Source organism: Drosophila elegans, unplaced genomic scaffold, assembly GCF_018152505.1.
Source record: "Drosophila elegans isolate 14027-0461.03 unplaced genomic scaffold, ASM1815250v1 contig_349, whole genome shotgun sequence".
Taxonomy (NCBI): domain Eukaryota; kingdom Metazoa; phylum Arthropoda; class Insecta; order Diptera; family Drosophilidae; genus Drosophila; species Drosophila elegans.
This window is the reverse complement of record NW_024545729.1, coordinates 10,676-82,764: the sequence shown is the minus strand read 5'-3', so window position 1 is coordinate 82,764 and position 72,089 is coordinate 10,676. Positions and strand designations below refer to the sequence as shown.

At 37.3% G+C, this 72,089-nt stretch overlaps 2 protein-coding genes across 5 annotated transcripts in view; both read left to right on the top strand.

Moving 5' to 3' along the window:
• Positions 1 to 10,784, top strand: part of LOC108135331 (transcriptional activator cubitus interruptus) — an 11,455-nt gene extending 671 nt beyond the window's left edge. Inside the window, exons 2-6 of one of the 2 annotated variants that reach the window (XM_017256022.2) lie at positions 6,112 to 6,494; positions 6,562 to 7,214; positions 7,272 to 7,778; positions 7,847 to 8,011; positions 8,068 to 10,784. In XM_017256022.2, the coding sequence (XP_017111511.1) occupies positions 6,112 to 6,494; positions 6,562 to 7,214; positions 7,272 to 7,778; positions 7,847 to 8,011; positions 8,068 to 10,509 (4,150 nt within the window). In that variant the 3' untranslated portion in view covers positions 10,510 to 10,784. Of the gene's footprint in view, positions 1 to 6,111; positions 6,495 to 6,561; positions 7,215 to 7,265; positions 7,779 to 7,846; positions 8,012 to 8,067 lie in introns of both variants that reach the window. The other variant, XM_017256020.2, reaches the window with a different exon arrangement.
• Positions 10,785 to 24,062: 13,278 nt separating this feature from the next.
• LOC108135328 (plexin-B) lies at positions 24,063 to 63,756 on the top strand. 3 transcript variants are annotated; one of them, XM_017256016.2, is made up of 5 exons: positions 24,065 to 24,926; positions 48,706 to 53,475; positions 53,535 to 54,121; positions 61,388 to 61,570; positions 61,640 to 63,756. In XM_017256016.2, exons 1-5 carry the CDS (start codon positions 24,416 to 24,418, stop codon positions 61,745 to 61,747), a joined length of 6,159 nt encoding a protein of 2,052 aa, XP_017111505.1. In that variant the 5' UTR covers positions 24,065 to 24,415; the 3' UTR covers positions 61,748 to 63,756. The 3 variants fall into 3 exon arrangements, with proteins under 3 accessions (XP_041564611.1, XP_017111505.1, XP_041564612.1); XM_041708678.1 differs by lacking the exons at positions 48,706 to 53,475; positions 53,535 to 54,121 and having other exon boundaries at positions 24,846 to 24,926; XM_041708677.1 differs by lacking the exons at positions 48,706 to 53,475; positions 53,535 to 54,121; positions 61,640 to 63,756 and having other exon boundaries at positions 24,063 to 24,926; positions 61,388 to 61,447.
• The last annotated feature ends 8,333 nt before the right edge of the window (positions 63,757 to 72,089 follow it).

Sequence of the window (72,089 nt, the reverse complement as noted above, 5' to 3'; positions counted from 1 at the left end):
TTCTTGATCAGCAGTAGTAGTAGTAGAAGATCAGTAGTATATAAGTAGGAACGAGCAGGATCGGACGACTTTTGCATTTAGCTCCCATAGGAAAATTCGGAAAAAATTTATAGCTTTGCTGAGTTTTAAATTAGTTTTTTAGTTATTATAGATATATCAATGATTAAATATATCAGAGCTACGGTTTTAATTTCATCGTACGACTATTAATTAAATTAAATTCTCAATTTTTGACTTTTTTTTTTAAAAGATCGTTTGGACATATTTATAATTTTAGTTTAGATTTACGCTTTTAATTTGGTTCAAATCGACTTACCAAAGTTTGCTTCCTTTCTTGTTTTTTTTTATTTTTCTCAGAAAGTATTGTATCAAAACAATAAAAAATGTGTTACAAAGTAAATGTATTTTCTTATCATTTTTATTTACATATATTAGTTTTTTTTATTAGGGCCTTGCTAATTTTCTTTTGTGCCGATATCGGACTATGTTTACTATGTTGAGTTTAAAAAGTTTTTCTTTTTAATAAGATTTTATATATTTCATGGGCCGATTCTTCATTTATATCGTTGCACAGCGTCAATTAAGAAAAAAGAAGGAAGCAAACTTCAACAAGTTTAATATTATATATCCTTGCAGGTATTGCAAACAGTAAATATTCTTTAAAACATTAAAATTTTTTAAATGCTTAAAAACATTGTAGCTGTAATGATTTTTAGCTCAATTACTCGGTCCTTCATATTGCAGTTACCCACTGAGCCAAAAAAGTGAAATAATCGTAATTCGATTTTGAAAGTTTTATGTGAATAGTTCCTACTCTACGCGAATTAACTGCTGTTTATTTAGTTAAAGTATTCGCAAAAAAATGGAACAAAAAACATATATATGACAAAACGTGATCTGATCACAAAAAACTGGCCGATCGGACGGTTATGGCTTATAGTTGGTGTAAGATAGATCAGCGAAAATTTCGCAAGCTTAGTGGTTTTTGAAGAATTATGCGAATCGATTTTTTTTTTCCTTTTCAAACTAAGTCTAATATTAAAAATTTATTCGTTATGAATTAATTTAAAATATTTTACTATTGTCTTCGATTAGTAACTTAATAATACTTTACCAATATCTATTATTTCGATTTAAAAAATTCGTATTAAAGTTTTTTTGGTAGACACAAAAATTCTAGATCGAGCTACTTTAGAAGTTTTTGGCAATTATGTTTTGACGTCGCTTTGTATTTTGGAAAATCGGAGAGCGGCGGATAGCACAAATACCATGAAATGCTTACACTTTATTTTTGTGAGTGATTTGCACGGGGAAACTTGTCAATTTGTGTGTGCCGACAGCGGTTTTATACTGTTCGTGTAGCGCTTATCAATGCGAACTGGCACCATCTGTCGAAATGCATAGCCAACACTAAAAGCTAAGTGCGTGCGGCACCCCCACCTCTCGGAAATCCTAGAATATATGCTCGTTTTTGAAAAAAAAAAATTGTGTTTACCAATAGATATAACCGAAACAACACCTACGGTCTAAAATGTCTCAGAGTGACAGTACATACTTGCACGATTTGTCGGCGTTAGAGTGGGCGTGGCCCCGTTTTGAAATAAACTCTTAAAACTGTAGCTTTTATAGTATCCGAGATCTCGACGTTCATACAGACGGACATACAGACGGAGTTGCCGAAATTTAATTCCTTTCTTGTTTTTTTGTTATTATGATTGTTCCATAAGAAGCTAAACATGAAGTCGTCTGATTTTAATATAAATAAAAACCGTAATTTCCAAATATCAATCCATTACTATGTATATCTTGAAGAATTGTTATTCTATAGAATTGGTCGGCAAAGCCTATCTCCGAACAGTGTAAAAAGTGCCGAACACTGCTCTTTGAAATAGAATTGTGATCCGGCTCCATGCGACTTATATAACGGGTAAGCCATCTCGAGCTTCGGCATTAAAATATTAAATGACTTTGGAAATAAACGAAAATTCATAAATAATGTTTTTTGTTAATTTAGATTGATCCTTTACAATTTATTTGTGTTTGTTTTTGAATACAATATCGACCAAATGGTCACGTATGTTCTTGATGGCAAAAAGTGCCCTCTTTCATACATTTTTCATGACTTTCTCGAGCTCATCGGCCGATATATTGGCCATTTCGGATCGAATACACTTCTTGCGCTCTGTGATGTTCTTGTGCTTGCTCATGTAAACTTTGCTCTTCAGATAACCCCACAAAACAAGTCCGGCGGGGCAAAATCCGGCGAACAGTCGATATCGCCTCTTTTTGACACAACGTGTAACTTAGGACTGGGGCCCAGGATGGATTCTGTACAAGCCAGAAATTTTTTAGACCCTTTCAACGCGTCTCCGGGCACACAATGATACGCACGCTACGTTTTCACAATTGAACGCCCATTTTTGATAAACAAGGTCATCACTTTGACACATTCTTTTGGAGTTAAGTGGTTCATGGCTCAAATTTTACGGATTGACGTTTCCAAAACGAACCAAGCCAATCACTTCACAAACGTCGAAGCTATTCAGTGTTTCTATACCGAAGTTCGAGATGACGCACCCTGTACTGCCTGCAACTGAAAAACAACTTTTGGAAAGCTCTATGCTGATTGCTTTAAAACTGAGAGACTCGTTAGAAACGGACGAATGAGCAGACGGACGGACAGATGGACGGACATACGGACATGGCTCGATCGACTCTCCTAGTGATGCTGATTAAGAATATATATACTTTATAGGGCGGCAAATGTCTCCTTCACCGCGTTGCGAACTTCCGACTGAAATTATAATACCCTCTGCAAGGTAAACACCAAAGTTATAAACAAAATGTTTTCGATTGTTCCTATTAAAGCTATTTGATATAGTCGGGTGTTATTATAAACTAAGTGGTACTGGTAATATTACAACATTTTTGATTGGAATATACGTATTGTAATTATTATAAGTATTCTGTGGGTGTTCTTTTTTTTCGACTAGAGCATTTCACCTGGAAAAATTTTCAGCCAATCTATTACCTTTAACATTTTAAATCAAATATTTGTGTGCAAAATTGAAGAAAACGCACTTACTTAAAACACATCTGATAAAACACTGGTCAAAATATTGAGAAGTCCTGGAATTGCCCATATTCTAGTGATTTTCTAGTACATTACGATTCCCTTATTCAGAAAATGACATTGGCTAAATTTTATCTTACCTTTAAAATACCTCTAAAATATTATTATTTGTTGTTGCTTGATTAAAAAGTTGCCAATATTAGAAACGGGGAAATGCCGATTATTTGCGCTGTATAAAAGAAATATTCTTAAAACTTTCCAAATCGTATTTTTAATGCCGATCCGACGACTATATCCTATATACTATCTTGCTAAATTTTTTGCATAGTATGCGGACTTTACATAATTCATATTTAATGCCCAGGCGTTATTATTTTTTTTATTTTTTAATCTTTTATATATATATATATTATGTATATATACTATAATTTTATATATACTATAATTTTTTTCAGTATAACGACTTGAGGAAGAAAACTCTCCAACCAATGTATTTGTGTTTTGTTGCATTGGTTTTGGTGTTTGCAGAAGAGTTGCCCCTGATAGGCATTAGGGCGGGCGTTAGAGTAGGCGTGGCTAGTTTTTCCAGAATTAATAGAATCTGCAAGTCAAATCGTAAAAAATAAAATATTTAAAGTTTCCGAGATCTTGACGCTCATTCGGACGGACGACAGACGGACAGACAGACGAACATAAACGACATACAAGCTTCAGAAAAATCTCCTTCACCGCTTTGCAAACGTCTGAATGAAATAATAAAGGTATACAAAATAACGAGTAAATTGTTCAATGTTTAAATCTTGCTCACTTTTTGGCATGGTAACTGGATTTATACAATTTTGCTTAAATTAATAATAATTAGTTTTTAATATCTTCGGCAAGCCAAAGTTTATATACCCTTGCAGCTATTGCAAAAATGAAACATTCTTGAAAACACTTAAATTTTAATTTATTTGCGTATAAGTTTAGAAACGTTAAAGCTATGATGATTTTCAGCTCAATTATTCGAACGTTCCTATAGGAACTATATGAAATCGTTTTCCGATTTGAATTAAATTAAAACCGTAAATCTGAACTATGAAATTATTACTATTACCAAAAGAATTAAAAAAAATCAAAAATGGAGAAGTAAACATTTAAAAATTTTTTTTTAGTATTCCGATTGTTTCAATGAGAGCTATATGATCCAATTTTATGAAATTTAAAGCGTAATTCTGAAATATTTAACCATTACCACATCTCGAAGAACTAAAAAAAATTAAACAAGGACGGAAGCTAACTTCGGCAAGCCGATGTTTTAATACCCTTACAGCCTGTACCGAAATTTCAAAAATTACAAAAGTAGGGAGAGAAAAAAAAAAACAATTAACAATTAAAACAATTAACAATTATTCCCATGGAAGTTATAAGGTATAGATTTCCGATCGGCAAGCGCTTTTACGTTGCTCAAGGTATGCGTAAATAAATAATACTTGAAAATTGAAAAATCAAAGTTGGACCGATTTCATCCTGTTATTCCTATAAGATATACCCGTCTGATAGGTACGCCCTTTTTCCCTCATCAAGGTATGCATAACAAAATAAGATTTGAAAAGATTCATGTCAATAGCTTTTACACTTCGCGAAATATCTTTAATTCGTGCAAGTTATATCCGACAGACGGACAGGCGAACTGACTATATCGATTCCCCTATTGATCCTGATCAAAAATATATATACTTTATGAGGTCGGAAACGTCTCCTTCAGTGCGTTACAAATTTCTAACCAAAATTATAAAACCCGATCCGGCTCGTTCCGACTTATGTACTACCTGCAACAGGAAGACAACTTTTGGCAATGTTTCATGAAGATAGCTTTAAATCTGAGAGACTTCTTTGCGTAGAAATGGACGGACAGACGGACGGACATATGTACTATATAAGGTCGAAAATGTCCCCTTCAATGCGTTACAAACTTCTGACTGAATTTATAGTACCCTCTGCAAGAGTATTAAAAGTAATTAATATTCAAAATATATTTAGTGAACATTTTTCTTCCTCTAACTTAAAAATATTTTTTTAAAACAATTTCCTCACCAAATGCCAACGCAGCTTTAGCTGCTCGGAACTGAGAAAAGTTTCCGCTTTAAATGATCAAAAAATTTGAAAAATTACTTTTTAGGTCCATCTGCTGTACAACAAAAACTAAGGAATCTCGAGGGCAATATATAAAAAAGAGTTTAAAAAAATTCCTTAAAAAAAGTGTAAAAAAATGTAGATCAACTTTGTTAAGGATGATTTTCCTCCAAACTAGCTAGTTTTTTTTAAAGTCGAAGAACAAATGTTTTTTCTAACGGCCGGCCCAGAACATCAACAATTATTCTAGGATCCTAAGACAGGTGCCTAAATTTTTTTTTTTGATCCGACAAACAAAGATTCAAAAAAATTTTTTTTTGGGATACAATTTGAACTTAATATTGAACATTTCAACGGAGTATCAGATGTAAACAAGTTGGGTGTTGTTCAATGCGTAATTTCAACAAAATTGAAAATATACTAAAAAAGTAGAACATTTACTTAACTGGACCCAAGAGCTTTATACCACCCTTCCTTTTGACCCAATACTATTTCGAAAAGTCTTAGAATGCACCCAATATTTTATATCCTATACACACGCTGTTGGTGCGCATTGTCACTACAAGTACTGCCTCATAGTGATATAGTAGTCTCTTTTTCCCGATACTGCATTCGTTTTTAAAAATTATTCTAAATTGGTTTCGCTCTTTATAAAAGTCGCTATGTTATAGTCCAGGACTAAACGAAATTTGGATATGCTTCTTTTACAGTATCGTGCAATTATTTACCAATCAAAAGCAGCGGTTTTATTAGTAAATCACATTGGTAGTGACAGGTAGTCAAATTTTTTGATGGACTTATCTTATTTAAAATTACACCACAAAGAAAATTCAATTCATTAGTTTTGCACAACTTAATCCTTAAATTAAAAATAACTTTGTGATATTATTAAATTGAAAAATGTTTATTTTCTTTTTCTGTAGATACTCTGAATTGCAGTTCCTAGCATCCAGACGAGCTGCTGCCGTGGCTGCCGCGGCAACAGTTTTACCAGGCTCTCCGTGCATTAACCACGTACATTCGACAGATGTTTCAAGCTCGGTATCAGCTCCCACAATGATTCCAACAATTGAAGGATCTGATTCAATTAAAACAGCAACTTCAATTCAATCACCTATTAATAATGGAAACACACTTCTATCGAATATTTCTGGCCACCATCACAATCCTCAGCATCAACATGTTCATAGTTTGAATGTTAATGGGCAGTCTCATGCCCATGAATTTCACCCAGCCTATAGAATTCCCGGATATATGGAACAGTTGTATTCGCTTCAAAGAAGTAGTTCAACTACATCGTTTCATGGTATTGTCTTTCTTTTATTATACAAAAACCTTCAGGAAAATTTTAATATGTATTTTTAATTTCTTAGATCCCTATGTGAACTGTGCGTCAGCTTTTCACCTTGCTGGTCTTGGTTTGGGGTCAGGAGATTTTTTGGGCAGTCGAGGTATGGGTTCTCTAGGGGACCTGCATCACGCGGCTGTAGCAGCAGCAGCCGCAGGGTCTCTTGCAAGTACCGATTTTCACTTTAGCATCGATGGCAACAGGCGGTTAAGTAGCCCTCGACCACAGGGAGGAAGTATTCGTGCCAGCATTAGCCGTAAACGAGCCCTTTCCTCGTCGCCTTATTCTGATTCGTTTGACATTAATTCAATGATTAGATTTTCGCCAAACTCTTTAGCGACAATTATGAACGGTTCTCGAGGAAGCAGCGTAGCTAGTGGTTCATACGGTCACATTTCAGCTAGTGCCATTAATCCCATGTCTCATGCACATTCAACATTGGCACCACGTTTACAGCAAATACAAGCTCATTTGTTACGAGCAAGTGCAGGACTTCTAAATCCCATGACTTCACAACAAGCAGCTGCCGCTGGATTTTCTGTAAACCACGGGGCTGGCGCTACTGTCTTAAGCCTGGATGATGTTCATGCTAATCTAAACGATTTATCTAGCCAAATCACAACATCTTCAACTGCAAGGTTACTTAATGATAAACATGCGCAGGTGGCAGCTCTCTCGGTAATTACAATATTTTTTAAATTAATATGATTAATACTTAAATAATTTTAGATAAAGAATTTCGACCATGGAAACTTGAAAAATCGACAACATAAAAATAATGTCACTGAGCAGCCTTCCTCAACATCTGGCAGTGTGGCTCAAGTAGAAGCGGATAGTGCCTCGTCACATTTGTCGGACCGCTGCTATAATAAAGTAGCAAATAATACCAAAAGTATTACTGATGATGTAAAAATAGGTCACCGTTGTGAGGAATTTATGAGTTGTGGATCAGCATCGACTCCATTAAATGAATATGACTGTGCCAACGCTGATACGACGGATATCAAGGACGAACCCGGGGATTTTATAGAAACCAATTGTCACTGGCGTAGCTGTTGTATTGAGTTTAATACACAAGATGAACTGGTTAAACATATAAATAATGACCACATCCAAACGAATAAAAAAGCATTTATATGTCGATGGGAAGATTGTACACGTGGCGAAAAACCATTTAAAGCGCAGTACATGCTCGTTGTGCACATGCGTCGGCATACCGGTGAAAAACCACACAAGTGCACAGTAAGATATATACTTATATAAAATAAATAAATGATTTTCATTCCTATTTTTTATATTTTTTCTTCTAGTTTGAAGGCTGCTTCAAGGCTTACTCACGCTTGGAAAACCTTAAAACTCATTTACGGTCACATACAGGCGAAAAACCATACACCTGTGAATATCCAGGATGTAGCAAAGCTTTTAGTAATGCTAGCGATCGTGCCAAGCATCAAAATCGTACTCACAGTAATGAGGTAAAAATACTTCCCCCGATTCAAAAATCCCGTTTTATCTTTAACGTTTTTTTTAGAAACCATACATTTGTAAAGCGCCTGGTTGCACAAAACGTTACACCGACCCGAGTTCTTTGCGAAAACATGTAAAAACAGTCCACGGTGCTGAGTTCTATGCAAATAAAAAACATAAAGGCTTACCTCTAAATGATGCTAACTCCCGGTTACAAAGAGACAGTGGCCAGGTTCGGAATAATCTTCAAGAGCATAATATTGACTCAAGCCCTTGCAGCGAAGACCTGCCTATAGGAAAGATTATAGGCCTGGGTAGCCCCAGCATTAAATCTGAGTCAGATGGAAACTCGCCACATCATCAGTTGATAAATGGAGTCCGACCTTCAGACTGTTTGTTAACATACTCACCAGATGACGTTGTCGAGAATTTAACATTGGATGATGGGTGGAATTGTGAGGATGACGTAGACGTGGCCGACCTACCAATTGTTTTGCGTGCTATGGTAAATATTGGCAGCGGAAATGCGTCTGCCTCGACTATTGGAAGTGGTGTTGTGGCGAGACAACGGTTTAGAAGTCGTCTGCAAACTAAAGTTATAAACTCAAGTACGGCTATGCTCTGCAACATTCCGGAAAGCAATCGGATTATTGGAATCAGCGAACTTAACCAGCGAATTACTGAACTCAAGATGGAACCAGGTACCTCTGGTGACATTAAAGTTCCAATGCCTTTGAATACGTGCCTAGAAAGGTTTCCCGAAGATTTATCACAAACCCAGAGTACAATATTAAATAAGCAAAGCCTTCCTATCGGTTCTGGCTCGGTGCAAGGACAGTTTCGTCGCGATAGTCAGAATTCTACTGCAAGCACGTATTATGGTAGTATGCAAAGTCGTCGAAGTAGTCAATCATCCCAGGTGTCTTCTATATCTACAATGCGACCAGGACCTTCGTACAACACCACAACAGCTTCCTTCTATGATCCTATTTCACCAGGATGTTCGCGGCGCTCTAGCCAAATGTCAAATGCAGCCAACTGCTACGCATTGACGTCAACATCATTATTGACTTCGACAAACAAAGAGTCGAATTCAAACCGCAGCCCAAGTACTTCTATTCATAACTCGGATTCTGGTGTTCAATGTTTTGGTTATTATAATAACAGTTTTCCTCCGCCTCCGTCATCTCATTTAATCGACACAAATTTAAAGCGCTTGCAGGGGACAGATTCTGAGAGCTGTTTTCAGAATTCAACCGGCGGTCGATTTTCAATTCCCAACTTTATGCAGTCACTACATATAAACAACAACACCCCTGCAAGAGATATCGAACTTGATGAAGCAATCCCGAATAATATATTTCGGCGGCAATCTGAGCCAGTGCCAAACATAAATTTGAATGCAGTAATAAATGTTCCTCGTCTAGATATCCCCCTGGAAAGTAATCACACTGTTGGAAAAGTTAGAAACGGTAAAACAACATCATCTTTTAATAATGACAATGATTTAAAGACGGAGAAAGGTAACGTTCAAATTAAGGCTGACCTGACTATGACTAGTGAGCAACATCCAAATGAAAAAATAAATCTGGATGAAGTTGAAGAGCTTATACTTCCCGATGAAATGCTTCAGTACCTTAATTTGGTAAAAGACGATAAAAATTACACGAAGAAAGTAGATGAAAATGGTATCAGCTCTGTTGCAACTGAAAACATTACATTACACGACCATCGAGTACATTCACAGTCAAATTTTAATCCATCAAATAAACCAATTTCACAACCGACCTCTAACTTTGATGATTTAAAAGATGTACAACCAATTACACCGAAACTGTCCGCACATGAAGATTTTACCATGACAAAAATCGGTGGAAAGTACAGTCAGAGACAATTAAATACCGTCGCTGTGCCCCATCAACAAACGAAACTACAGCCACCCCCTCCATCAGTCTATCAGCCACAAATTACAAAGCCAACTCAGAATCAAATATTTGACTCATCGATGACAAGCTTGCCAGAGCTTAATTTAGTTCCAATATTTTCTCGAATTGACCCAGAAAATGTTTCCAAATTAAATTCAGCCAATGACAATGAGATCCAATGTGGCATCATAAGCCAATCTCAAATATCTCCTTCTTTAAATATAAATAGCGATGGTCGGATTTCCACCTTTAGAACACAACCCTTAACAATTTCAAAATTTGCCTGTCAACCTAACACCCAAGTTTCTGACACACATGTGGATAATGTTAGTCCAATGCAATCTGATACATACCAGCGTACTCTACAATATGTACAAAGTTGTCAAGACTGGATGGAGACAAAAAATACTTCAGTCGATCAAATCCGCTGCATATCTACAATGCAATCAGGCAATACATTGTGGCCTGATGTCAGCAGCTCTACACACCCATATCCTGGAACAAATATGGTGATTAACGATATGACAACATCCCTGACATCCTTGTTGGAGGAAAATAGATATCTTCAGATGATGCAGTAGAAAATCCACAAGATATAAAAATTTATACAAAAATAGAAGTCAGTCCCAATAACAATATTATAAAAAGAATACAACATTGATAACAAAGTCACAATTCTATTACAAACAATAGAGACAAACGAACTCGCATTTATATGTTTTTATCTACAATTATCTATATCTAAAACCCCTATAAAAGATTAAAAAAAGGAATTTTTTAAACAAAATATATTTGAGTGAGTAAATTAGATTTGAGAAATGAGATTTTTGCAATTAAAATGTCTTCCGAACTATAATTAAATGAAAATTATATGTCTTTAAGTAATTAAAATAAATGTTTTTTTAACATTACAAAAGAATTTTACTAAATCGAGTTGGTAATTTTTGAAATATATTGGTTCGCCGCATATTTATTAGCACATTTAGCAGTCCTGGCTGGTGTTGAAAATTTTCCATCTTTATATTATACTTCATAATTGACACGCTTTATTCCTGAAATACATCCGATTGGGCTTAATACATGTTTTCAGTTAATTTGAATTCTGAGCTTATAATTCAAACAGATGTTGGCGGAAAAAACCACGAAGCCTACAAATATAATGGACACCATTTTTATTTTTATTGAATTTTCAATTATTCATAGAAATGGTTTCAATCATGCGATTTAAGTCTAATATGAACTGTTTTCTTTGATGACTAGTTGCCAAAGCGATGCAATCCTCATAATGCCCCTCTTACAGTAGCTCGCTTTCCAATTTGTGGCCAACTTTCGACTACCAAACAACAGAAACAGGTGGTAATCATTTGGTGCGAGGTCCGGGCTTTACGGTACATGCAAAATAACCTCTAATTCCAAGCTCCCGGAGCTTCTGGCGCATAACCAAAGAGTGTGTGGCCTGGTGATGTCCTGATAGAAGACAATTCGGCCTCAGTTGAAAATGGCCTCTTCTGCATGAGTGCTGTCATGAAGCGGTCCAGTTGTTGGCAGTATAGGTCCGAATTGGTTGTTTGGCCATAGAGAAGCAGCTCATACTAAATGATTCTCTGCCAGTCCCATGCTGCAACCCGAGGCGATGAATACAACAATATACAAATACAACTTTTAGCAAAAATACCGGAAGACTTTCTTGACACCTTAATATATAACATATATATGATATATATTTGTCCGTGTGACTATTTGGTTTAGTTAGATGTAGCTATATATTATTTCTTCGATTAATAATTATTTAATTCTGATCGAGTTAAACTCATTATGAGATTATTATTATTTTATCAAATATGATTTTATTTGACCTTCTTATTCTTCTAGATGTTCTTCTATTGTCATGTGATTTCTATCATTTGCTGCAGCAAACTCGGATAACATGTCTATAGCTGTTAGCTAATGTGAATTTTTTACTACGTAATATAGACATATGGACAATTTAATTCTTATCTGATGGTGTTTTATTTCTCTTACATTTGTTCTTTTTTGATTTTCTATCATAATTAATTTGTTTACACAGCTCATATTTGCACCAGTTCTAGTAATTTTGGATAGTATATTCTGTTTTTTAAATGTCCGTAAGTTTTCTGAAAACCTACACTGCCGAAGAAAGGTCAGCAATGCGGATGCACACCACACAAGTTCAGAGAGCTTCGATTAACTTTATTCTCCGATTCTCACCCTCCCACAAGGTTCTTTCAGTTACATTATAAATTATATCCATTTGGACCTCTAACGGTAATGGAATTGAGAAATACGGACCCTGCTGTCATGGTAAAGATGGAGTCCATAAATGACAAAGTACGGGTTTTGCTGGCGGTTGCCGCTTACCGATAGCAGGAAAAACAACAACTAAATCTGCAATGGCTTGGGATAAACTCAAATGCTTCAGTTTATGTAAACGAGAAAGAAGCAGTGGAGACGGTGGCGAAGTTCGCTGCGTTAAAAGCTTTGAAGATCGTTCAACTCTATTAGCACCCGCTCTCAATTCATCGACCAGAACTGGTACTCTAAATTAATCAACAACATATGATGGTGGATTGATAGGAGTGGCTAATAGCTTTCGTACTAATAAAGCAGGCAAACAGAAGTTTTTTGCAAGCCCAAGCGCATATAACTATGATATATTAGACTTTTCCATCAGCTCTGTTATTTGTTCTATTTTTAATTTAAGGACTTTATTTTTTCTATAGTTTACTAATATCTTTAAGAATGATCAACCGATTTTAGTACACTTTTTGCGAACTAAAAGTCTTATGGTTCTTTTACATGGTCATTTTCGATGGAAGTCTACAAGAAGATTTATACATGTGACAGCCGGAGATATTCGTCGAATGAAAAAGTCCGAATGGAATGTTCGCATCACAAGAGATTAGTGGCGATTATAATGAAATGGAACGAGCATATTGATGCAGTTGACCGAGGACCTGTAAAGTACTACCTTGGACTTCAAGTAGACATAGTCAGACTACAGGGAGACCTATCTATTCATCAGCATCGGTTTACCCAGAACATGTTTTCAGAAAGGGATATAGACCAGTGCAAGCCAGCACCCACACCGTTTACGATGGGAACGATTAAGGAGAAATTGCAGCTAGCAAGAAGACATTACCAAATACCAGTCGTTAATCGGAGGTCTAAACTATTTGTCGATGGTATCAAGGACAGATAACACCAACACAGTATCGAGATTGTCACAGTTTAACAATCAGTTATACTCTTGTATTTCCTATTCCAGGTAGTTTCCGGAGGACGATAGTCACATTCTCCTGACACGGTTCGGCAGCCCTTTACTTGAAGTATTGTTTCGTGACCAGTAGCCCTTGACTGAAAGATTTACAGTGCGTCTAGTCGCAACGCATTTATTGCTGCTGTTTGCTAAAGGATTGTGCTTATCGGTGTCAAATTCAGAAGGGCATTGAGCGCCGCCTGACACTGCTGTGTACAACCAGTGAATGATGTACGGTTGCAGTCGTCAGCTCCGTCCGAAAGTTCTTTTGCCGATGCAAAGGGCCCCGAGTGCCTTTTTCATCCTTTCCTCAGTGTTTCTTTTCCAGGAGAGTTTTGCGTCTAGGACGCTTCCTTCGAAAGCTTGAGCTGTATATCCCCCAAACTACCGATTCGATTCCGACATGGTTGAAGGCTCCCCCGACGTCGAGGAATGCTGCCATCGCAAGCTCTCTGGTCTCTCAAGCCTTTTCAATTGTCTCCATCATCTCGTGCAGTGCTGAGTCAACTGACCAACCCTTGAGGTAGGTGCGCTGCCAAAGTTGTGTGGGTTGATGCGGGTCCTTTGATAGAGATCCACTAGTCGTTCTAAGGTTTTCAGAGAAAACGATTATAGACTTATGGGCCTGTAGTCCTTCGGCAAGCAGTGGTTTATATTCCCAGCCTTGGGGATGAAGACCACCTCCACCTTTTTTTGGGAGTGTATCCCACTTGAAAATCATGGACAGCCAGGAATCGAGTTTTTGGTAACCGCTTGGAGCATTGCAGGAATGATGCCGTTCGGTCTCGCTGATTTGTAAAGTTTGAACGACTTTATTGCCCACACAATCTTTTCCTTTGTGGACCAGAATTTGAGCCCGAAGGCTGCCCGACCCAAGCCGCAAAGAGCATTGCTTGTTTCAAAGTTTTGCAAGGAGTCTGAACCGATGCTGATCCAGATATCCTTGCCGTTGTCTTTGTCCCCTGCAAAAGGCCCAGTCAGCTGTGCCGAGCTTCTTGTTCTGGAGTTTGATCAGGTCCAGTATTTTTACATTCTCCATTGCTGGATGATCCATACTTCAATGATCGTCCTCTCAGGAATATGGCCAGCGGTATAACTTGGATCCTCGCCCCTGCACAAAGTTCGCTCTGATGATTTGGCTCTTTTGTACCACTTTATGGCCTCGAAGATTGGGTCAAACGGGTTTTCCCAGTCAGTGATGGCAGCATGGATTGCATTCGAATGAAGGCCTCCAGAATAAGCCTGTGAGCCCACTTCAGGGTTGCTCAGGTCGACAATAGCCACCTAAAGGTCCTCATTGAGGCCCAAGCAAGCTTGAATTTCTTCAAGCCTGCTCTTTTTGGTGGACGACTTTGTGGAATCTTCCGACCTAAGCCTTTTAGCAGCTCCGGCCTTTTGTGGCTTCCAGTTCCCTATGGGTTGGAAGATATCTTCTTTTCCGTGTGTTACTTAACCAAGACCATGTTGGAGCTTTTCGGTTTTCTCGTTTGTTCTGTTACCAGATCACAGACTACGGGTCTCTGGGTCGAAGTGGGCTTCTTCTTCCCTTTAACTGTAGTTGTGTCTTTGGTCTGCCCTTGGAAGCCTGAGGCTGTGGACCTGCGAGTGTCATAGCTGACTCCCACGATGCCGTCTTTGCAGCCGTAGAGATTGAAGGGAGCGCCTTCTTCCCCTTGGAGACAGTGGGCGTTGTGTTTGCCTGCTTTTTCGTTGCAGCTGCTGGGGTTAAAGCCGCCCTTCCTCTTCCCCGAAGCCGTTTTGGCTATCGGCAGTGGTTTGACCTGCTTCGTCCTGTTCGTGTCCGTGTCCGTGCTAGAGCTTACGCCGAGAGCGATGAGAGTGCGATCCGCCTCGGATCTTCTCTCGTACTTCCTGACGTTGCACTCATGCTTCTTCATCAGCATCCGTTCCGTCTGTGTAAACAGGGTGGAGTCCGTCATGGTCAACTTCTTAAGGAACTTGACCGATGAACGGTATTTACTGCGCTGTTTAGGAGAAAGCTCCTCGACTGAAGTGTCCATGTAGTCATCATTCGGGTTCTGATGTGGGTCGTGTTCTGTCCTCCTTACCAGTGTCCCTGGACAATTCCTCGTCTGTCGTAGTGAGATCGTCGTCCGGAATAACCTATATTTGTAAGAAACTTGCGTTGTTTTGACAAATCGTTAAACGGAAACAATGAACATTTTTGAAAAATAATTGTAGCACTATTTTTTTTACCTAATGAAACAATTGAAAAAGTACCTATATTATTTGTAAAAATACCACCAAATAAATAAATATTGATAGATGAAATTAATAGTAATATAAAATGTGCAATTTTTTTACAGCTAATGATTTATACACAATATACCATATGGAAGGCAACTATTTCACAGGGAATTTCCCTCTCTATTAGAACTGCAGTCAGTTAGATCACTATGGATCCTAGGACTCCAACCTCCCCTTAAGAGGAAGCTTTTGTCAGTAAACGGTCTTGTTTTTTTGTCGTAAATAATCGGTGATACGCTCCTGCTCTTCCTGTTCTCTGTAACTATTTCGTGTCGTGGTGTATTAGGCCATGCGACAACTATACAACAACGCACGAGCTGCTCTCTTTTGAGGACGTTATTTTTGTCAGTCGGTTGTCAAACGTGCGAAAGTTAAACGATTGCTATCTCTTTCTAGCGCTTGTAGTTAACAAATTGATCGGCCTCGGAAGAGCTGATGAGACCACCTTGTAAGATTTTTGTACGCTTTATTTGCACAGTGGGTCGATTAAGCGTGAAGATGACTATCTGTATAACTGTATAACTGTATTATGCAGTTAGTCGGTGTTACGCTCCCGCTTTGACACTCTCCCCCGCTCTCTCTTAAAATTCTTGAGCTTAAGATTTTTGTACGCTTTATGTACGCTTTGTGAAAAATAGCAAGAATGTTATCTCGATCGGACTTAAAAATGCCAAGTGTCTTGGCTATTCATGGTTTCCGATGCCAACAAAAACAATGTGGTTTACGTAACTACTGTAATGAGTGCTGTGAGCAGTCTTAGAACTTCCCACAAAAAACTTTTACTTAGCAGCCTCGACTTAAAGGACGGATACTGGCAAACACCGTTGGAGGTAGCCAGCAAGCAGTACACCGCATTTACAGTGCCAGGGAAAGGCCTTTTCGAATGGAAAATTATGCGTTTTGGTTTGCACTCGGCATCAGCAACATTCCAGCGGCCGTTGGACCAGGTTATAGGACCCGAAATAATGCCTCACTCCTTCGCGTATCAGGATGATATCATAGTCATCGGGCGGACGCTAGAAGAACACATGCGGAACCTAACGGAAGTATTAAGAAGACTGAAAGTAAACGCTGATAAGTGTAAATTCTTCAGGAAGGAGCTTCAAAACTTAGGGCATCGCATTACAGACCAGGGTATCGGGGCGGATCTGGATATGGTTCGGCGATAGCGTTGCTAAAACCACCGGCAACTGTAAAGGAGCTGCGGCAGTATTTGGGAGTGGCGTCGCTAGTGCATCCGCTGAACGCCCTTCTCAGAAAGAGTGTCAAATTGGAATGGAACGACGACCACTAGCAGACCTTTGAAGCTGTCAAGGCGAGATTGGTCGCCGACCCAATTTTGGCATGCCCGGATTTCACAAAACCGTTTGTGTTGCAGACCGATGCCAGCGATTATGGGCTGGATGCCATTCTCACTCAAAAGCACCGAGAGCCCAACCGGAAAAATCGCACGATGGGCACTGGAGCTCCAACAATACGACTTCGAAATCGCGTACAGGAAAGGCCAGTTGAAAGGCCAGCCTGCCTGAAACCTGCCGAAGGATGAAGACAAAGCCACCAGGTCAACCGACGAATCAAGCCGAATGATGGGCAAGATAGCCCAGAACCACCAAAAATATCCGGACTGCTTAGTGGAGGCTTACCGGCTGTACTGGCACATTTCTCACAGAGCGGGTAACGATGATGTGAGTGCTTGGAAGCTATGTGTACCAACCGGATCAAGGCAGCGAGTCACTGCTGAGAATCACGATATGCCGACTGCCGAACACATGGGCAGCCGGAAGACAATGAAGACGGTGGTCTCGAGGTACCATTGGACGGACATGCACCGCGACATCAGGAAATATGTGCGGAACTGTGAGCGCTGCCTCAGGTACAAGCCCAGTCAGCTTAAGGTGGCCGTATAAATGCTCACCCAGTTCCCAAAAGAGCCCTGGGCCACAATATGCGCCGATTTCGTTGAGCCGCTTCCTCGGTCGAAGCACGGGAACTCGATGCTACTAGTGCTCGTAGATCGGTTCTCGAAGTAAACGGAAATAGTGCCGATGCGTCCGTTGTATCGGATGAGCCCTGTACCCTAACCAAAGAACGGGGGAGGACGATACGCGGTATCGAAAATAACAGTTGGCTCACACATTCAAACATAAACAGTCAGGAGAGCGAGAGAGGAACCGAAAACCGAGATCGACGTCGTAGACACCGTTACCGGCTATCGCACACTTGCACAGTTTGCGTAGGAGTTCGTGTACACGGAGTTGCCGTCCGAGGAGGAGGGCATAGGCCCAAACGTTGCGGACCTGTCGGTGGGCGGCAAACCCTGATCCGGAAGAGGAGTGGCCGAGGAAGTACGACGGCAGCGAGGGAGGGCCCTAAGGGACCGCTGGGCCAAGCTTTATTTAACGGGCGGGACGCGTTACCTTATCAAGGTAGCAAGGGGCACGTGAACAATGCAGTTTAGTTGACATCATGGGCATAATAATGGCCGGGCGGGAAATTCAAATTCCACACGGGGAAGGCCAGTGAGAGAATTAATGCTGGACTCACTATCGGTAAATGCGATCGGGACGTGGTCAGTAGAGTGGCCAGACGACGGGGTTCGGAAGGGTGATTTATAAAAAGGGGAACTGTCTGGGCAGGAAATTCAAATTCCACGCGGGAAAACTGTCTGGGGAACGAGATTCAGGTTTGGGAATGAACGAACATCAGGGGTGCGGAAATCACAACATTCATCACATTTCCGCAGAAAGGGAAAATTGTGAGGAGTCTTAAAACTCCCCACAAATCCTGATTCAGGAGAGCTGCATAGCAACAGCGATGGAGACGAGAATGACGAAGGAGTCAAAGGCAACAAGGTCAAACGGTGAACAACGGACCTTGAACCCGGGCAAAGCAGAGACACCGTGAACTAACGGACCCGCACTGGACATTTGACCCTCACACGGCATGGGCAACAAGGTCTAACGGTGAATGGGCGGACTTCGAACCTGCACAAAGAGGACGGTGGGGCAGTGGGTTGGGGTGGGATGAACCCGATAACCCGATAAATATAACCTGTATATTTAAAATTTTGCTTATGCCCAGCTTCATTCTATAGTAAAACTTTATCTCCTACCGACTTATCAAAATTTCTTACTATCTGGTCATATAGTTCCTTATTCCCTTTAGCTCTTTTATATGCTACTTCTAATCTGTACTTACTTTCCTTAGCGTAGTCTTACTTCTATATTATTTATGCTATTTAAATGCCTTGGTAAATTGTTAGTTTTTCTAAAGACTAATTCGTATGGGAAATAATTATGTGCCATAGTTCCGGTCGACTTTGACAACTCAAGCAAAAATTTAGCTGGACGCTTACATGGAGGAATTACAAATGAAGTCCAAAGATTCATGCAAATTGGTTTGAAACCGAAACAGTTATAGTACTTTTGAAAACCTTGACATCGGTGGCAGTCCATCATTTAGCATTCTAGCTAGAGGAACTTGATCCCGGAGAAGGCAAACTGCAAATTTAGGCATTAACATTGCACACTTGTGTGATATAGAACCATTCGATTTGCATGGAAATTTCCTCCTAATACTTGCAATTCTGGAATACTTTCAAATTTAAACTTTAATTAAGCTGGGATATAAAAAAAATAAACCAAAATTTACAGCTTGGCTGAATGAAAAAAACGTATTACATTCATAAGCAACTAAAGAAAATTAATGGATTAATCGTATGGCAGCTATACGATACATTCGTCCGATCGCAATTTTTTTATATATATGTTGCCTAACGAGGAAAAAATCATTGGTAAAGTTAATTTTGATATCTTTAAAGTTAAGCGAGTTATGAATTTTGGACAAAAATGAGGTCGTTGGCCCCATAGTGCTGTGTACGGAAGTTTTGGAGAGTTTAGATAATACAGACTTTTTCCTGTTTAATACATTTGAGTTTACTACATCGTAGTTTAAAAGTGGTTCTTATCTTAAATTTTTTATATTGACTACTTGATATATATTGGTTGTGTTAAGTAGCGTTCATAAGCGTGATTTGAGATTTTGCTATGGTATTTGTAATTTATATACCATGCTGAATTTCTTGGTTTGGAATCTTGGGATTTTGCTGGCAGAATAATTGAGGTATTGCCAGAACTGTATGTTATTGAAACATAAACTGGACAATTTAAGTTATTTAGTTTAATTATAAGCCAAGTCTTCGGATGGCTTCTAGTCTAGTTGACAGTTGTAACTTTTAATGAAGTCGATTCCTAGTATTCCATCACATGGAATTTCGAATTATAAATTTACAATATGAGAATTGTGTGGAATTAGTCTGAATTTTAATGGAAATTAGACTCTTTGATTTGGTGACTTCTACGAGAGAAAAAAACTAGGGTAAAAGACCAGTCGGGAAGGGTGTCCACGCGCAGGCCGCAAATACTACGGGAGAGTAACACTAACTAACTACACGCGTATGCCGTAGCGTAAATGATGCGCACGTGATTTGGATACCTCGAATTAACCGCCCGCCGAAAGACACGTTTGTCCCGTTTCGCGATTCAAAACCAAGACCGATTATCGGTCGGAGTACGACCGCCTTTCTCCTTCTTTCCTTTTCGCACATTCGGGATTTAGAGTATTATTCGCCCTCCTACACCAAACAAAAATTGATAAGATATGATACTTATTCTCCTGAAATTCCGTATCATTTTATGCGTGATGCATGACGTATTAGTTTGATATCATCGAAATGTAAAAAAATACATTTTGATAATATCAATTTTACACAAAAACAGTATCAATATATTTAACATTTTTTTTATATAAAATTGTTGAATCAACCATGTTGTAAATTTCATATTTTAATATCAAAACTTTATTAATGTATATTTGATATTAAAAAAAAATTATATTATTGTGTATTTAATATTATAGTTAAGAAGCAGTAGCGAGAATGTTTTTTTTTTAACAATTTTTTAGCACTTGCCAAAAGTATGTACATTTGTTTGAGAAATAACTTAAAATATATATGATGTCATATTTATTTATAAAAACAAATTTTTTTTATAAAAATTAATTTTTCAAAATGTTGTGGTTGAATCGTACATATGTATATGCGGTTTCTGTTGATACTTAAGCTTCTGGTTTAACTTCTGGAAAGAAAATATAAAGTAAAATCAAATTAGGTCCTGTTTTCTCGTGTTGATGATTAACTAAAAGTCGATTTTAAACTTAAAACTTTAACCATTTATCTTTATAAATAAGTGATAAGTGAATTATAAGTTATGATTGTAACTAAACAGTAACACAAGTTATTGTTTTAACATATAAAATTTCATAATTCTTTTGTGTTGTGTGTGTGTGAGTGTCTATGCCGACCGGCAAAAATAACGCATAAGTGGCTGTGACAAAAAGTCAAATTTTTGCCGGTCAGCATAGACACTCACACACACAACACAAAAGAATTATGAAATTTTATATGTTAAAACAATAACTTGTTTTACTAGTTAGTTACAATCATAACTTATCATCCACTTATCACTTATTTATAAAGATTAAAAATCCCTTCTCATCTTTTCTTGCGCTCCACTTGTAAAGCGCTCTACCGATGTCTTCTCACATAAAAGTGAAATCACCGAAAAACAAGCAATGCGAAAGCCATGTAACCAGGTAACTGTCCTTCTCCCTCTAACTTATTTGAAATTTTTCGCCATCTTGCAGAATTCTCTCTTTTTCGACTGGAGAGCACTTTCAAAGAGAGAGAATTTGAAAAAATACCATTTTCAACATCAAATTTACATTTTTCAATGGTTAAAATAAAAATCTCTTGTAAATATGAAGTTGAACAGTAGTTTTTTTTTCTTACTCTTATGGTAAATATCGGCTGAGGTTGCCACTTGGTTTCTGAACTTAAATTGTAACTTAATATTATATTATGTATGATCTTGGTGACTTAGTATTAACAAATTGCGGCGTACACTCCTTCTAAGCGCGTTCGTCACAAGCTTTTCAAAAACGTTATTACCCCCCACTTGCAACAGCTTTGTAGGTCGATTACTAGAGCTTGAAAACAGGTTTATTTAAAAGTTCAGCAATTTATTCATGTTTTGAGATCAGTTTTTGGTTCTTGTTAATGAATATTAATTTATCCACAATATTTGATTTAAGGCAGCTCCAGCGATCGGAAACAATTTATCCAGCTTTGCTGAGTGCACGTTCCGACATATGTACATACGCATGTACAAAAATCTTTTAATTAATATAAGAAAAAGAATATTTACTCACATGCTGTCTTCAATGCCGAAATCTAAAAACATTCGATAGTGGCCAAAAAACCATTGATGTTTAGAAAAATAAAAAAAATTTCGATGGTATCGACAGTGCCAGTATACGATTGTATCGTATCGATACAAGACGCATGTCTACGACGTCAAACCTCTTGGAACTAACGTCTTTCGTAATAAATTCAGAAACAACCGTCAGACTCACGATGTTTACAATGATTTTAGAAAAGCGTTTGATTCCATCAACCATCTTGTTGAAAGGTGGTACGTAAGGATTTGCTGTGCCAAACTTTTCCCTTTCATTCCTTGGCGGTGGACTTTACGTTCCCAACGTTTTTCGGTGCAACTCTAAAGTCTTTGCGCGAAAGAATTTAAATTGATTTAGCGGACAACTTTGTTTCTGTGAACCAGAGGCGGATGCTTGGAAGGTTAACACTTCCACAGGCAGCTATTTGAGTACAGAGTAGATACAAGCCATTAAATAAAAGTTCAGATAACCAATTAACAACTCATCCATAGCATTAAAATAAAATAAGAGCCGGAAAAAGTAAGTAAAGTAAATTATGCAAACGCCAATGATGATGATGAACGGTAAATAGTGGAAGGTTGATGGTGGCTCTGAGGGAAGATCAGTCCACCATATATGAATGGGCTCTGTGGGACTAGGCTATTATACCCTCATCCCAAACAGTCCATCCGTGTGAAAGTGCATCCACCAACCGATAACAACTGATCTGAACAGATGTGGCTAATCAAAACATAAACAAAGTTGGTTGACCTGTTAACTTTATTTATGTTTCGTAATGCCACACCTGTTCTGATCAGCTGTTATCAGATGGCAGATGGAGGATGTGCTCTGTGCCTGTTTCCCCCGGATGGACCGTGTTGTATAAGAATGTTAGGAACCATCCGGCTATTGGTTGGTGGATTGTGTTTTGTGGTAGACCCATCTGAGGCAACTTGAAATATATTTAGTAGTTGAATGGCATAGTCCCACAGAGCACCATCAGCCATATCTTTCAAAGATGGTCCGTAAGGTTTTACTTGCCTAAAATTTCCGGTTATTTCTTAATTCACATATCAGTAGTTTATTAGGGGAACGATAGCAAGACGGTGAAAACTGAAACTCCAATTCACACTGCCACCGTATATCGTTAACGTCTTCTTCTTCCGAGTGCCCGAAAAAAGGTGATATTCATTCAAAACTCAGGAAACAATATTGATAATATATTGGATGTGGCTATTATTTTGTTCTATAATAATCTAGCCAAACAATTTTATATATTTTACTAATTTTTGGTTGAATTTCACTTTGTTTTGAGCACTCGGTAGAAGAAGACGTAGACGGTAGACGGTAGCAGTGTCAAACGGAGTTTCACTTTTTCCACTGTGAATTTTGATGTGCGTGGATGATGCAACATATATGGATAGTGGCTCTGTGGGAACACTAGTCCACCATTCATCAAAATCCCTAACCGCTATATGCCCTCTTTCCACACAATCCATAAATAGCATAAATTTGTCCGTCAAAGTTTGTCAAATTTTAACGGCGGGCCAACTTGGAAGTTTTAGGAACAACAAAACCTTATGAACCATCCCTTCAACGGATGTTGAATGTGGATGGATCTTTGTGGAAATACCCTAACAAAGCCCTCTTACTTAGATCTCACGGATCACATTCCAGTGGAACGGTTGGGATTGCTGATTTCCAAAGTAGCCAACAATAGTAGCTTATAGCGTTTGCACACAGCCGCCTAAAAGAGTTGCAGCGAAAAAGTTGACACAGGCACCAGCTGATCGGCCTATAAGAAGTAAAAAATCCTAAAAAGGAGAACAGAGCACAAAACACAATTTTCCCGCCAATAAACTAAACTATTAATGATACACTAAATACAATTTTGATATTCGCAGAGAAAATCCCTCAGGCTATGATTTATCCACTGACGTTGGCTTATGATGGCCGATCCATTAATCTATGATAGCTTTTCCGCGCTAATTGTAGATCGTCCAGTTCTTTGGCCCGCAAGTCAAATGGAAGTCATTACCTTTTATATTATCTGAATGGCATTGCAGACTTGTTCATATGAGTATAACTCTTTCCTTTTTCAATTCGAGCGGCAGATAATATATTTTATTACGTTTTTCGGTTTGTCTACTTGGTCTTAAATTTTCGCAACAACTTCTGCAAATAGATGTGGAAGTTCGTATTAAGGAGGATCACGAGGGTGGCGTGATGATAGTGCTCAGTCAGTATAGGGTATTGCCGTTTTACCGATAGTGCAACCTATATCCGATTAATCGATACCACCGAAATAAGCGCTAGAGCCACTAGTAGTGTACACACAATGTTTAAGCGTTGATTCGGAAATTTTTTTATAAATACTATTTGTTTACCTTGATTAAATAGTTGTCAAAATGTGGAACAAACGGTCTCTACAAAATTGGAAGTATCACAACACCAATTTAAATATAAATTAATTACTGTATTGCAAGTTTCTGTGGGCATCGGCTTAATAAACGTTCAGTACTCCTACATATATGTTTTGTGATACTGTTGGAAAACCAAGTTTACTTACGGACTGAAAATGTAATGATGTTTAATGTTATGGAGAATTGATGCTCTAAAATCACTGAAAGTTGATCAGAAAATTAAACATATAAACTATAATAATAAATATGCTGCGAAAAGACTTCTTTTGTGCGGACTTTTCAACAATATTTTATGGGCTGTGCATTATCACCATATTTAGTTGGCGACATCAATCCGTTACCTGTGTAAAAGATTTGCCGGCACAGGTGTCGTTTACCTCAAATGACATCGTCGCCCAATTTAACTTGCCTTCAACATTGGCCCCATTAACAGCATCCAACCATGGAAATCGTTCAAAAGGAAATAACATCGAAACTGGCGGAGACTATCAATCTAAAAACTATTTCACGCATCTCAGCTTTGATTTTATGCACAATGTATTGTTTGCGGGTGCCACAAATAAAATACTTAAACTTAACGAAAACCTTCGAGTGCTGTCTGAGGCTGTTACTGGACCTGTAAATGATTCACCGCAATGCCATGCAGGAGGCTGCCCGGACGATATAGAGACATCGTTGGTCAACAATTACAACAAAATTCTAGTAGTAAGCTACGCTAACGATGGCATTCTTATATCGTGTGGTAGCATTCGACAAGGTAAAATTCTAGACACGTACATACGTAGAATATATAACATAGTATATATATATATATATATAATGTTTTGATATTTACAAAAACAAATGGTTTCAGTTGGTTATGTCTAGTCTGCTTTAAAATTAAGCGCCTGCAACGCAACTTAAATAAGACACCTCATATAAAGATGTATCACTAAAATTCAATTTTTGAAATTTCAAAGGCGTAGTCGATTGAGCCGATTATTTGTTACAACCAATTTTTTTTTTGTGCACCTCAGTTTTGAAAAATATGAAAACTTGGAAAAAAAAAAATCAAAAATTTAAGCACTAGAGATACGTTTGCCCATCTTTTAGAATTAAAAAAAATTTGAAAACTTTAAGTTTTTAAAAAAGATTTTTTGAAAAAATAAAAATGTTTGCCGACATCTTAAAAAATTAAGCAACCTAAAAATAGTTAGAACTCTTAAAAGTGCTTTAAAATATAAACGTTTTTTCATTTTAAAAATGACTTATATTGTCTAAAATCGGTTGCCAAACCCTTAAAAAAAGGTTTTTCGAAAAAATATTATAAACAAGAAAGGGAGGAAACTTCGGCAAGCCGAAGTTAATATACCCTTGCAGCTATTGCAAAAATTAAATATTCTTGAAAACATTAAAGTTATGATTTATTTGCGTATTAAAACAAACCCTGTGTACTAACAGTACTTGATATCAAGTTGGTAAGAAGTTGATATCAAGTTAGCGGAACACAGGGTTTGTTTAAAAAAAAAAAATAGTAAAATACGAGCGGCAAATTTTATTCTTTCACGAATAATTTATGGATAATTAACGGCAAATTCCTGCAAAAGAAATTTTTCGAAAAGTTAAAGTTTAATTTTGTGTACTTGATATCAAGTTAGCAGAACATTGGATAACTTTTAAAAAAGTTGAGCGGCAAATTTTTTTCTTTCACGAATAATTTACGGATAATAAACGGCAAATTATGGTAAAAAAAAAGTTTAGATTTTGAAAGTTGTACTACTAACTTTATGCAAATACAGATTAAAGAAGTCGGGTCGACAAAAATAGAATTTTTGAAATTCGAAAAGCGGAATCGTCCCATTTTTTGTCCACTTTTACCCACCAATTATTTTTTCTTTGCCCACCTCCAGTTTTAAAAATATTAAAAGTTCGAAAATTTTCGAAAACCTCGTAAGATTTAAGAATTTGAAAAAATTCGTTTGCCCACCTCTTAAAAATATGATTTTTTAACAAAAGACTTTTTTTTTGACAAGGCTGTTTAAAAGTCGTCGGCAAACGTTTTTTGTCAAAAGAATCATATTTGTAAGATGTGGGCAAACGAATTTTTTTCAAAAATTTGATTTTTTAACAAAAAACGTTTTTTTTTGACAACGCTGTTTAAAAGCCGTCGGCAAACGTTTTTTGTTAAAAGAATCATATTTTTAAAAAGTGGACAAACGATTTTTTTTAAATTCTTAAATTTTAAGAGCTGGGCAAACATGGGCATCCTTTATTTAAAAAAAAAAAAAACATTTTTAATAGGTGGACAAACGTTTTTTTTTTTAGGTTCCGAAATTTTAAGCGATGAGTAAACATTGCCATTTTTTATTTTTTTCGAAAAAACTATTTATGAGGGGTGGGCAAACGATTTTTATCGGAAAAAGTAATTTTTAAGAAATGGGCAAACGTAAACGTTTTCCGTTAAAAAAAACACATTTTTAAGCGGTTGGCAAACGATTTTTCTTTAAATTCTTAAATTTTAAGAGGATGGCATCTTTTATTTTTTTCGAAAAAAACATTTTTAATAGGAGAGCAAGGCTGTTTAAAAGCCGTCTGCTTACGTTATTGTTAAAAAAATCGTATTTTTAAGAGGAAAGCAAACGATTTTTTTTTTTTCAAATTTTTAAATTTTAAGAGGTGGGCAAACATGGGCATTCTTTATTTTTTCGAAAAAACTATTTTAATGGCTTTGGCAAATGATTTTTTCTTGGATAAAAAATGATAAAAACTTAAAATTTCCATATTTTCTAAAGTTTTTACTTTTTCAAAATTCTCAAAGGTGGGCAAACAATTCTCTTGCGATGAAAACAAAAAATTAAATAAGTCAACTTTTAGGTTTTCGAAAATTTTCGAACTTCTCATATTTTCAAAACTGAAGGTGGGCAAAAAAAAATAATTGGTGGGTAAAAGTGGGCAAAAAATGGGCAAACGACTCCGCTTTTCAAATTTCAAAAATTCGATTTTTGTCGACCCAACTTTTTTGAGCTGATTGTCATGACTTTCTTTCCTCGTTAAGAGGTGTTTTTGTTTGATATAAACTTAAGATATAACTTATATTTATAAAATATTAGGATAGGAAATTGCGAATTGCCCTTTTAATGAGGATAAACCTAAACCGCATGCTAGCAGACAAATCGTTGTACGAGCGCATACTTCTGCAGGGCTCATTGGCGGCAGTTCGATCGATGGCTTCTTATTAAGAATGGTTTAAAAGAACGTAAAGACCTTAATGGTATATAATAATCAAATTTAAATAGCAATAATGGGCAGTCTATGCTGCTGGCTATTAAATCATTAAAAACAAAAGTAGTGACTGAATTTTCCTTCGGTTTTCAAGGCTAGATAAGTGTACCAGGCGACATCTGTTGGAGAAAAGCGGGTGAGCGAAGTTAACGGATATAAGCTTAAAAGTTAAGAATTTCTTTTGAAAACGCTCAGTCCTGTTAACATGAGATGCTGCCATAGGAATCCATATAAAGGCAGCATAATGCCGAATAAAGTGCCATTTCGCTGTTTTGCTGTACTTGACATAATATCATTTCTTTAAGTTAAGAGGCAGCAAGTTTTGACAACACCAATCATTGATTAAATTAAAGTCAGTTTGAAGTAATTTTGCGTCAGGCGGTGACCGAATGAATCTTAACAGTTTGAGATCGTCAGCAACGAGGAGGATTTCCATATTTTTTTACGGACTAGCAAAAATCGTTGATGTAAATAATGAAAAGGAGAGGGCCAAGAGCACGGAAGGCCCTCAAATGGGAAAGAAAGTTTTCCATTGATACTGACCCTATAAGTTCGGCGATCTAGAAAAGATTTAATACAACTCAGTAGGGAAGGATAAAAACCAAGTTTTTCGAGTTTTGCGAAAAGAGCTCTATTGCAAACTTTGTCAAAAGCTTTTGCAAAGTTCAGATAAACTGTATCTACTTTATTATGACATTGGAATTTGTGAATGTAGTAGTTGCTGAAGACGCCAAATTGGTAATTGAAGATTGATGTTGGTTGTGTCTTTTCTAGAAAGAAAACTTGCTTCGTTATTTTCGTTCGTATCCGTCGAATTCAGTTTTCTGACATTTCGACCATCCAAAGCTTGATGAATATCATCGTCAAATATAATGAGACGACCAACATTTAGAAAAGTAGGTATATTGCTTGATGTTTCCGAATGGTTCCAATTACTCTCAGGCTAAAAATTGGAATTCAAAATTTTGCAGTAACATTTTCCAAAATCAATAACGAAGGGATGGGCAATGTTTTTTTTTGAATTGACAAACCGTCAAAAGGATTTTGGATTCTGTTTGAGGCCAATCTTGATATCTCCAATATACTGATAATAAAGAAATGTATATAAGAACTCGAACTCACGCTTATGCTGCTTATATTGCTTATAGTCACTTTGAGTTGAAAGAAAACGTTTGTAAAACTTATTGCGCAAATTTTTATACTTTTTTAAAACTTTATTTTACCATGAAAGTCTATATGGACTTTGAACTTTCAGAGGAAAATTTCTTTTATAAATATCAGATAATATATTCAAAAAGTTTTAATAGCAGATGCCTATACTAGCATGCGACAAAACTATAGGCCGATTAACTGCTAAGATATTATACGTACAGCATTAAGACTAGTTGCGATAAACATATAAAACTGAACTTGAGGCATTCCAGGCTCAAAAGTGTAAAACTTTAAATTTAACAGTAATGGGATAAGATGAGCATCACATTCAAAAATATGACAATCGCAAAGACTTATGGAATAATTTATTCCTGAGCTACTAAAGACTAGATCTAATAGTTTACTTAATTGTCTTATTTTAATTGTCTTTAAATAATTCGTTAAAATTCAAGATATGGGTACAATTAAAATCTAAAATTATAATCATTAAAATAAATTATTATCATTAAAAAAATGTGGATTTTTATATTTGTTCCATTAACATTTTCAAAAATATAAAAAGTATTTTATTATTTATTACTTGTTTAAAGACAATTAAAATAACACTGCGAATCATTAAAAAATAAATCAACCAAAGATCACTAAACATAACATTTAAAACAAGTGTCCTAAAAGCCGGTCGGTAGGGTATGCAGGCACCAACCGCTCGCAAAACATCGACAAGAATTGATTTAGTTTGAAGTTTTCTCAACCACTGAAGAGCAGTCGGTGTTTCAAGTGACACAACTGCGATATGCCCTGTTCCCATCTCAGTGGACTGATTTCTATAAATTCGAATACATACATATATGTAAAACATTTTACTGCTACCACTGATTTGAATTTGTAAACAAAAATAAAATGTATGCTGAAATATTACATTGTAACATATAATATTAATATTTATATCATAACCCAATAGTAAATACGCCCATATTCTTAGGGTACCAAGTTTGAAAAGTGGCAAAAGACAAAATATTCTTGATGCGCCGAAATGAAATAAACGCACACATGCTCCCGTGTATGAGAATGCATGATCACGCATACATACAAAGACGAATTCAAGCGCAGGGCAGCCTTCTTCAAAAAGCGCCTCTCTGCGACTGAACGACTGAACTCGTGCAATGAGTGCGCGAGCATAAAAATGAGAATAAGAATGAGAGAGTAAAAAACCCGAACGCACACGAAGTGCATGGACCTGCTGCTGTGAGAGCGGTGGACCTTCCGCCGTCCGTTTTTTTGTGTCCAAATGCGTCGTATGAAATGACCAGTCTATATGTTGTATGGTTAGTGGTTAAACCCATACTAAAATGTCATCAACCAACACAATCTCATGTGGTAGATGCACAATGATGTGAATTAAGGTATTAGAGTCGAAATCCTGCGGCCAAATAAATTATCCTAAATTCAAGTCGCCCAAGACGCAGATATCATCAGAATCAAGTAGGCTTTATTTATTTATTTATTTATTTATTTGCCAATGGCTTAATCTTTATCTGGCTTATCAGGTAACTTAATTCTAAAACTAAATTTTAATTTAAAAATATTCCTATCTTTCTTGGATCCCCAACCCAATCGAATACTCGCTGGCAAGGAGTTAAATAGTCTCAAAGCTCTTAAAATTTGCTCATTCCGCGCATAATTGGTCCTCGCAGCACTTTCGTTAAATGGGAGAATGGTACGGAGACTCCTGGCTAGGACGTTAAATTTAATTGAGTTTAATAGGAAGGGACTATCAATGTTGCAAATTATTACCTCATTGAGAAAGAGCAGACTCGCTATCGAACGCCTTTCTACAAGACTGCAGGTATGCAGTAGGCAACATTGGCTAGAGTAAGCTTGCAAAGGTTCCGAAAAGTGTAACGGCTAAAGTGCAAATTTTAAGTATTTTCCTGCAGCCTCTCAATTCTATTAATATCTACAACAACTGAAGGGTTCCAAATAAAGGAAGCTTATTCCACCCTCGAAGGCACAAATATGAGTCCCTAAACAGCACAGTGTTTCTTTTAACAAATCCGAACATTGCATATGCCTTCGGCAGTATAATAAACAGTATTAATAAACAAAAACTTACTGTCAAAGAGGACCCCAAGATCCATAATCTCGGTAAGTGCAGAGAGTGAGTGGTTATTAATAACATATGTTGAAAGAACATTTAAGATACATTTACTATAGCGAACAACAACGTTTATTTAGGTTCAGAGGTAAATTGTTCTGAATACACCATAAACTGTTTTTGTTCAAGTCAGATTGTAGCAAATAACTGTCAGGTATGAAATTCATGTAAATTTTAAGGTCATCCGTATAAAGAAAATAACTGGCAGATTGAATGCAGAAACAAATATCATTAATAAAAATAATAAAAAGCAACGGACCAAGATAACTACCGTAAGGAGGACCAGAGTTTGCTTCATAGGAATTTGAAACAAACCCGTTGACATCAACATGGCAGGATCGGTCTACCAATTAAGATGAGATTCAATGTAGAAAAGAATAATGAATACCAAGCTTGGAAAGTTTTGTATGCAAGGCAGAGTAAGAAACCTTGTCAAAAGCCTTGTATAAATTGTGTCCACATGGGAATGGAGCTCTAAAGCTTGTATGCAATGTTTCGAGAAAATAGCTAAATTCGAGGTCGAAGAACGACCAGACATGAACCCGTGCTGATTAGGGTCAATATAAGTACGTATCAGGAAGGATAATTTTTTAACTACAATTCTCTCGAATAGCTTTGCAATATTGCCTGTAATAGAAAACTCAGACTTGCTTCCGCCCTTATGAACCGGTAGAATTTTGACAGTTTTCCATATAGATATAAATGTACCCTGAGAAGAAGATCATCTTAAGGTGTTGAAGAAGACTATTATAGCATTTTTCAGAAATAGTGAAGAAACTCCATCAATGTCCGGCTTAGTGGAGTCGTCAAAATGAGATATAGCTTCGGAAATGTCCTCATTAGTTATTTCAAGGGAACCAATACTAGAAATTTCGGGAATAATTTTAAGAATTTGCTGGTCATTCCAGTCACAAGCAGGCTCAAAATCAGCCGAAAAAAAGGCTTAAGCTTTAAAGAATAAGTAAAATATTTTCCATAGGGCATTCATAAAGGCCGCAGTCGCTACTTGGTGGAATGTAGGATGCAGTAATTACAACTTTTTCAGCTGGTCCAAGGACTGAAATGCAGATCTGGTTTAGCAACAATTATTCGTCTCACTGCCACAATAACTCCACCACCTCTGGAACAATGCTTTAATTCAGCGTCTTTATCTTTACAGCAAATAAGGAACTGGTTGAAGAGTTCATAATTAAAATAGCTGGAATTGAGCCAAGTCTCAACCAGTACTATAACGTCAAAGTTGTAGATACAAGTTATTAAGTAGACCAAGACGGCCTTAGTACGCATACCTGATATGTTTTGGAAGAATATTCTTAGAGAATTATTACGGGCAGGTAGGGGTGCCCGAGTGTGGGACGTCAAATGAAAGTTATACGCAAGATCGGTAAAACATAACATAAACTTGCTCACTTTGTGCCTGAATCTTGTAGACACTACAGAGAGCCTTTAATAGCGTTGTGATTTTTAAAGGTGTCAAGTCCTCCTCCTCAATCGTCAAAAAATCCAAAAAAGCATAGGGTTACGCTGCACTAATGCGACCAGTTCCAGAAAATCTGCATACGGTGACAGAGTGTGGAATAATCCATAGAGTTAGAAAACAGTTTTGTAGATACTTGCTTTTGCAGAAAGTGGTCTGAGAACAGTTTAAGCAACTGAAGACAAAATCCCACGAGCTCGCAAATGTTAAATATTTTAAGAGCATCGTCAAAGGCCAGCAGCTATGATACTGACAAGAGCATCTGTTGTATGAGTTCGATGTCATCAAATCCAAAAGGGTAGGCAGAACTAACTAAAAGCATGTGCTAACAATACCCAAATCGGAAAAGCGGCGAAAACTACAAAGAGCCCAACTCCGAAGAGCGCGCTGAGAACGGCATCATATCCAGCACTTAAGCGATGATCATGTAAATGGACAGCGATAAGAATTCTCAAAGATGCTGTTGGTGCATCGGTCGAGCAGCGGAGCGTGAAGAAAGCGCGACTAAGAAGAGCGCGCTTAGTATTTAAATCAATGTATAGCCTTTCCAGCTCAAGAAATTTGTTGTTGATTTCGTCAACCTTTGAGTGAGAGTCATTATGCACAACACAGTCATCACACCGGCAAAGGAGATTTGACACGTTTATTAACATTTTAATTGCAGCTGGTTGCAAATCGACACACGCAGTCTGGAAAGCACGGCGGCAAAGAGAAGAACAACGAATCGCAGCGGTACCTTTAGAACTGCATTGAAAACAGTTAGACATAGCGAGGATAAAAACAAGTCCGATCGCAATGAGAGCTGACTGATGAATTACGGTTTAAAGTTGATCAACGTCGGACGACTTTATCATAAAGCTTTATGAGAACAATCGGAATATTTTAATTTAGAATTGCGCTTTGAATTTTATTAAAATATATATCATATATTTATAAAAGATCATATAGTTGCCAAATTAACGATCGAATAATTGAAGTGAAAATCATCATCACTTAATGGGTACTCATAAAATTCGAAATTCAGATGTTAAATTTTTGAAATAGCTGGATGGGTATATAGACTTCGGCATGCCGAAGTTTATTTCCTTTCTTGTTTAAGCAAAAATCGTTTTCCCAGGACTTAAAAATAGTTCTTTCGAAAATATTAAGTTTATGAAGAAAATATTAAGCTGTATGTAATTAGGCCAAATTAATGAATGTATTAGAGCTACTATGAAATCCAAAAAATAAGTATTTGGGCGGAGGCGAATGGGCTGAATTTCTTTATCCAAACTGTTCGCTACTCGAATTATTTTCCGAACAATTTAAAAACATTAAAAACGAAACTGAGTAAGCGAAAGGTTTTGCCGCAGATAAGTTGTGCTGAAGTGGTTTGAATATCTTGGAAGCTTGAGTGGCCAAAATACACGATTTTTGCACATGATGGCTGACCTGTGTTACCGTTCGTTGATTCCATGCGATGCCGGGACCGGGAACCTTGAGATCAACGAACTGATGAGTGCTGCTATAGTGTCTGTCCTCGATTGCAACGGCCTCTTAGCACTGAAAGTGACGATCAATGTTTGCTAGGCAGTACCGATATTAACCTGATTCAGGTAATGGTCCGATGAGGTCCAAATTTATATGGTCGCATCTCTGGGTAGGAAGTATAAAATGCTGATGGCGAACGAACATAACGAGAAACTTTTTATTTTTTTTTTGATTTCGTTGTATTTTTTGCCACTTGCCTGTTCGGTGCTGAATTGATGGTAGTCGATGACATCACTTTCAATGGCTGAGATACGGGCGGTGGTATCGGCGGTGGTATTTTCAATTCCAACTACATGCAGTACAGATGTAGTAAACTGACTTATGACTTATCCGATTTGTCGTGGGGAGGCTCTTTCTATTTTGTTGCAAAAAAGCGAATTTGGTATTGATCTGTGTAGATGTCAAATGCTGAGATATATAGCTAGTAACTTTTGATCGTATGTGCTATACTTGCGTTGCGATAGACTTTTTTCTAAAACTGCATTTGGCTGGGTTTCCTTAGCTGAATCCGGTGCTGCTCCATACTGACCGATGCAACAGCGATGTCGTCGACATAAACGAAAACAAAATCGATCCCAGAAATTGCAAAATGCAAAAATCGTTGCAATTTTTGTGCAGCATTGCACAACCCAAAGGTCATGTGGGAGAATTCGAATAAACCAAACGGTGTAGTTATAGCAATCTTAGGAATATGGCGATCCTCGATAGCGATTGGATGGTATGCTCTGTTTAGGCTAACCTTAAAAATATGCATCCCATAGCACATATGTGTGTCTTGTTTGTGCGGTAAAGGATACCGATCTGCGATGGTTTAAGAATTGAAAAATATGTAGTCGCCGCATGAACGCCGTTTGCCAGTAGCCTTCCGTAACTTGTGTGACGGGGAGTGGTACGGACTTTTTGAAGGGCGACGCACGCCAAGGTTAACTTTTGGCTGCTTGGAGTTTTTCAGGAGTCAGTCTTTTTGGCCTGCCAAACGGTGCTGTTGATGCAATGTGTGACGTTGGTTGCTGTTGCTTGAGGCAGAGATAAGTTAAGCTGCGTAATATCCTTAAATTCGTCCAGCAGTTTGGCGAATTCACAGTTAATCTTAAATTTATTGATCTCCGTAGTTGATTGTTGGCTAGAAACAGCTGCATGATAGGCGCGGCTAAGCAGGTTAGAATGCTTTATGTCGACTATTAGATCTAAGTTGCCGTAGGTAGTCTGGACCAATAATTGGAACTTTAGTGTCGGCTATGGTGAAAACACAAGTTAATGGTCGGCTTAATCCGAGGTCCAGAGTTAAACGAGTGGTACCGTAAGTTTTGATCGCGGTTTCATTGGCTGCAAATATTGTATGAACGATAATTGCTACAATGTGTCGATTTATTGTAAATTGTGGTATAACCGATACGTCAGTTCCAGTATCTATACGAAAACTATTGCTTGATCTTTAACTACAAGACGATTAGGGGATAAAATTCTGCAGATATTTTTTTTTGAGTGAGGAATGTTTACTGTTAGGCATTTGCTGTGGTCTCTTGATGGTGTGTTGCTTCGGTAATTTCTGTTACTTTCTGATCAATTATTGCTCCGACCGCGTGATTGATTAGTATAAACAAGCAGATGGCTTAGCTTGTGTTGATCTATTGAAGCAATTTGTCGCTATTATCAATGCTTTTACATGGTTGGTGTTGTGCTGTGATACTGCACACATGTGGTATGAATTGTCGTAGTTTAAGGAGGTATTGCGAGAGCTTTTATTTAGTAATTTTTATCCCTTGTAACTTCCGTAAAATTTTTAATTTCTCAAAATCGTTCAAAGTGTTTTTTTTTGGTTGTGTTTACCCAAAGTTTCTTGAAAAACGGAACTTAAAATTTGAGGTTGCCCACTTGGCAGATTTTTACCCAGCTTTAAAAATCACTTCTTAGATCAATCCATTTCACCCGCCGACTTCGAGCAGCTTTACTTTAGTTTTCGAAAAATTACTTTTTTCTGTGTGGACTTGCAGTTTTATGATCAGTGTTTTTAGTGCCCAAAAGTAAGCACCATCCGCCTGTGAGTCTGATCGGATGTCAGTCAATCCGTTCGACCGTCTGTCCGTCCGTCCGCTCGTCAGTCCGTTCGCACAGACAACCGCACCACAGTGCACCACTTTAAATGTACCAATTCTTATTTACAATTAGTCTAGCTATTTGAATTTATTCATCTTTTAGTTGTGCTCTATCTGTCCTGTTCAAGAATAGCGTCGAAAGTGAGAGAATGATAATTATTGGGTAATTCAGCGTAAGCAACGTGCAAGGGAAGCGTTCCTCAAACAATTAAGCCTAATTTAAGCTTATTTAAAACAAGTTTTAGTGCAATGAAAGTGCTTTATATTTAAAATAAAGGTAATAACTTACATTTTACAACAAAAAGTATATGTAGTAAGTGTTGTGTAAATCAATATTGTATTTAGTACATAATTGCACTAACCATACAACATATAGACTGGTCATTTCATACGACGCATTTGGACACAAAAAAACGGACCGCGGAAGGTCCACCGCTCTCACAGCAGCAGGTCCATGCACTTCGTGTGCGTTCGGGTTTTTTACTCTCTCATTCTTATTCTCATTTTTATGCTCGCGCACTCATTGCACGAGTTCAGTCGTTCAGTCGCAGAGAGGCGCTTTTTGAAGAAGGCTGCCCTGCGCTTGAATTCGTCTTTGTATGTATGCGTGATCATGCATTCTCATACACGGGAGCATGTGTGCGTTTATTTCATTTCGGCGCATCAAGAATATTTTGTCTTTTGCCACTTTTCAAACTTGGTACCCTAAGAATATGGGCGTATTTACTATTGGGTTATGATATAAATATTAATATTATATGTTACAATATATTTTTTTAATATTTCAGCATACATTTTATTTTTGTTTACAAATTACAAAATCAGTACATATATGTATGTATTCGAATTTATAGAAATCAGTCCACTGAGATGGGAACAGGGCATATCGCAGTCGTGTCACTTGAAACACCGACTGCTCTTCAGTGGTTGAGAAAACTTCAAACTAAATCAATTCTTGTCGATGTTTTGCGAGCGGTTGGTGCCTGCATACCCTACCGACCGGCTTTTAGGACACTTGTTTTAAATGTTATGTTTAGTGATCTTTGGTTGATTTATTTTTTAATGATTCGCAGTGTTATTTTAATTGTCTTTAAACAATTCGTTAAAATTCAAGATATGGGTACAATTAAAATCTAAAATTATAATCATTAAAATAAATTATTATCATTAAAAAAATGTGGATTTTTATATTTGTTCCATTAACATTTTCAAAAATATAAAAAGTATTTTATTATTTATTACTTGTTTAAAGACAATTAAAATAACACTGCGAATCATTAAAAAATAAATCAACCAAAGATCACTAAACATAACATTTAAAACAAGTGTCCTAAAAGCCGGTCGGTAGGGTATGCAGGCACCAACCGCTCGCAAAACATCGACAAGAATTGATTTAGTTTGAAGTTTTCTCAACCACTGAAGAGCAGTCGGTGTTTCAAGTGACACGACTGCGATATGCCCTGTTCCCATCTCAGTGGACTGATTTCTATAAATTCGAATACATACATATATGTAAAACATTTTACTGCTACCACTGATTTGAATTTGTAAACAAAAATAAAATGTATGCTGAAATATTAAAAAAATATATTGTAACATATAATATTAATATTTATATCATAACCCAATAGTAAATACGCCCATATTCTTAGGGTACCAAGTTTGAAAAGTGGCAAAAGACAAAATATTCTTGATGCGCCGAAATGAAATAAACGCACACATGCTCCCGTGTATGAGAATGCATGATCACGCATACATACAAAGACGAATTCAAGCGCAGGGCAGCCTTCTTCAAAAAGCGCCTCTCTGCGACTGAACGACTGAACTCGTGCAATGAGTGCGCGAGCATAAAAATGAGAATAAGAATGAGAGAGTAAAAAACCCGAACGCACACGAAGTGCATGGACCTGCTGCTGTGAGAGCGGTGGACCTTCCGCGGTCCGTTTTTTTGTGTCCAAATGCGTCGTATGAAATGACCAGTCTATATGTTGTATGGTTAGTGATAATTGTTAGCTTGTTTGTCTGTCTTTTCTGTGTTTGGTGAGAGTTTTAGTTGTGATGGCCTTCTTCGGCTCCAACAAATCTTTTTATATAATATTCTTAAGCGTTTTAAGAATATAAGAATGTGCCGAAAGGTGCCAAACGGCTTGCAATTATTCAAATTTAAAAGAAAAAGAAGTCTTCTTCTGTCTGTTGTCGTTGTTGGTTTGTATTGTCGTTTGTCGTTTGTTGTTATTTTTATGTTTTGTTTTGAGTTTATATTCTTTTCTTTAAAATAATAGCTTATTATTTCCTTGGAAGTGCCAATTCTCACGATTGCGTTCTGTTCTGTGTCGTATCAATATAAGCTATTTGATATAGTTGTCCGATTTCAATAACATTAAAACCGAAACTCAGGGATTTTTGGTTTTGGTATTTTTTATTTTTGGCCGCGGCTCCCATAAAAGCACGAACTCTATGTGCACGTCGGTTTTTGTTAATATATAGCACTCACGCACTTAAAAAATTTCAAACTTGAATCTTCCCCCTTTTGGTGTCATTTACCTGGCGTTAGTTTATCCACTCAGAAGTTACGTTCAGTCCAAGGGTGTGTTGCATTTCTTATATCCTTGTATGCAAGAAGAGATTTAATTTTTAAAGGTTGGTAAATCTAAAACCAATTAATATTTTTTTGTGGCTGTAATTTTTTTTTAAAGATTTTTTTCTTTACATAACTATGTATTTAAATGAGATAATTTTGATTCATACTTTTTTTTCTAAAAAGAATATATGCAAATGTCAGAGGTATTTTCCGACTTTGGCTTGGATTTATTATCAGGACTGTTCCAGTTTTCACTCGGAAGTGAAAAGTTCCCTTGCTTGCTATCAAATTTTCTAGTGAAAATACTATTTGAGGGGAAATAAAAAAGCTGACTGCCGCTACCCGCTACTGCTCTTAACAAATGCCTATGATTTGCCTAAGTTTTCGAGGCAAATATCTGATCCATATTTGGCCCGCTACTGTTCCTAATCTTTGTGCATTATTGTTGCACACATTTTATGTCTTAAATCAGTCAAAAACCATTGGTTGCCAAAAATAACAAATTCCACTTATTTTAAAGACAGTGATGGAAATAACCAACAAAAGTGTTGAACAACTCGTGTGCATCAGATGCTGTGTTGCAAACTTTTCACAAGTAGTGTCCGGGATTAAAGTTGCCAAAGACGATGAAAAAGGTCCCAACACAACACGCTTTGCACAATAAGTACATTAAATTAAGGGGTAATAAGAACAAAAACACTTTTAAACTATACTTAACCATATACTTCTAAGCATATAAAAACAAACCGAAAAGCGCTTGGTAAAAAATAAGTCCCAAGAATTTTTTTTTGTACCATGACAACCTTTGCTGTGTTTTCATAAAATTCGCTCGGAACCTACAATAGAACAGGTTCGGCGAATTTGCAAAACTCCAGTAGGTTAGAATCGAAGAGATTCTGAGGTGCCATCACAAAATAATTTTTAAAAGTTAAATATTTTACTATTAACCAAATCTGTTATGCAACAAAGCAGAAAGTTTCCGTGTTTTTTTTTTTTAAGAAGTTAACAGAGAATTAATAGTAGTATGCTCCACAAACAACATGTATACAATATGAGAAGCGGAAATTATTTTGAGGAAGTCCACTGTATAGTCTCAATGTGCCTTCTTTTTCGAGCGAGAACTGAAATGCTACTCTTGCTATAGCTGGCAAAAATGGAATATTCTTTAAAACATCTACATTTTGATTTATATTCGTTGATGTTTAAATACATTGAAGATATAAGAATTTTCAGCTCAATTACTCGATTGTTCCTATGACTGCTATATGATATCGTTTTCCGATTTAAATATGTACAATGAAAAGTGTAATTCTGAATTGTTAAACCATTACTATATCCAATGTTCCGATTGTTCCATGGGAGTTTTATGATATAAACCGTACTTCTGAAATTTCAAACCATGGCTTTATTCAGAAAAATCTTTTAGTTCTTTTAAAAAAATTTCCGACTTGTATACTACCTGTAACATATCATGAAGACAACTTTTGGGAAAGTTTCATGCTGAAAGTTTTAAAACTTACAAACCAGTTTGCGTAGAAACGGACCGACGGTCAGACGGTCATGGCTAGATCGACTCTCCTATTGATGCTGATCAAGAATATATATATCTTAAAAGGGCGGAATGTCTCCATCACTGCGTTGCAAAGTCAGTCAGAAGTGACTTATACCACTAACCAATCAACATATAGACTGGTCATTTCATACAACGAATTTGAAAACAAAAATTTGATAGCGGCAGACCCCCGGGCTCTCAGCAACAGGCCACGGCGCTTCGTGTGCATTTGGGTTTTTTGCTCTCTCATTCTTATTATCATTTTTATGCTCGCGAACTCATTGCACGAGTTCAGTCGTGTAGTCACAAAGAGGCGCATTTTGAAGAAGGCTGCCCTGCGCTTGAATTGGTCTGTGTATGTATGCGTGATCATGCATTCTCATACACGGGTGCATCAAGAATTCTTTGTCTTTTGCTACTTTTCAAACTTGGTATCCTAAGAATATGGGCGTATTTACTATTGGATTATGATAAAAATATGAATATTATATGTTATAATATATTTTTTAATAATTCAGCATACATTTTATTTTTGTTTACAAATTCAAATCAGTGCTAGCAGTAAAATATGTAAGTATTCGAATTAATAACCGACTGCTCTTCAGTGATTGAGAAAACTTGAAACTAAATCAGCTTTTGTTGTTGTCTTGCGAGCGGATGGTGCCTGCATACCGTACCGACGATTGCTTTTTAGGTGAGCGGGCTTTTAGGACACTTGTTTTGAATTTTATGTTTAATAATCTATGGTGTATTTATTTGTTAATGTTTCGCAGTGTAACTTTAATTGTCTTTAACAATTTTAATTGTCTTTAACCAATTCTTTAAAGCCCAAGATATTAGTACAATTAAAATTATAAAATTATTATCATTAAAACATAATTTAAACAAAAAATTCAGATTTTTATATTTGTTCCATTTACCTTTATATTTGTTCCATTTACCTTTATATTTGTTCCATTTACCTTTACAAAAAAAAAAACTTCTAAAATAATTAAATAAATAAACAATTCGTTATTGTCCAAGATATTGGTACAATTCAAGTTATAAAATTATTGTCATTTTATTATTATTCAAACCAAAAATGAGGATACCAATATTTTGGATTATAACGAATTGTTTAAAGCCAATTAAAATTGTTGAAGACAAATTAAATTTAACTGCGAAATATTAAAAAATAAATAAACCAAAGATCACCAAAGATAACATTTAAACAAGTGTCCTATGCAGGCACCATCCGCTCGCCAAACAACGACAAAAGCTGATTTAGTTTGAAGTTTTCTCAACCACTGAAGAGCAGTGTTTTTTTTTAAGTGGCACGACTGCGATATGCCCTGTTTCAATCTCAGTGGACTGATTTCTATTTATTCGAATACATACATATATGTACCACTGATTTGAATTTCTAAACAAAAATAAAATGTATACTGAAATATAATAAAACATATTATAACATATAATATTCATATTTTGATCATGGAGCTAGATCCAGACAGCAGAGTTTTGAAAAAAACGCAGTGCACCCAATCTTCAAGTTGCAGTACCTTCTGCACCGTAGGATCACAGTAAAAGAGCCGCACAAACGGAACGGGCCACTGCAATGCAAAAATTGCACCCTCAGGTCAGTTTGTGTAGCTTGTGGAAATTGCCACGGCTCCGAACCCTGCCCTGCCAACAAGGAAGACTCTCTCACTAAAAGGTGTGTAAACTGCCAAAGAAACCACACAGCAAACTACAGAGGCTGTCCAGTCTACAAGGAGATGAAAAGTCGTATGCAACGAGCGACAACGGCACGCCAGAACATCTTCATGAAATCACAAACGACACCGGAAGTTTTCTTCGCAAAAGCAGCCAGGTCATCATTTGCGCCCTCAATTACCACCAACGGCATTTCCTACTCCAGTGCTCTAAGATCAGGCACAGCTCACATACAGCCGAAAATTGATAACATACAGCAGGCCATGGGACAGCCACAAAGTAATATGGAAACTATGATAATAACTTTGCAACAAAATTCTTCAAAACCTGGAACTAATCGAGCACCCATGCAGGCTGACGTCGCATCGAACCAACTGGCTGAAGTTCAAAAAGTACGTTAGTTCCCACATTGAACTAACTCCACAGCTCAACATCGAGGAGGACATCGACTGCTATGCCGATGCACTGGAGTCTGTACTCGTCGCAGCAGCCAAAGTCTCTACACCGCAAGGGAGGGATGGGCACACGCACCGGCACAAGACTAACCTTGAAATCGAACAACTTGTTTTGGAGAAAAGACGTTTGAGGCGTGCTTGGCAAACCAGCAGATCGCTATCCTCAAAACATAGCCTTAAGGAAGCTGGTCGCAGACTTACCAGGGCTCTAAGGCACGAAGAAGAAAAAACACAACGCCAGTACATTGAGAAACTTTCACCCACCAGCACAAAGCATCCCTTGTGGAGGGCCCACCCAAATCTAAGTGCGCCGGCCGAAATAGTAACTCCCATAAGAGACTCTTCAGGCAGCTGGGCCAATGTGACAAAGACAGAGCTTGTAAATTTGCTTTACACCTTCGAAATGTTTTTCAGCCAAATCCTGCAAATAATTCATTCACACTACCGTCGCCGTCAATTCAAATTGGAACTGAGACGGCGCCAATTCTGTTTCAACCAAACAAAGTTGCAAAAGTCATCAGCGAGCAATTAAAAACAAAAAAGGATCCAGGAGTTGATCTAATAACTCCTAAGATGCTCATTGAACTCTCAAACTGTGCAGTTGAGGTAATTTGTAAACTCTTTAACGGGATTACACGACTTGGCTACTTCCCAAAAAAATGGAAAAGTCGGTAATCATAATGATCCCAAAGCCAGGAAAAGATCACACAGTACCAGCTTCATACAGACCGATAAGTTTACTCTCGTGTCTTTCAAAACTGCTCGAAAAATGCCTTCTGACGCGCATAATGCCACATCTGAAAGAGCACAACGTTATTCCGGCACATCAATTTGGCTTTCGAGAAAGCCATGGAACAATAGAGCAAGTCAATAGATTAACAACAGAAATACGAACTGCATTCGAGCTTCGGGAATACTGCAGTGCGGTATTCCTTGACGTTGCGCAGGCTTTCGACCGAGTCTGGCTCGATGGCCTTATGCATAAAATCAGAATGTTACTGCCGGAAAACACTCACAGGATACTTGAATCATACCTTTACAACAGAGCCTTCGCCGTGAGATGCAACACTACAATATCCGACGATTACACGATAGAGGCTGGAATTCCACAAGGTAGCGCCTTATGCCTTATGCATAAAATCAGAATGTTACTGCCGGAAAACACTCACAGGATACTTGAATCATACCTTTACAACAGAGCCTTCGCCGTGAGATGCAACACTACAATATCCGACGATTACACGATAGAGGCTGGAATTCCACAACGTAGCGCCCTTGGTCCAACTCTATTTCTCCTCTACACCGCAGATGAACGAGCGGCTAACTACTTCTACATTCGCAGACGATACCGCGATCCTAAGTCGGTCCAAATGCCCAATTCAGGCAACAGCACTACTAGCTTATCATCTTGTGGTAGTGGAGAGGTGGTTATCAGACTGGCGTATAAAAATAAATGCGCAAAAGTGTTAACACATAACGTTTGCTCTTAACAGACAAACGTGTCCCCCGCTAACTCTGAATAACACGCCACTTCCACAAGTCGACGATGTAACGTACCTTGGCGTCCACCCAGACAGGAGACAGGAGACTATGGCGGAGACATATCGAAGCTAAGAAAATTCATCTAAAACTAAAATCAAATAGCCTCCATTGGCTCATAAACGGTCGCTCCCCCCTCTGCCTAGACTTCAAGGTCCTGCTCTACAATTTAACGCTTAAGCCAGTCTGGACTTACGGCTCCCAGTTGTGGGGAAACGCGAGCAGCAGTAACATCGATATTATTCAGCGAGCACAATCAAAAATCCTGAGAACTATCACTGGGGCACCTTGGTATGTTCGGAACGACAACATCCACAGAGATCTTGGCATTCTACCCGTAAAAGATGAAATATCAAAACAAAAAGCGTCCTACCACACCAAACTAACTTCTCATCCAAACCAGCTCGCCAGGGACCTATCCAGGGTTTCCAACCGGACCCGATTACAACGCAATGACCTTCCAGCTCAGCAATAGTTATTAGAGCCTTTTCATCTCGCATCAGTCATCTTGACTGTCAGTTATAGTTTTAATTTAAGATTTTATATACTTATTGTTAGTCTCAATTCAGAGAAGATTCAATAAATAAAATGCATATGTAAACAAAAAAAAATATTTTTATCATAGCCCAATAGTAAATACGCCCATATTCTGAGGGTACCGAGTTTAAAAAGTAGCAAAAGCGCCGGGGCCTGCTGCTGAGAGTCCGAGGGTCTGCATGATCACGCATACATACAAAGACCAATTCAAGCGCAGGGCAGCCTTCTTCAAAATGTGCCTCTTTGTGACTACACGACTGAACTCGTGCAATGAGTTCGCGAGCATAAAAATGATAATAAGAATGAGAGAGCAAAAAACCCAAATGCACACGAAGCGCCGGGCCTGCTGCTGAGAGCCCGCTACCAAAGTTTTATGTCCAAATTCGTTATATGAAATGACCAGTCTATATGGTGTATGGTTAGTGCTAATACCCACTTAATCCATCGAGATTTCAAAATTGTAATAAAAGTTCTGGGAAAATATATATATGTATACATATAAATATGTATTAGTAAGAAGGATTAAACGTTTTAAGAGCGGTAGACAGGTCGAATTTGATATTATATTAGATATAATAAGAACACAGTAAAAGACGCAGTTGAGCAAAAAGTAGAACTTTTTTTTGTTCTGATTCATTGATTCATTCGTTCAAACGGAAGGAACTTACTACCGAATCGGACGAACTAGTGAAATAAATAAAATCATAGGGATCATTAAATTCCTCTCAACACATCCCTCTTTTCCCAGCTCACCCTTGATTTACCACGGACGAAACATGATCTGAAAGCTTTAGTTATGGGTCAAAAAGAACGCCAAAACCTAATTATTTCTAAGTTACTAACGCATGCGTTTCCCCATAGTTCGGAGCCATATATTCAAATTGGTTTAAGGACGGCATTGAACAAAACTACTTTGTACTCCAGTTTTATTGGTGAACGGATGTTTTTTAGCCAGTGTAGACTTCATGCTTTAATTTTTAGTACATTTTTTATAGCTTCAATATGCTTACGCCAAGTAAGCCGTCTATCCGGGTGGACTCCAAGGTATGTTACTTCAGTTGCTTGTGTAATGTTGATGTTATTTTATGCGCCAATCGGCAAGCCGATCTGCGTTGCTGTTGCAGAGCATTTAGATCGACTTAAAATGGCAGCATCATCAGCAAATGTTGATGTTTTTGTAAGACTGGTTGTCGGTAGATCTGCTGTGTAAACGATTTCAAGTGTCTGTCCAAGCACGTTTACTTGGGGTATCTTTGCGTGGTACTGCAAAACTTTTTTTTCCTGCAGGAATGACGCCAATATTTTTATGGGTGTTTTGTGGATGAATCATTTAAATTTTATGAATTAGGCCGTCTAACCAAACGTGGTCGAAAGCCTGGGCGACAGTAAGAAAGACAGCGAAGCAATACTCTCGTCGTTCAAATGCATTTCGTAGCTCAGATGTTATCCGGTTTACTTGTTCTATAATTCCGTGTAATTCGGGAAAACCTAATTGGTGCATCGGTATGGCATTAATGGGCTGAAGGTGTTACTTGATGCTTTTCAAAATCTTCGAGAGACTCGGTAGCAGACTGATTGGTCTGTATGACGATGGTTGAACTTGTCCATTCCGGCTTTATGGGTCATTGTGATGACAGACTTCCTCCACTGCTGAGAATAATAGCCCATTTCGTCACGCTATTAAATATTTTTGTGAGCAAATATACTGCACAGCTCGGAATTCTAGGATCATTTAGGGGAGATGAAATCGTGATCCGGTGCTTTCTTGATCTCTTGAGACTTTATGACTCTTGTTACTTAATTGTTGATTATTGAAAGCTTAAAGCTATTTGTTGCTGGAAGTGGTTTGAAGGCGTTTTTTAGATGGAGGACAAATCTCCTGTTTGTTTGGTTGATTTAGCTTTCCACAGTGGATATCGTTTACTATTTGGAGAGATTAGCTCCATATAGCATACTTTAGCTCGATTTCTCTCATCTTCTTGGGCTTTACGTAGTAGGTTTTTGGCTATTTTTAAACTTCCCTTCGACGATTGGCACTCATTTATTGCGTAGCAGTTCCTCAATATAGAATCACGACTGCTGTTGAAAGGCTTACTAGGAGGTAAAATTGGAATGGAATTTTGTGGAGCCAGTGACATAACAGACACTAACTCATCTACTGAGCTGTCAATGTCTTCTTTACAAAAACGATCGGGCAGTAATTAAAATGGGTACTAATATACTTTCTGTGTTTAAGCCAATCTGTTTTACTAGAAGTTTAAAAGTGTGTGCGTTCTGACAGCTGTGGATGGTCATAGAGGTGAAGTAAGATTGACGAGTGATCCGACTATAGGTTTGCTAAGTGTTCCGCGCGAATGTGACAGCAAAATCATTTATTATTTAATTAATTATTTAATGTTAGAGAAACCATCTAAACAGTGGTTTGATGAAATGTCGGCATACAGGTTCAGGCCTGGGGAAAAGAAACTCCCGCAGTAGTGGTTGATGGTATATACTGAACGTCTTGTTGCAGTTGCAGGTATTTGTTGGTTTCGGCGAATTATCAATTCTTTCAGAATGGTCTGCTGGATGGTCAGTTGGATTTGCATCGCCACAGGCAACGCAGACTGACGGGTTCTTCAACGGCGAATCTACGGTGCAGTAAATATTGCAGCTTGTAAATTGGGTGAACTTCATTTTTTTAGGCGTACTTTAAGGCGTCAACCCTACCTTGAACATTGGTTGGGGAACTTTATTTATATTTATTATGTTCATAGCTATTTTAACATCAAAGCTCTTTTCATCTAGTCCAGCAATCATCTCGTCGATAGGGACTGTTGACTCGATTCCTTTAATAACCAATTGTAGTCATTTGCAACTTTTAATTTGGTGAACTAATGTCGAGATACTTGGCCACTGAACGATAATCTAGTTCGTCATTTACTTTTATTTTTATAGACACGAGAATTTATTTTCGGCAATTTGGTCTGTAATTTTGTTTTTTTTTTTACCAATTCAGCACAATTTGCCTGACGACCATAAATGGGTGGCGGCCGGTAACTTGGACCTAGGTAATGAACGGTATCATCGTCTTCGGTTGGGTTGCTTAGAATAAAAAATTTATTTATCTATTTATTTATTTATTTATCGTTTAGCATAGTAATTTCAATTGTTTTGTTAACTTTGTTTGTGTTTGTTTTTCTCATTGATTGTAAGCTTCATTTTTCTTTAAGTTGCATTTAGCGATCAATTCCAGTTTGTAGTAACGCTCCGTTAGCAGTTTTCGTATTTTTTAGTAGGGGTAAAAGAGGACGATATCGGGCGCATTGGACACTCCACGGTTCATTTTTTTCTTTGCCGCTTGTTCATAGTAATGCAGGAGAGAGAGCGTGCATTCTCCGTATCGGCTTAGTGCTTCTAGTGTTGCTTAGTTTTGTTGGTATTGATAACTCTTCCGCTCTTCGTCTGGTTCTTGTTACCAAGTTTTGCTCGTTTTTTTTAGAGCTTGCGTTCTTGTTTTATTTTATTGTATTTTTTCCGATTGTTCCTATGGGAGCTATATGCTATAGTCGTCCGATCCGGCTCGTTCCGACTTATATACTACCTGCAATAGAAAGACAACTTTTGGGAAAGTTTCATGCAGATAGCTTTAAAAGTGAGAGACTAGTTTGCGTAGAAAAGGACGGGCAGACGGACAGACGGACGGACAGACGGACGGACAGACGGTCATGGCTAGATCGACTCTGCTAGTGATGCTGATCAAGAATATATATACTTTATAGGTTTGGAAACGTCTCCTTCACTGCGTTGCAAACTTCTGACTGAAATTATAATACCCTCTGCAAGGGTATAAAAATTAAATCTGCTGGTGTTTTTAAATTGCTTTTTATTTCTTCGAGAGATAGTAATGGTTAAATATTTTAGAATTACGGTTTAAATGTCATCAAATTCGGACGCCTATATCATATAGCTCCCATAGAAATAATACAAGTATATAAAATAAATATCAAATAATTGAGCTGCAAATCATCATAGCCTCAATTGTTTTTAAAAAATATACGCCAGTAAATCATAATTTTAATGTTTTCAAAAATGTGTAGTTCTTGCAATAGCTGCAAGGGTATATGAGGGTATATTCGGCTTGCCGAAGTTTGCTTTCCTTCTTGTTTTATTGTTTTATAAGTTTTTGACAATCACTTTTTTTTTATGTTTCACTGCATATTTGAAAAGCGGCGTTCGTGCATAAAAGGCAGCGGTCAGCACACATACTATGACATGCTCAAACTTTACTTGTGTGAGTAACTTGCACTGCGAAACTTATTTATTTTTCTATTTGATAATTGAAAAACGAGTATCTAACAGTCGGGTATCTCGACATAGCGTTCCCTTTTTAGTAGATGTGTCTAAAAATGAATCAACATAATACTTTCCAAAATGTTATAGTTATAAATATCTTTATCTTTATTTATTGAGGAACTCGACTACTTCGTTATTTTGTTAAAAAAAAATAATTTTTTTTATTGACAGGAGCATGCGAAATCTACAGCCTGCCACGGTTCCCAGCAACGCCTCAGTTTTTTGCTGTCCCATTGGCTGCTAACGATGAAAATGCATCTACGTATGCATTTGTAGGTCCGTCAAGGTATTCATGGAAAGAGGAAGATATATTATATGTAGGGACCACATTTACAAACGTTGGTGATTATCGTCATGATGTGCCTGCCATTTCGTCCCGTCGCCTTGATGATTTAAACTACGCAGAGTTTTCAATACAGCAATCAATTATAAATATCGATGTTAAATATCGGGATCATTTTTTGGTCGACTACGTTTATGGATTTAATTCTTCTGAGTATGCGTACTTTGTTATTGTTCAAAAAAAATCACATTTGGCAGATGAAGCAGGTTATGTAACCCGTTTGGCACGTATATGTATAACAGATCCTAATTATGACAGCTACACTGAAATAACTGTTCAATGTACGGCAACTGAAAACAACATCGACTATAATATAATACGTGATGCTAAGGTAACCCCAGCCAGCCAAAAGCTAGCTCAGAAAATGGGAATAAAAAAAGATGATCACGTGTTAGTCACTGTGTTTTCGCCGTCGAAAGAGATAAGCGATCAGCCAGAAAGCAGATCGGCTATGTGCATATATAGCATAAAGGACATTGAAGATATGTTTATTGAAAATATTCACCTGTGTTTTAACGGAACCATTAAGGATCGAAATTTGGGTTATATATCAGGCACTATTAATGATGGAAGATGCCCAATAGTTGGTTCGCTGGGTAACATTTACAACTTTTGCTCTGTTGGACTTAAGATTAGCGGAGTATCCCCTATCACTACCCATGCGCTCTTTCATTTTGAAAACGTGTCCATTACGTCAGTAACTGCTACTTCAACGACTGATCAGCAACATTCTCTGGCTTTTCTTGGAACTGACATGGGAGTAATAAAAAAAGTTTTATTGTCTGGACAAAGTCCAGGTGAGTATGAAGAAATAGTTGTAGATGCTGGAAACCGTATACTACCAAATACAATGATGTCACCAAAAAAGGATTTTCTTTACGTTCTATCTCAACGGAAAATAACAAAGCTTAGAATTGAGCATTGCTCTGTATACACAAATTGTTCAGCTTGCCTGGAATCGCGGGATCCTTTTTGTGGATGGTGCTCCTTGGAAAAACGGTGCACTGTGCGATCAACTTGTCAACGAGATACATCAGCATCACGTTGGCTATCATTGGGCAGTGGACAGCAATGCATTGAATTTGAATCCATCATCCCAGAAAAAATTCCAATCACTGAGCTAACAAATTTGCATTTAATAATTCGAACATTGCCTGAACCTTTTAATGCAAAGTATCGATGCGTTTTTGGAAATTCTACGCCTATTGATGCCGAAATTCTGGACAATGGACTTGGATGTGCTACGCCCCCACTTGATGAGAGACCAGTTATTCCAGCTAATACTGACCACGTCTCGGTGCCATTGTCAGTAAGAAGTTCTGAGACAAATAAGGACTTTGTATCAAGATATTTTGCATTCTTTGACTGTTCACATCATGGAAATTGTCAAGAATGTGTGCGCAGTTCTTGGGGCTGCAATTGGTGTATTTTTGACAACAAATGTGTCCACAAATCAATGCAATGTCGTAATATAGAAGTCGCTATAAGTGCTGTTGGGCAATGTCCACATTTGAAAAAGAATCGTCCTGCTATTCTTTTACCAGTGCGGGTTCCGAAAGAAATTCGGCTCGAAATTGAAAACTTACCGAAACCCAAAAGCGCTCATGCAGGTTTCTTGTGCACAATTCATATTGAAGCCGCTCAGATGCTACTGCCAGCGCACATTGAGTCAAACAAAATTGTTGTGTGTGAGAAAACGCCATATTTCTACGAGACTAATACACATGAGTACCAGGCAAAGGTTGTAGTTACTTGGAATTTTCAACACTATGTAGACACAGCAATCGTAACATTGTACAAGTGCGACGTACTGGGCTCTCATCGCGATCATGCTGACTGTAGTTTATGTGTCACTCGTAACCCAAAATATAAATGTGCCTGGTGCAGCAACTCATGTGTATATAATGAGACTTGCATAGCAGACAGAACCTCTATCAGCGGGGGATCTAGAATGGTTATAGAAAACGAGTGTCCTTTACCCAGGATCGATATAATTAAACCGTTATCGGGACCTATTGAGGGTGGCACCCTTATTACAATTGAAGGCAGTAATTTAGGTATTCGCGAAGAGGACGTTCGTGGTAAAATATTTATCGGATCGGTACCCTGTGAACTCGTAAATTACCAAATATCTGTTAAGATTGAATGCCGCACTGGAGCTGCGTTGTATGAAATGTCAGCACCTATAAAAGTAGCAAATGATGCAGGGTATACTGAATCAAGTGTACAATTTCATTTTAAGAATGTGCTGTTAACAGGGCTATATCCTACGATTGGACCCAGATCGGGAGGAACACAATTGTCATTAATAGGAAAGTTTTTGAATATTGGTTCAACTATGCGTGCATTTTTAGATGAGTATGAGTGTCATATAAATGTTACACAAGCTTCGTCTTCCCAAGTTAGCTGTACTACATCAGAGGCGACGCAGCCAGAACCAATACGGTCACTTCACCTAGTTATTGATGGTGCCAACCGAACATTAGAGTGTCAGGTATCTGCTCCAAGTATTACCAATAAAAATTCGGCACGAAGTAACTTTGCTTCCTATCAATTCCGTACGCCTCTAAGGCAGCCATGTTCCATTTTTAATTATACTCAGGACCCGCGAATAATGCAAATAAAACCTCTACGCAGTTTTGTAAGTGGTGGTCGCGTTTTGACTGTACATGGAATATATCTCGATTCCATTCAAAAACCTGAACTTGAGGTTTTCTTTGACAACGAACGAATAAACAAAACGTCTTGTTTTGTCATCAACTCAAATCTAATGGAATGCCCATCTCCTCCCGTGAATCATAAATTTCAAAACTTTAAAAATACCAACAAGTTGCTGAATTCGGAATCGGACTATAAAAATTTTTCTTCGTCAACTGAAAGTGGATTTGAAATTGAAGTGGGTAGGCAAAAGAGAAGAGCTGCCACCGTGGAAAACTTTCACGTATACACAACTGGAGGAACTGCATCTACCTATTTTGTCAATAATAATGTGGATGTTACAACTTTTGTAAAGGTTCATGAAACTCAACTAAATTTACAACTAAGCTTTGTAATGGACAATGTACAGCTGGTCCGAGACTTGAATAAATATTTTCACGATATACGAAGCACTATAGTTTATTTAGCCGATCCCAAATATTTGCCTTTTCCTAACGACGGCATTAAACTTTACAAGGGTGACAGCTTGGTCATAGAAGGCGAGCTTTTAAATTTAGCAGCTGATGAATATGACGTTAATGTAACTATTGGTACCACTCAGTGTAACATTACCAGTTTGGCACTTACCCAACTTTTGTGCATTCCGCCGGAGCAGCAACCACTACCAACTGATGAAAATGGTGTAGATCAATCTACTGATTTACCTCTGGTTGTAGTGAAAGTAGGTCGTAATCTGCGTTTCGTCATAGGATATTTGAAATATGATTTAAATAAACCTTATGTCTTCTCACATGCATTGCTTGTCGTTATGTTAACGGTAGCAGTTCTTGTCATTGTTCTGGTTATCGTGCTCATAATATTTAGAAGGAAATCTACACAAGCAGAACGTGAATACAAACGCATTCAGATTCAAATGATTACCTTGGAAAGCAATGTACGTTCTGAGTGTAAGCAGGCATTTGCTGAGCTTCAGACGGACATGACCGATCTAACCGCAGATTTGGAGAGCACTGGCATACCGACGTTGGATCACGTCAACTACATTATGAAGGTGTTTTTTCCCGGTGTATCCGATCACCCCATATTAAATTCGCCGAAATTTCGTGGAAGTAGCCCACACACAAACTATGATGCTGCTATGATGCAATTTGAACAACTCATCGGTAATAAATATTTTTTACTAATGTTCATTGAAACTTTAGAGGCTCAAAGGTCATCATTCTCAATTCGAGACCGAGTGAACGTCGCTTCATTACTTATGGTTGTTCTGATGAACAAAATGGAATATGCCACAGAAATCTTGAAGTCCCTTTTATTGCGTTTAATTGATAAATCACTTGCCACCAAACATCCTCAGTTAATGCTACGGCGCACTGAGAGCGTAGTTGAAAAAATGTTAACCAATTACTTAGCAATTTGTATGTATGATTACCTAAAGGAGTATGCTGGATCTAATTTATTTTTGCTGTTCAAGGCAATCAAGCATCAAATTGAAAAGGGCTTAGTCGACGCAATTACCCACGATGCTCGTTACTCACTTTCAGAAGAACGGCTCCTCCACGAACAAGTTACTCACTCTGTGGTCATTTTGCATATTTTACAAGATGATCTTGATGAAAAGGTCCAATGTCGCGTTAACGATTGGGATACCATTTCTCAAGTCAAACTAAAAATTCTTGATGCAATTTTTAAAAATACTCCGTTTTCTATGAGACCATCTGTATACGAAGTAGACTTAGAATGGAGACACGGTCGAGGAGGTCATCTTACATTACAGGATGAAGACTTAACCACAAAAACTATAAATGGGTGGAAACGCCTTAATACTTTGGCTCATTATGGAGTTAAAGAATCTGCTGTTATGTCTCTTATAGCAAGACAAAATGATAATTATCATATACCCTATAGTAAAAACCAAAATCCTGCTCCATACCACAATTGTAAGTAATTAACACCACTCAATAGACATATTAACATAACTTATTTTCTTACATTTCAGTTTATTTTATAAATAATTCGCAAAGCCATATTATAATTAATAATGACATTGAGTCAGGGTTACAACAGCCTCGACTTTACCATCTTATTAAGCCTATAATACCTGACCATTATATGAACATTAAAAATTCGGCCTTATCTGGAGCAACACCAGTATTGCAACCATCGCATTGCGTAAATAATTGCAATGAGAGGGTGAACAAAACGATTCCAGAAGTCTATTTAACACGCCTTTTGGCAACTAAAGGAACTATACAAAAATTTGTTGATGATTTTTTCTCAATTATTTTAACTGTTAATGAGGAGTTACCACCTGCTGTGAAATGGCTCTTTGATTTACTAGATGAGGCTGCGCGGCGTCATGATATTGCTGATTCTGATATTGTGCACGCTTGGAAATCAAATTGTTTACCCCTTCGATTCTGGGTTAATTTTATAAAAAACCCAGATTTTATTTTTGACGTAAATAAAACGTTTTGTGTGGATTCCTGTTTAAGTGTCATTGCGCAAACTTTTATGGATGCCTGCTCAACTTCAGAACACAGACTTGGAAAGGATTCTCCGTCGAATAAATTGCTTTTTGCAAAAGTGAGTACAATTTTAAAAATGTTTATTTATTAAAGACCTAAAATTTGTGCATTAAGCATTACAACTTTCAAAATCTAAATTTTTGATACCCTTGCAGAGGGTATTATAATTTCAGTCAGAAGTTTGCAACGCAGTGAAGGAGACGTTTCCGACCCTAGAAATTGAATATATTCTTGATCAGCATCACTAGGAGAGTCAATCTAGCCATGTCCGTCTGTCCGTCCGTCTGTACGTCCGTCCGTTTCAACGCAAACTAGTTTCTCAGTTTTAAAGCTATCTGCATGAAACTTTCCCAAAAGTTAGTAAAAGTCGGAACGAGCCGGAATGGACGACGAGCATATAGCTCCTAAAGGAACAATCGGAAAAATAAATGAAAAAATTTATAACTTATCTTTTTTTTTTTTTTTTTTTTAGTTCTTCGACATATAGGTATATTTCAGAATTACGGTTTAAATTTCATCAACATCAGAAGACTTTAACATAAAGTCCGTTTCTACGCAAACTAGTCTCTCAGTTTAAAAACTATCTGCATGAAACTTTCCCAAAAGGTGTCTTTCTATTGCAGGTAGTATATAAGTCGGAACGAGCCGGATCGGACGTCTATAGCATATAGCTCCCATAGGAGCAATCGGAAAAATAAATACAAAAAATTATAACTTTGGTGTTTTTAAAATTTTTTTTTTAGTTCTTCGAGTTATAGTTATGGTTAAATATTTCAGAATTACGGTTTTAATTTCATCAAAATCGGACGACTATAGCATGTAACACCCATTGGAACAAACGGAAAAATAAATAAAAACAAGAAAGAAAGCAAACTTTGGCAAGCCGAAGTTCATATACCCTTGCAGCTATTGCAAGAATTAAATACTTTTGAAAACATTAAACTTGCGTATATGTTGAAAAACATTGAAGCTATGATGATTTGCAGCTCAACTATTAGATAGTTATTTTGTATATTTTTATTATTTTTATGGGAGCTATGTGATATAGTCGTCCGATTTTGATGAAATTTAAACCGTAATTCTGAAATGATTAACCAATACTATATGTCGAAGAACTAAGAAAAAAATTAAAAAAACAGCTAAGTTATAATTTTTTTTTTTAATTATATGATATAGTCGTCCGATTTTGATGAAATTTAAACCGTAATTCTGAAATATTTATCCATTACTATATGTTGAAGAACTAAAAGACAAATTTAAAAACAGCAAAGTTATAATTTTTTTTGTATTTTTTTCCGATTGTTTCTATGGGAGCTATATGATATAGTCGTCCGATTTTGATGAAATTTAAACCGTAAATGGTTAAATATTTGAGAATTACGGTTTAAATTTCATCAAAATCATACGACTATATCATATAGCTCACATAGGAACAATCGAAAAAATAAATAAGAAAAAATGAAAACTTTTCTGTTTTTTAATTTATTTTTTAGTTCTTCGACATATAGTAATGGTTAAATATGTCAGAGTTACGATTTAAATTTCATCAAAATCGGACTACTATATCATATAGCTCCTATAGAAATAATAAAAATATATAAAATAACTAACTAATAATTGAGCTGCAAATCATCATAGCTTCAATGTTTTTAGACATATACGCAAGTAAATCATAATTTTACTGTTTTTAAAAATATTTAATTCTTGCAAAAGCTGCAAGGGTATATGAACTTCGGCTTGCCGAATTTTGCTTCCTTTCTTGTTTAGAAATCCTTTTAGACTAATGATTTATTTGACAGTTCAGAATTACGCTTTTATACGCAGGTTAATCATAGTTTTAAGGGTATTTGAACTTCGGCTTGCCAAAGTTTGCTTCCTGTCTTGGTTTAAGTCACAATATGCCGTGTTATTCGTAAATTATTCGTGAAAGATAAAAATTTGCCGCTAAATTTGTTTAAAAAGTTATCCAATGTTCTGCTAACTTGACGTGAAAAGTTAAAGTTAAGTGTTGGTGTATTGCTAATTTGATTTAGAATTTTTTTTCTTGCAGGAAACAATAAAAATTGCCGTTATTGTTTTTTTTATTATTATTTTTTTAAACCATTTGTTTACCAACAATAATCTTTAACTTCTTTTAAATTTTGTTTTGCAGGAATTTGCCGGTAATATTTATCAAGTTATTCGTGAAAGAATCAAATTTGCCGCTTTTGTTTTTATGAATTTTTTGATATCAAGTAAGCAGAACTCAACGTCTGTTGAAATACGAGCGAAAAATTTGAGTTGAAGTTTATTGAGGGTGTACTGCTAAATTAACATTAATTCCTGCAAAAACAATTTTTTCGAAAAGTTGAAGATTAGTGGAGGTGTACTGCTAACTTGATTTCAAGTAAGCAGAACACATGGTCTGTTTAAAAAAAATATTAAAACACGAGCGGCAAATTTCATTCATTCACAAATAATTTAATATAGCAGAACAAAAGGCATAAAAAAAAGAAATTAAAAAACAGCGTCAAATTTTATTCTTTCGCGAATAATATACGGATAACTACGGGAAATTCAGGCAACAAACTTTTGTTTTTTAAAGTTAAAGATTTGTGTTGGTGTAATTCTAACTTGTTATCAAGCAGAACACAGGTTCTGTGTTGTAACTTAAAGTTTTTCCAGCAAAGCAACAAGAAGATGTAATAACTGAGTATTTCGCAATTACAACTATATTTTCTTATGAACTTAACGTTCGATCGTAGTGCATTATTTATGGGCGGATTCTACCGAGTGGATTCTTACGCAGGATATCACAAAATTCCCCAGTTTATGGTCCCAGGAGATCAGCAATCCAGTCCTAAATGTTATGCAAGTTATCAAGCTTGGTAATCAAACCTTTATCAAGATCGAACCACTTAACGCGAAACAAAAACTAATTTTGGTGGCGGCAAGATGAGAAAGCCCGAGTGGACATAACATGGTCGATTTCTTAGTTGGAATTATCACTGTTGGACGGCTGCGAGACTTCTATCGCCTGTTGACTTAAATTATAGGAGCAGTTACAGTCAAAAGGTATCGCATGGAAGAGTGGCCTACTGAATCGAGGACACGTACGCCAACATATTCTTGATTTTTTCGATGCTGTGTCAAAACAAAAGGAAATTCGAGTAGAAAATGGAGATGATCTACTCGTTTTATTATTGCTATATAGTCTTCCAGATAGTACGAAACATTCCGTTGCGCTATGGTATAAAGGGATAACTAGCCAAGCCCAAATGTACTGCGTGTAAAAATTATGGAAGAAGTCGGAAAACAAAAGGCAAACGAGAAGACCCACCGTTATGGCACATACAAAAACCGAAAAAAGTACAGTATCATACTCCAAAGGACAGCAGAAAATGTTTCGCCTACAATAAAATTGGAACGTAACAAAGAGTGAGAAACCCAACATGGCAACATCCCTAAATATCGTTGAAGTGGTGAACTTTCCAGAAGCCCCGGACAGCATGTGGTTTATCAACAGTGGATTTACCCCACATATGGGCTCAAACGCAAGACTGTTCAACAATATTAAGAACGTCGATAAAAAGCTGCTCTTGGCAAACACAAAAACCACTGCAGTTAACGAAGTATGCGACATTAGCATCAAAATCAAAACAAACGAAAATAATCAAGAGAGCGAAGCTACGCTAAGAGAAGTACTATATGTTACCGGCTTACGACAAAAAAAAATTACAGACAAAAGATTTGAGGTGCATTTCTGAAAAGATAATGCAGTAATTTTAAGAAACGGTATGAAATAGCTGAGCGCTACGGGATTTGGAAACCTCTACTACTTGGATAAGAAAGTGCATCAGGCAGATCATATTACCACGGAATGACAAAACGATGTCGATATATGGCAGATTAGGGCATGTAAATAAGAACGACTAGATTAAAATGTCCAAATTTTTAAAAGGGTTTGGTTTAATATTTGAAAATGGCGCAAAGATAACGGAATGCGAAGTGTGTCGGCAGTAAAAAACAAATTTTTACCGGCAACAGAGCCCAGAACTAGCTGTTTGCTAAAAATTGTGCACAGCGACTTGTGCGGGCCAATGGGTACACAATCAACCGGTGGAAGCAAATACTTTGATGATTTCAGGCGTCACTGTGAGCCGCACTTTCTAAAACTGAAATCTAAAGTTTTTAAAACGTCACAGGCAGAAAAAAAAGGCACTTCAATCGGACAACGGAACGGAGTACTGCAGCATTCTACTGCGCCGGAGCATCCCCGTCGTTTTGGGCGGAAGCAGTAAACACGGCATGCTATATTCGAAACATATATGTCTCAAAGGATTTAAAAGTTATTATTGAGAGTTTTATGACGATGAACACGAGATCAACATCGGAATTAAAGCATCGCAGGAAAATCAACAGGAGGAGCTTTCAGACCACTCATTAGACGGCGAAGAGATCTCTCCGATCTTTCGGAAACATAGCAGAGGGCGTCCCAGACTAGAAAGGAAAAACCTGGCAGGCCTTTCACAACCAAAAGTCGGTTTCGGGGAATGCGAAATGGTATTTGCAGTTATATTAGATGATACTGAAACGATTGATAAAGCGAAAAGCTCTTAGAATTGCATTGACTGCTTAAGTGCAATCGAGGATGAGTGTTTGTGAAATTACAGAAAAGCCAAATGATAGAAATGTAATCGAAAACAATCTAGAAGAAGGTTTGCCTTGCTTGTTTTTTTTTGTATTTATTTACTGCAAGAATACCGAGGTTCCTGTGGATGTTTTTTGGTTGCGAAAATACCGTGGTGCCCTAGTAATTTTCGATTCTGCGCGCTGTATCATGTCTATGTTGCTGCTGCTCGTGTTCCCTCACAGCTGGGAATTAAATGTCCAGATATGCTTGAGAGTGATGTTGTACAGCAGGATCTTCTAGTCCAGACACAGGGGCGATCAAGCGTTTGAGATCCAGTGGAAGCTGCTGGCTTTTAGTTTTAGATGTAGTTTCTTGCATGCGATGTGCCTTCTCCAGGTTAGTCGTCTGTCTAGGTGAACGCCGAGATACGTTTATTCGTTGACTTGGAGAATTTGCGTACTATACAATGATAGTGGAGGCATGTTTGCCAGTTCAAAGTAAAAGTTATGTGATTACATATTTGTTCATTTAATTCATTTCATTTATTCAGTCAGACTCGATCGAAAGCTTGAGATACATCGGCTGTGCGTATTTCTGATGTTATTCTGTTAACTTGTTTGATTGTTCCGTGGCTGTGACGGAAGCCAAATTGATGTGCCCGGATGAATTTGTGTGCTAGAAGGGATTATTCTAACAATTTACACAGACACGATAATGAACTTATTAGTCTGTAGGATGAGGGAATTGTGTGCTTTTCCGGTCATCTGTAAAATTATGAGAGTAGTAGAAGAATGTGTAGATTTTTTTAATATTTTCGGTTAGTAATTATCCTCTTATTATCCCAGTGATGAGTGTGAGGAGTTGAATAACTCCCCACAAGTTAAAAAGCAAGCAGAGTATGCACGTAGAGTGGTGCCCTGAGCCTCAGACAAAGATAGAGAGAGTCCGAGAGGGACAGCGATACAAGAGAGCAGCGAATGGCCATGGGAAGAAGGAAGTAACGGGACGGCACCGGACTTCGGACCTTGACGTCCAACGTGGGAAGGAGCCGACGGCGGAGCATATTTCCCCATTGTCAATACAAAATCCCGGCCGAGGGTCACTGCGTTTTCACTGATCAACAGGGCGGTCCTGATCTACATTGGCTGAAACAGAGTTTGTAAGGAATTAGTTTCAGACTAGATTTGTGGTAGGACAAATGGACCAGTGGCAGAGGTCGGCTGGAAGACTCTTTCTTCGTCGCTGCGGGCCCAGCTACAGGAATTTCTTATCGATGCCACTGTGTCGAATGGAGAGCTCATATTTGTGTGAGCCCTCCACAGAGGATGTTTTGTATTGGTTGGCGAAAGTTTTTCGATGTACCGTAGCTGTGCATTTTCAGCATCTTTTTTCAGGGCTTGGTTTAGTGTGGCTTCCTTTAGACGTTGTTTTTGAGGATGGCGATCTGTTAGTTTTCCAAGAACGTCGCAGTCGACTCTTTTCCAGACCAAGCTGTTCAACTGGTAAATTAGATTTGAAATGGTTGGTTTGCACGTTCTTTCCTTTTGGTGTTGAAATAGTGGCTGCTGCCTCGAGTATATCTTCAAGAGCATTGGTAGGGCAGTCGATGTCCACTTCGATGTTGAGCTGCGGGGTTAGTTCAATGTGGAAACTTACATACTTTTATTTTTATCCGGTTGGTTCTGTTGGACTTCAGCTTTACGGTTGATCTGTGGTTTCTGGGCTTTTATTAGCACTGGCGAATGGTGGGGCTATGTGGGGCTACCAGGGGACACATAGTCCAATTTGTTGCTCAGTTTTTAGATTGCATTATATAATTGCCACATTTTGGGTTTCACGAGTCGTGATCCCCAGTGCTTAGGGAATATTTTTTATTTAATATTTAGTTTTACAGTTAAGTTAGCTGATAAGCCTGATTTAATAAATAAATAAATAACTACCGAACTTCTCCGTGAAAATAGTTTAAGTTTTATGTGTAAACCCGTATGATGTCCTTGCTAGTATTCTTAAGGTTAAATTTAATGCTGAAGGCCTCGATAATATAAACCATAAATTTTTAAAGCTTCCTTGCTGTTGACCCACATCACATCACCGTATTAACTACGCGCCTATTTCCAATAGTATGGACAAAGGTTAGATCCTTCCGATTCTGAAACCAAATTAAGATTACAGGCCAATATCACTACTACCTTTCTTGTCAAAAGTTTTTGAAAACCTTAAGACTTCTCAAATTCACATTTTGTTGATCAAGAACTCACAACTACACAAAAAAGTCTGGTTTCCAGAATAATATAAGTTGTGTAAGTGCGATAAAAGATATATACCTGTTAAAGGCAAATATAGTCGTATTTTAGAACATTTAATTTTTTTAATTGCTACAAGCCAATATAAACTGACTATGATACTGATCATGAAAAATTACTTTTTATTGGGATGGAATTGTTTTCATCTCTTCAATACAAACATTTATACGATTAGAAATATGAAAATTATTGCGTGTATAAATGTGAAATTTCTGGACAAACCCTTCGGAAATTTTCCGACAAATCTTCTTTGTGCGGGGTCCTACGTCGTGCTTAAACTGACATTTTATTTTCAAAAAAAAACTTATACATTTTTTAAAATCCGAATAAAAATATGTTTTATCTTATAATAGATTACTGAAATGCATATCATTACTCATAAACACCTTTGAAATGTTTCTATATGCAGGATATTCCAAACTATAGAATTATGGTTAAAGAATTTTACCGAGACGTATCAAGACTTCCACAAATAAGCGACCAGGAAATGAGTACAGCTATGCAACAACTATCAGTAAGGCAAAATGAAGAATTTGATACCATTTCTGCATTAAAGGAGCTATACATTTATGTAACCAAATATAAAGATCAGGTAAGCGGATTATTGTTATTATGTATTGATTTTTGCTCTAATCTATTATTTCTCCTTACAACTATAAAGATTATGGAAGCACTTGAAAGCGATATAAATTGTCGGAAGATGCAACTTTCCCGAAAATTAGAAAATGTTGCTGGTACACTCGACGGCGACGAAACATCTAATTGCTGACATAAACATGCCTTTTTAAAAATTGTTTGGATTTTAAAATGTATTACATTTCAATTTAGTTTTTACTGCTAACAAAATTAATTTCTTGTCATTACAAAAAAATGACTGGCGTGAAATATAGGTTAATGTTCATAGCGTGCACAGAAATAGGCATTATAATTTTTTTCAAAAAGGACATAAATGTACAAGAAAAAGGCTTTGTAAAATAAGATTAATCTCCTTTCGATATTATTGCGAAGAGAAAATACACAACATTTTTGTAGAATTACTGATCAATTTCAAACTTGAATGTTTACACTTGTATTTTATTGCATTTTATATAGTAAGGTAAACTAAGTAAAAAGGCCTTTTATGAATAATTTATATTATAAACTCTTATAGAAGGGCCTACTGTAAAAAACAAGTTTAAATATAATGATTCCGATGAATCAAAATTTCTTGAGAAAATCAGTGTATAATTTCGTGTGTAAACTAGTTCATAAAATTTTTGATTATCCGAATTCGTATCTAGGCGGGATTTCTTTTTAACTTTTAAAGAGATCTCTAAATTGTAACTTTATCATTACCCACTTTCACATCCTTTGTGGGTGTCCTTTTTTGATTTTCAAAATTTTGAAAACTTTCCACAATAGATTGAGATTAAAAAGAAGAAAAACTTGCACTTAACTTTGCAAAAATGACTTATTTTTGAAAGGTTTGGATAGGTTTTTTCACTTTATTTAAACATAATTGATTTTCCTTTCTTTGTAAAAAATTAAAACACCTCGAGAACGGTAGAAAAATGTCCAGTCTCGCAAATTCTGAGTGCAGTTACCAGTTGTTGTTGAGCTGTTATAACTCTTGCGACAACTGTCAACACCAATTACGCAGAATAACTGTCAATTTCCTTGGTAAGATGATCGTACAGGTATATTTTTGGTTGGGGCCGCCGTTGTCTATGTATTATGAGCTGCTCCAACCAAACGAACAAGTCCCAGGACTCGTTCAGTAAAGACTATTAAGTCGTTAAATTCCAACATTGTGAGAAAAAGGCTCATAAGCAAATAAAAATATAAGAAAAGCGAAAATTTGTGACTTGTTTTTAACATTGAATTCGTAACCAATTTCTCACAAGGAATCTTAAATGTCCTCAAAGAAATCAAGCTAACTTATTTAAACAACCATCAAAAACTCATAACAGTTGTATTTCTAAGGTCGCAACCCATCGTGAATAATTTGTATTGCTTTTCTTGGGAAACAGGAAAATACACAACTCGAGTTTTTAATTTAACCGAAAAGCTTAACCGTCTACCGCATGAGCATGGAAATTATAAAGAAACATTTTTTTGTAAAATAGTATGTGTTTATTTAGGTAAAAAAAACATAGATTAATTTTATGTTCACCTGCTTGAGACGGTTGCACAAAACTTTAGACAAACAACAGCAACACAAAATGGTTCTATAATTCCAACAGAAAATAGTGCAAGGAGAATAACTAATAATATTTCGATCACCGTATTATTGAAGTTATTGAAGGTATGAAGCCATATATAGTTTTGTATGCGGTAGAGGGTAAAAGTTTGATCTATTTGCATTACGAATCGTATATTTGATTGCGAGAGTGACTGGTAATTCATCAAACTATAAACGATTTTTTAAAATAAAATGAATTTCTTTCTGAATCTGTTGTGCATTTTACCTTCGTGGTAGTAACGTATGTATAATTTTTTAGTAAGCTAGGAACTGATCAATGAATCTCTATAACAACAAAATCTGTAATCACTTTAAGATCAAAACTGTTAATAAATATATTAATACTACATATAATAAGTCTATAAAAGAATAAATGAAGTTGAAATATATCCTTTCTCTCGAACAACGAAGAACCTCGATGTAGAATAACTTTGCGGCAGATAATAATTATCTTTCGACCACGATTCTCTTTTAATGTCAATTAAAATACACAAGTTGTAAAAGAATGGGTAAAGTGGAAAAAAATAAACGAATATAAAATATTACTACATTTTTAACACGAAGTTGTTATATCTTTGCGGTTATTATAAAAAATTAATTGCCAATGCCGATCTTTCCCACGTCAATTGAAATATTTGCTGATAAAAATGACCTATAGGCTACATTGGATTACAAATTTAAATTGCTGAAATGATAATGATCAAACCTTGATTTTCCGGTGCAGATGGACTTCCTTTTTTTTTTTTTTTTTATTAACTTTGCTTTATTTATTGAATCTTCTCTTAGCTTTGACAATAAGTTTTCGAATCTTAAAAGTTAAACTTTAACTAACAGTGGACTGTAATTTTGGTTGCGCGTCCCTCAAGTTGGTCGCTGGGTAGGTAAGTCATTGCGACGAAGACGGGATTGGTTGCACAACCTTGTTAGACCTCTTGCAAGGTGGTTCGGGTGCAAAGATAGCTTGGTGAGGTACTTATCCTTTTGTTCTGCGATAACTGCTTTGACTGGTGGGACGTTCAAGTCACGATGTATGTTTTCGTTGCGAACGTACCACGGTGCCCCGGTGATCGTTCTCAGGATTTTTGATTGAGCCCTCTGGATTATGTCGATGTTGCTATTGCTAGCATTCCCCCATAACTGGGAGCCGTACGTCCTTATAGGCTTTAGTACTAAGTTGTACAGCAAAACTTTGTAGTCTAAGCTAAGGGAAGATCGAGCGTTGATGAGCCAGTGTAGGCTACTGGCTTTCAACTTTAAGTGTGTTCTTTTGGCTTCAATATGCCGGCGCCATGTGAGTCTTCTGTCGAGATGTACTCCCAGATACGTTACTTCGTTTGATTGCGGAAGCAGGGTGTTATTTAATGTGAGGGGTGGGCAGTTTTGCCTATTCAGGGTGAAAGTAACGTGCTTGCATTTTTGTTCATTTACTTTAATTCTCCAATCAGATAGCCATTTTTCAACGTCGGCCAAGTGAAGAGCTAGTTGCGCAGTTGCTTGTATTGGACATTTTGAACGGCTGAGTATAGCTGTATCATCAGCAAAAGTAGATGTTGTCAGTCGACTGCTTGTCGGGATGTCTGCTGTGTAGAGGACATATAATGTTGGCCCGAGCACGCTACCTTGGGGGACTCCAGCCAAAATAGAAAAATCGTCAGATATGGCAGTGTTACATCTCACAGCAAATTTTCTGTCGTGTAGATAAGACTCTAAAAGTTTGTGAGTGTTGCTGGGAAGCATTGTCTTGATCTTGTACATTAGGCCTTCTAGCCAAACTCTATCAAACGCTTGAGAGACGTCTAGAAATATGGCGGTGCAGTACTCACGTTTTTCGAACGCGTTTCGAATTTCTGATGTTATTCGGTTGACCTGCTCAATCGTTCCGTGTTTTTCTCGAAATCCGAATTGGTGTGATGGAATTCCATTCTGGATTCGTAGATATGTGTTTATCCGAGTCAATATGCATTTTTCAAAGAGTTTAGATAAGCATGATAGTAGGCTTATAGGTCTGTACGATGTGGGGATTGTGGGGTCTTTTCCTGGCTTCGAAATCATTATAATAATTGACTTTTTCCATCTTTTTGGAAAGTGGCCATGTTTAGCGATGCCATTAAAGAGATGTGTAATGGTGCGAACGGCACAATATGGAAGCTCCGTGATCATTTTAGGGGTAATGAGGTCGCAGCCTGGAGATTTTTTCGGGTTCATATGGTTTTTGATGATGCTAACGATTTCCAATGGGCGAAACTCAATTGGCTCATGGTGAAGCTGGGTGTCATATGCAAAAGTCGGCAGAGTGAATGCATTGGTGGCAGGATTTGGTTGAAAGACATTTTTAAGGTGGTCGGCGAATGTGCTGGCTCTATCTTTATCGCTGCGCGCCCAGCCGCCTGAGGGGTTTCTAATAGGCATCACGGTTTCTTTCGGTGAGCTAAGAGATGGGTGGGCTCTCCATAGTGAGTGTTTTGAGCAAGTTGATGACAGTTGCTCTATATAACGGCGCTGGGCATATGATCCTTCTTGTTTTAGAGCTTTAGTTAGTTGCCGTAAGGCGTATTTCAAGTTCTGCCTAGCAAATGGCGATCTATAGAATTGCCACTCCCGACGTAAGCGCCGCTTTTCTAGGACAAGCTGTTCGATTTGTAGATTTGTCTTCTTTTGCTTGCATTGAATATTTGAGGTTTGGGGTGTGGAAACTTGAGCCGCAGTGACGAGTACGGACTCCAGTGTAGTTACAAAGCTGTCTATGTCAGCTTCGTCGTTGAGGCGAGGACATAGCTTAATATGTGAGCTAATATATTTTCTAAACTTGAGCCAGTTGGTTTTTTGTGAGGTCAGGTTAAACTGGTGTTCTAGTGTTCCTGGTTGTTGGAGAAGATGAAATAAGACCGGCGAGTGATCAGATGAAAGATCCGAAAGGCATTCGGCGCTTATAAGATTTTTGGGAATATTTTTGGTTATCGCGAAGTCAATAAGATCGGGTAGTTTCTTTGGGTCTGTCGGCCAGTATGTTGGTCTACCAGAAGAGACATAGTCAAGCTTGTTGTTGGATTTTATGATTGCATTGTAAAGCTGCTTCCCTTTTGGAGTCACGAGGCGAGATGCCCAGTGTGTGTGTTTGGCATTGTAGTCTCCTGCTGCTATAAAATGGTCACCTAATGTGTTGAAGAACTGCAAAAACTCATATTCGGTTATATTGAAACGAGGGGGGCAGTATATGGCGGCTAGAGTTAGTTGGTTGCCGGTAATCAGTTGTATGCTTATAGATGTGGCCTGTAGATAGTTTTTAGCAGTTTTGTTATAATAGTGGTGCTTAATACGACTTCTGATTAGAATGCCAGTCCCACCATGTGCTTTACCGTCCGGATGATTTGTTCCAGAGTAGCCTCTTATTTGAAAATTGTATCTGTTTGTAAGGTGTGTTTCTGAAAGTAGCATTACATCGATGTGATTGTCGAGTAGAAATTGAGTTAACTCAAGTTTGTGCTGTGAGACGCCGTTAGCGTTCCACGTAGAAATTCGTAAGGACGTCATTATTTTGATTGTTGTGAGACCAGCATTTGAATCAGAAGATTTTGGTTTCGCATTAAATCTTGCATAGTTGTGCGCATAAACGACATAAACTCCATTAGGCTTTGTTGCAGGCTAACTATCATTGCTTCAAAGTTGCTTTGTGTCTGCTCCGTTGGTTGACGTTGTTGAGTCATGTTGTGTTCTAGACATGCTGCTTGTGGAAATGAAGTTTTAGATACAGGAGGAGCCAGTCCTAATTTTAGAGCGCTTGCAAATGTCACATTTTTGTTGGGGGTTACGGGTCCTAGTGAGGAGCTGGGTGCAGTTGAAAAGAAGACTTCAGGGTTTGATTTTGATGCTGTGAGCTGTGCGTTGTGGGAGCAGGCAGTGGTTCCTCGTTGATGGATGCGACTGTAGCAACCTCTGTAGTTGGCTGTATGATTGCCGCCACAGTTGCCGCACTTTTTTACATTGGAGTCGTTTTTGCTCGCTGGGCAGAGTGCTGAGTCATGAAGGTCTCCACAAACTACACACACTGGGCGTAGTGTGCAGTATGACTTTGTATGGCCATATTCTTGGCAGTTCGTACATTGTACCGGCCCATTGCGCTTATGTGGTTGCTCTACTGTGATTCTACGGTGGAGAAGGAACTGAAGTTTGTATATGGGGTGCACTTCGTTTCTATTAAGGGGCTTAGTCTCCGGTTCGAGCTCTATCTTGAAGAGTGGTTGCGGTTTCCTATCCCTGTTCAAGATATTGAAGACTGTCTTAGTGTTAAAACCTTTGTCTTGTAGTGCATTTTTTACTTCTTCAGGTGTTACATCGGATTCAATTCCTTTAAGTTCAACTTGCAGACCCTTGCTGCTTTTAAGTTGGTACGTGTAGAAGTTCTTTTTCTTGTCTTTAAGATATTTAGACAACACTCGGTAATTGTCTTCGTTCTTCGTTTGAACTTTTGTTTCGTGTATGCTGCCCTTCACAAGGGGAATTATATGGAAGTTATCTTTTCCAATAAGCTCAATTATTTTGTTAACAAGTGCATTGCAGCTTTTCTCCCGGATGTATATTGGGGGGGGGGGCTTCGGTTTCTTCTTCTCAGCTTCGGTAGCTTCGTCAACCTCTTCGTCAGTAGCGTCTTCCAAAATTTTAAATCTGTTTGTATTAATGGGCGTTTCAGGCTCAGCTGAATTATAATTTGCACGGGTTATTTTTCGCTTAGAATTTAGGGGGCTCAGCTTTCTTTTGATTTGGATGTAGCGATCCATACCAGTCTGCACAGCCGGCCTTTTATTTTCGTTGCTTATTGTGTATTTTTCGGGCAGCGCAGCGAACGCCGTTTTTGTGTTGGCTACGGGTTTGTTTATCGATGGCGAAGTTGCTGATGATGATAATAAACGGTTGGTCGATACCGTTGCTGCTGCTGTTGTTGTTGTTGTTGTTGTTACCGTTGCAGTGGTTAAAGACACTGCTGTGCTTCTTATTGTTGATAAGCGTAGGTCAGTGCATACATGCATTGGAGTACACTCGGCACTTTTTGGCTTTAGAGACATCGATGGTAGCGCGGGAGAACAAGAGCGCGCTCTCTCGCTCGTTACGTTCAAGAGGTCAGTCGAACTGGGGGTGATTGACCGTGTATTGTCTGGGTTTGCATAATTTTCGGTTGCAGTAAACGAGAAATATGGATTATTTCTGATCGATGAGAGCCGTCTCTCGTCTTGCTCGCGCTGACGTTGCATGTGGATATCGTTTTGACTCATTGTCTTCACTTTAATTATAGTCTGCGTATATTAATTAATTAATTAATTAATTAATATGTGTGTTTGCGATTACATCGCAAGAAGCGTCTTTTCGCGTTGAAGTAGGTTGGTTAGAAACCAATCTACCTCTTTGTGCCCGAGGGTCTTTGCGGAATTTGATTATTTTCGATTTGCACTTTTCCAATTATCACTTTTTGAGAGCTTGCACAAACTAAGCATGGTCCGACAACACGTCCGATCGCGGCGACAGTCTGCAAAAGACACAGATGGACTTCCTGATTCAAAAAATGACACTCAAAGTATTTTTTGTATAGTACCATATTTTTTAAGTGTAAATAATATTTCAATTTTTAATTAGTACTTAAAGGATACAAATTACTATTTGAGTTTTATACAAATATCAAAAAATAACTTTGATTTGTTGAGCTTTATATTGAGCTCCAATGTGTATTCTATGATTTTTAATTTCAGCTTGACAAATATTGACCAAAAAGTAACACTAATTCCTTGAGTTTTTTTTTTTGGATTGAAAATAAAACTCGAACTTCATTAATATTATTATTTCATTCATTAAAATAAAATATGTGGGCTACTGCCAACATTTTAAGACTTTTTCGTTTTTATTAATGTTAAAAACTTTCCATAGCTAGTCAATCTATAGGCTCATAAACATAAACAATTAACATTATTTAACATTTTTCAACATCCTGACCTCGAGCCGGCTAACAATTAAGATACTTTGGAAAGGTCGCCAAAACCAACTAGATAAAATAACGGAAGGCACGCCGATAGCATAACACTCCAAAATGGGATATGCGGAAATTAAACGTAACTACTACAAAGCAAGACCAATGATTAACAATTTTCAACTGACTCAACTAAATTAAACAAGTTAAATACAAACATTAAATTTCTTTTAAAATGTAGGAAGACAAAAATAATACCCAAATTCATATAAGACAGCACTAGGAGCCACAAATTGTTTAAAGACGATAAGGATATACATTTTGACATAAACAAATTACTGGACAAACACAAACATTACTACCATATGAAAATATTAAGCTTGCTAATAAAACATAAACATCATATACAAAAAAGACTAATCAAAAAGAGAGAGGATAAGAGAACGATGCTACAAAAACAATTAGACCCGAACGACTTCACATCATTTATGGAGAGCGAGCAGAACATTGCCAAAAAACTAACAAAAACAACCAAGATGAGACAAATAAGGAAACTAGAAAGACTGCAGATGGAATGGAGCAAAGTTCTAACAGACAACAAAAAACAGCTGATTGGTTTGTAAACAAAACGGACACCGAATTCCCGCCAGCAATAAAATCACTTTTGGCGAAGGGTCCAAAGTTCGCTCTCCCAATAGAGAGGAAGAAATTCCCTCTCTTAAAATACATTGCGGACGGAAAGGAAATCCTCAAAACTATTATTGACAAAGAGAAACAAGAAGAGGCGCGATACCAATTCTCTTTGCTTATCAAAGACCACAAAACATCAAACAAAGAAAGTGCATTTGATCGTGCAATACTAGACACAGTGGGACAAACAAGGAGATTTCTTAAAGAAAATGACGATATTTTAATATTGACCTCAGACAAAGGCAACAAGACGGTAGCTATGAACAATGACTACAAACAAAAAATGAAGGACATATTAAAGGATATGAACACATACAGGACATTAAGGAAAGACCCCACCTCTAGACTACAAACAAAAAATTACGGAATAGTGGACAAACTATTAAAAATGGAATCTATCTCAAGGATCGAAAGAAATAAGTTGACAACCACCACAGCTTTACCACCACGAATATATGGACTACCCAAAATTCATAAAGAAGGAACCCCTCTACGACCAATCTGCTCCTCCATCGGATCACCATCCTATGCACTATGCAAATACATAATTGACATATTAAAAAATTCAGAAGAATTCAAAGACAAAATAAACAACACATATATTGGCGACGATCAAAGATTAATTTAATTTGACGTAATTCATTATTTCCGAGTATACCGACAGATCTAGCCCTGGATATAATTAAAAACAAATGGACAATAATACAAAAACATAGTAAAATACCGCAAACAATATTTATGGACATAATATAAAAAAAAATTTTTGTATTCAAGAAGGCAGATATTTCAAATTTGAAAACAATTTTTACACACAATTAAAAGAAGATCATTTGAAAACCCTAATAAGTCTAACTTCTTTACAAGGAGAGTGATTTACAGAATCAAACGCTTTAATTAAATCAGTGTAAGCAACGTCAGTCTGAAGGTTATTTCTGAAGCAATTTATATCGAAAGACGTTTGACGTCGTAGGCTTGCGCTTATAAGGCTGTGTTGGCACGGGGATATAATCGACCTACGGTGATGTTGCAAGTGGGAGGTAATAATGTTTTCTAAAAGCTTACGGAAAGCAGACAACTCAGACAACCTTATAATTGCTTGTATTTGATTTATTTCCCTTTTTATGAAGGAGAGTAACAAATGACTCCTTCCCAAAAAAGGTGGGTAGTCAGAGGTTATATGGATAGGGTAATCAATTTATGTAGTGTTCTGCACTGGGTCTCTGCGCAGTATCTAAGCACACAGCCGGGAACCCGGTGAGTAGACTATCTTAACCCTTTGCAGATCAACGAGAATGGAGTTTTACTTAAATAAGATTAATTTAGACTTGGAGAGATTGATGTGTACTGGACGAAGGTGAATTTGTCGTTTGGAAAAACTGCGAAAACATATTCAGTGTTTGCCTTGGATCGAAAGAGATGCTGGGTAAGAGGCGGATTTACGCTTAGTGCTAACAAATTATTAAAACTGTTTTGGATCTTATGCACTTTAACTTTAATTTTTCGATGTATGATTGTAAATTAAAAATTTCTTGAAATGTTTTAGCGCTTGAACCCTGGCTAGCGCACCAAAATATAACGCGAAATCTGGCACTGATAAGATGTTCCTATAGAAAATGATAAGTATCAGATTAAAAAAATAAAATATTAAAACAAATGCAATACAAAAAACAAACACGAGTAGCTACAACTAATGCATTCGGCCTCTTATTTTATTGGGGTTTAAAAGGGATTCAGCCATGCCATGGGTTTCACCGGAATGTTCAGTGTGTATGGTTCTGTATCCCAAGATTTCGGTCACAAAAAACACAGGTACTTTTCCCTATACCTAAAAAATAGCCTTTGTATACACATAGATAGGATAACGGAATTTCTAATTTTAACTAGAAACTATCCTGACGGCTGAGAGGCAGAGAAAGAGAGAAAGAGAGAAAGTCTCTCTTAGAAACATTTGACTAGCTCAACTAGATACTAAATTATTTTGATAACATGAATATTAATAATTTCAAGTCAAGGCGCCTTAAATTAAAAGACCGTAATTATATATTATATTTATTGATTATATTCCAGAATTGTATATTAGTTCACTTTTTCGCCGATAGGCGGCGAGAATGAGAGTAAGAATATATGCAACCCGCCAAACGGCCAAAGCGCCATCTATGTCTCAATATGCGCGGCTTAGCTCGTAAAGCGTCATCTAAGAGTCAATTATTTTGGGTTGCGTCTTGACTATATGGGGATCAATTTGAA

What these genes read in the sequence shown, in the direction of transcription:
- LOC108135328 (XM_017256016.2), top strand. Translation starts at nt 24,416, where the DNA reads ATGCTGCGAAAAGACTTCTTTTGTGCGGACTTTTCAACAATATTTTAT. An exon ending in TCCTGCTCCATACCACAATT is followed by an intron (nt 53,476 to 53,534) that starts GTAAGTAATTAA and finishes CTTACATTTCAG; the next exon opens with TTTATTTTATAAATAATTCG. An exon ending in ATAAATTGCTTTTTGCAAAA is followed by an intron (nt 54,122 to 61,387) that starts GTGAGTACAATT and finishes TTCTATATGCAG; the next exon opens with GATATTCCAAACTATAGAAT.